At 44.5% G+C, this 70331-nt stretch overlaps 3 protein-coding genes across 8 annotated transcripts; 1 reads left to right on the plus strand and 2 right to left on the minus strand.

Annotated features, from left to right (window-relative positions):
- Positions 1–6567: 6567 nt before the first annotated feature.
- ZNF394 (zinc finger protein 394) lies at positions 6568–16436 on the plus strand. Its single transcript, XM_047714535.1, has 3 exons — positions 6568–7239; positions 9734–9869; positions 15371–16436. Exons 1-3 carry the CDS (start codon positions 6784–6786, stop codon positions 16429–16431), a joined length of 1653 nt encoding a protein of 550 aa, XP_047570491.1. The 5' UTR covers positions 6568–6783; the 3' UTR covers positions 16432–16436.
- Positions 16437–23067: 6631 nt separating this feature from the next.
- Positions 23068–38016, minus strand: ZNF789 (zinc finger protein 789). Of its 5 annotated transcripts, none has more exons than XM_047714337.1 (7): positions 37709–37891; positions 34865–34942; positions 29732–29858; positions 27472–27585; positions 25171–26204; positions 23399–23405; positions 23068–23304 (listed from the first exon to the last, which is right to left on the minus strand). In XM_047714337.1, the coding sequence occupies exons 2-7, from the start codon at positions 34931–34933 to the stop codon at positions 23273–23275; spliced, it is 1383 nt and encodes a 460-aa protein (XP_047570293.1). In that variant the 5' UTR covers positions 34934–34942; positions 37709–37891; the 3' UTR covers positions 23068–23272. The 5 variants fall into 5 exon arrangements, with proteins under 5 accessions (XP_047570293.1, XP_047570294.1, XP_047570292.1 ...); XM_047714338.1 differs by having other exon boundaries at positions 37742–37881; XM_047714336.1 differs by lacking the exon at positions 37709–37891 and adding an exon at positions 37944–38016 and having other exon boundaries at positions 23069–23304.
- Positions 38017–50157: 12141 nt separating this feature from the next.
- On the minus strand, positions 50158–67092 carry LOC125090997 (zinc finger protein OZF-like). Of its 2 annotated transcripts, XM_047714335.1 has the most exons (5): positions 66873–67092; positions 66479–66576; positions 63734–63860; positions 57964–59112; positions 50158–51302 (listed from the first exon to the last, which is right to left on the minus strand). In XM_047714335.1, coding segments are annotated over exons 1-5 (1410 nt in total). In that variant the 5' UTR covers positions 66907–67092; the 3' UTR covers positions 50158–51300. The 2 variants fall into 2 exon arrangements, with proteins under 2 accessions (XP_047570291.1, XP_047570290.1); XM_047714334.1 differs by lacking the exon at positions 50158–51302 and having other exon boundaries at positions 57320–59112.
- Between the last annotated feature and the right edge of the window lie 3239 nt (positions 67093–70331).

Consider the following 70331-nt stretch of genomic DNA (forward strand, 5'->3'; position numbering starts at 1 on the left):
CAGACTAGCCACATAGTTGCTAAAGCAGAAAGTAGGGGTTGATGTTAGGGTCCGTGATCAAAGGAACGAGACTGATACAAAGCGAAGGTCAAGCTAAGCTTTATTTCACACCAAGCATCAAGAATCAAACTGACCGGTCAGGGTTGTCTCTTACGAAAAGGTGCCGACGATGATCCCAGCAAGTCCGCTCCCAACGTGGCTGCTCTGGACGAGGCCTTTCCGCAGATGAGGCCACTCCCAGGACGAGGCCACTGCTGATGTGGTCACTCCTCAGACAGGGCTGGTCCCCGGACAGGGCTGCTCCCGCAGGGCTACTCTGGAGGAAGCCTCTTCCCTGATGATGCTGCTCCCGCAGGGCCACTCACCGAGGAAGCCTCTTCCCAGACGAAGCCGCTCCCCGGAATGACGCAGCTCTGGCAAGGCTGCGGCTCAGGGTGTCAAGGCCGCTCCTGGCAGCAAGGCCGTTTGTGGCGAGGTTGCTGCGGTCTAGGCTGTTCCCCGTGGTGCTGCTGCCCAGGGTCGAGGTGTGTGGGCGGGGCCGCTGGTGTCTCGGGGCCGCCAGAGTCTCAGGACCGCTGGTGGCTTGGGACCGCTGGCGTCGGGGCTGCTGGCAGCTCGGGACCGCTGGGACCACTGGCGGCTCGGGGCCACTAGGACCGCTGGCATCGGGGCCGCTGGTGTCTTGGTGGTGGCGAGGCTGCTGGCGTCTTGGGGCCGCCGGAGTCTCAGGACCGCTGGCGGCTCGGGACCGCTGGCGTAGGGACCGCTGGCGTCTTGGTGGTGGCGAGGCTGCTGGCGGCGAGGCTGCTCCCCGCAATGCCGACGGCCGCGGTGTGTGGGCGTCTCGGCCACTGGGACCGCTGGCGGCTCTTATAGCTCTGACAAGAGCTGTTACAACTCTCACAGCTCTTACAAGAGCTGTTATAGCTCCTACAGCTCTTAGGAGACGCCAGCGGCCCCGAGACGTCAGCAGCCTCGCCACCACCGAGACACCAGCGGCCCCGACGCCAGTGGCCCTGCCCACACACCGCGACCCTCGGCAGCAGCGCTACGGGGAACGGCCTAGACGGCAGCAACTTCGCCGGGAACCCTCGCCGGAGCTGCGTCATTCCGGGGAGCGGCTTTGTCTGGGAGAGGCCTCCTCGGTGAGCGGCCCTGCGGGAGCAGCATCATCATCAGGGAAGAGGCTTCCTCCAGAGTGGCCTCGCCAGAGCAGCCCTGTCCGGGGGGCAGCCTTGTCAGAGTGGCATCATGGGGAGCACAGTCTGTGTCATCGGTGTTGTCCTCCTGTCATCATCGCTGTCGTCATCGCCTCTTCGTTGTTGGGAGTGGCCTCGTCCTGGGAGCAGCTCCGACCGGGGAGCGGCCTCCTCTGTGGAGCAGCCTTATCCGGAGTGGCCTTCTTGGGAGTGACCTTGTCGCGATCGTCGTCGTCGTCTTTTTGTAAGAGACAGCCCTGACCGGTCAGTTTGATTCTCTGATGCTTGGTGTGAAATAAAGCTTAGCTTGACCTTCGCTTTGTATCAGTCTCGTTCCTTTGATCACGGACCCTAAAAGTTGACTCCCTGTGCTTTTGCACAACTTTTAAGATAAATCATTAGTTTGTAATTTAAACTTTAGTCCATAAAGATGTCGTATGGAATTCTGACCTTACCTGGGACTTTGCATTCATAAATCAGGATATTAATTGTACTCATTTAAGTAGATGAATTTTTAAAAAGACTTTATTTATTTATTTGACAGACAGGGATCACAAGTAGGCAGAGAGGCAGGCAGAGAGAGAGGAGGAAGCAGGCTCCCTGCTGAGCAGAGAGAGCCCGATGCAGAACTCGATCCCAGGACCATGGGATCAACACCTGAGTTGAAGGTAGAGGCTTGAACCCACTGAGACCCAGGTGCCCCAAATAGATGAATTTTTAAAATGAATTTACCTACAATATATAACTTGGATAATTCTTCACTTGTTAAATAATGCAGATGATTTAATGTAAATATTAAACCAATGTACAGAATTTTTCATTTCAGTTGTATGATTTGTTTCTGAACGTTGTTGAAGTATAAGTGGATTTGAAACATGTAAAACATGATTATTGTATTTTTATTATAAATTCTGTTCCTTGAAGCAAGGAAACACCCTCCTAAAATCTTTTTCTATTAAATAGCTAGATTATTTTCTGCTTCTGACTTTTCTGACTATATAGGATCCAAAGGTTAAGCTATTTCCATGATATTTACATAAGCCTTTGGTATTTATGTTTTCAAACATACTATAATGAGGGTACAGTCACAGAGTCCAGCGGTCAAAATGATATCATCATAAAATATTTTTTTTAAGATTTTATTTATTTATTTGATAGAGAGAGCTATCACAAGTAGGCAGAGAGGCAGGCAGAGAGGAAGGGAAGCAGGATCCCTGCTAAGCAGAGAGCTTGATGTGGGGCTCAATCCCAGGACTCCAAGGTCATCACCTAAGCTGAAGGCAGAGGCTTAACCCACTGAGCCACCCAGGTGCCCCAATATCATCATAAAATATTTTTTTAAGATTTTATTTATTTATTTGAGAGAGAGGCAGTGAGAGAGAGCATGAGCAAGGAGAAGGTCAGAGGGAGAAGCAGACTCCCCGTGGAGCTGGGAGCCCGATGCGGGACTCGATTCCGGAACTCCGGGATCACGACCTGAGCCGAAGGCAGTCGTCCAACCAACTGAGCCACCCAGGCGTCCCATAAAATATTTTTAAATGAAGTTTTAAAATGATCAAAATTCCTGTTACAAACTCAAAGTTTAGTTTCAAATGCTTGGAGGCAAGATACCTATGGTGGAGCTCCATTCCTTCCACATTTTCCCCTGAAATACAACTCTGTTTCACACTGTCACACAAAATATTTACGTGTCCTAGTAATCTATTTACACAAAACATTTAAATTTTGTACTCGTCAGAAAAGTTCATCTGATCTCTTCTTTGCAATTCTTGTGTATACAAGTCACTTGGGGATCTTTTTAAAATACAGATTCTGGGGGCGCCTGGGTGGCTCAGTGGGTTAAGCCGCTGCCTTCAGCTCAGGTCATGATCTCAGGTTCCTGGGATCAAGCCACACATTGGGCTCTCTGCTCAGCAGGGAGCCTGCTTCCCTCTCTCTCTCTCTCTCTGCCTGCCTCTCTGCCTACTTGTGATCTCTGTCAAATAAATAAATAAAATCTTTAAAAAAAATACAGATTCTGGGGCACCTGGGTGGTTCAGTCAGTTAAACCTCTGCCTTAGGCTCAGGTCATGATCCCCAGCGTCCTGGGATTAAGCCCCACACTGGGCTCCCTGCTCAGTGGAGACCCTTCTTCACCCACTTTTCCCTGCTCTCTCTTTCAAATAAATAAAATCTTTTAAAAATAGAAAAAAAAATAAAATACAGAATCAGATTCAGTAGGTCTGGAGCAAAGCTTAAATTGTGCAATTCTAACGGGCTTCCAGGAGGTTCCAGTGCTGTCTGTGGCCCACAGTTTGAGAAAGAAAACCTCATACAGCCCTGTCACCTGTGGGTATCTGTACACCTTGGCTTGGTGCCACATCAGAAAATATTTAAAAAAAAAAAAAAACTTTCCTTGGGGTTGCCTGGGTGGCTCAGTGGGCTAAAGCCTCTGCCTTAGGCTCAGGTCCATGATCTCAGGGTCCTGGTGATGAGGGAGCAAGAGGCTGGCTGAGGACAAAGCAAAAGCTGGCACTATGCACCCCCTCTCCATCCGCTCCCCCTCGGTAATGTGTGTAGCATTCCTCAGGCACCCCTGACTGCCATAAACGATAAACAAATAGTTAACTTGCAGAGATCACAATCCTGCACGACAGGAGTCTCCCTTGGTTTACAAATCAATAGCCAGAGGCAAATAACTCAGTTCCTCAAGCCCTAATGTCTCCCTCCCCACCATAAACAAAACTGAAGGAGGCTGAGGTAGAAGGGAATGTAAATATAGTTAAATCTCTTCTAAACCTAAATCTCACTAACAAAGATGATTGATAGCAGGACTGGGACATCCCACCAAAAATCTCCCAACTATCTTGATGTTAATGGCTGCCCCAAAGACAACGTTGATCAAACCACAAGGGCAAGGCCTCCGGTAGGCCTCTGATATCCTGGCACCTTGTAGGCCCTCTTTAGCATATGAAAGTTCCATTGAAACCTCCCTTCCCCTCTCCTTCCCCCAACCGCAAGGTACGTAACCTGCCGTCTCTCACTACCCGGGGCAGCGGCTCTTTCTGCCCACGGGTCCTGTCCTCGTGCTTTAGTAAAGCACCATTTTGCACATAGATGTCTCAAGAATTCTTTCTTGGTCATTGGTTCCGGACCTCAGCCCACCGAACCTCACCTAGGTTCTAGAACTTCATCACTGGGATCAAGCCCCGCATCGGGCTCTCTGCTGAAGCAGGGAGCCTGCTTCCTCCTCTCTCTCTCTGCCTGCCTCTCTGCCTACTTGTGATCTCTGTGTCTGTCAAATAAATAAACATATTTTAAAAATAAAAATAAAAACTTTCCTTGGATGAAATGAAAATTAAGTCATCATGCTACCTAATTCCTGATATAAACGCTTCATGGAAATTTTTCATGATTAAGGAAGAAGGTGAAGTTTCATTAGAAATGAACAGTAAGGGGTCCCTGTGGCTGACAACAGACTCTCGATTTCTGCTGAGGTCAACACAGAGGCACCTGAGTGGCTCAGTCGATTAAGTGTCTGACTTTGGATCAGGTCATGATCCCAGGGTCCTGGGATCCAGCCCCATGGGTGGGGGAGGGCTCTCTGCTCATTGGGGAACCTACTTCTCCCTCTCCTACTTCCCCTGCTTGTGTTCCCTCTCTGTCATGTTATGCCCCAATAACGGGTCCGTGATTAAAGGAGCGAGACTGATACAAAGCGAAGGTCAAGCAAAGCTTTATTTCACGCCAAGCATCAAGAATCTAACCGAACGCTCGGGGCCGCACCTCTTACAAGAGAGGACGACCTTTCTGTTTCACAGTCTAGCTTTTAAGGGCAAAAACCATGCGGTCAGGCTTGGCCACGCACAGGTGACCAATGAGATTGTAACACACTCAGGAAACTTCATAGTGATGCTAGGTGGCCAATTGAGTTACAATTTACCCTAGTAGACATTTGAACCAGCCTATCACACCTTGGTTAGGATTGGCGCCAAAAGGCTCCCAAAGGGCGGGGGCCCATACTCCTTGGTAGCTAGGGAGACAGTATGCAACCCCCTACTGATCGGATATCTCCACCAGGCCTGGCCCACCCTTATGTCTAGGCTTTTGTTACCTGAAGCTGTTTTCCGGGACTTGTTTTTAAGTGAGACCCCTGGGGGTAGGGAAGCAGGGACAGTTTAACTTTAATGAAAGCCTCTTGCTAAATAGGTCCTTACAGTCAAATAAACAAAACCTTACAAAAATTTGTGTCTTCAGTCCATATGGACATTTTAAGCTTTAATCTCCTAGGTGAAGTCTTTCACGGTACCCTCCCTCCCCATCAGCCATGGCTGTCCATAAATGCCAAAATATTGCATTTACCACCCTGTCCTGTAACAATCTAAGTGTCTGACTCTCTTAGGAGACTGAGGATAGAGACTATGTTTACTCAGTCTTGTAATTTTAGGGTCAGGCAGGATGCCTCGGCGTGTAGCAGGTACTCTACAAACCTTTCCTGTATCAACAAGTACCACATGGACGGACGCTTGTTTACCAATCACTGTACAGGTGGATTTTTAATCTTCTAGGACAAAAGTTACGTAAGGGCCTATTCAGCCAGAGCAGCCCCACCCCGGTTGAACTGCCCTGTTGCTGTAAAGCTTAAATTGACCTTGCTCCCCACAGGGAAACTTATTTAAAAGCAAGTCTTGGAAAGCAGTCCCAGGTAACAAAGTCCGAGTACAAGGGTGAGTCAGGCCAGGTGGAGGTATTCAATCAGTGGGGGTGCATACTGTCTCCTAGCTACCAAGGAGTATGGGCCCCCGCCCTTTGGGAGCCTTTTGGCGCCAATCCTAACCAAGGTGTGATAGGCTGGTTCAAATGTCTACTAGGGTAAATTGTAATTCAATTGGTCGCCTAGCATCACTGTGGAGTTTCCTGTGTGGCCAGGCCCAACCACATGGCCTTTGCTCTATAAAAGTTAGTCTGGAAAGCAAGGAGGGGTCGTCCTCTCTGGAGGGGCGGCCCGGACCTGTCTGTTTGACGGTCAGTCTGATTCCTGATGCTTGGCGGGAAATAAAGCTTTGCTTGACCTTTGCTTTGTATCAGTCTCGCTCCTTTAATCACGGACCCAATTTGGGGGGACCCAACACTTGCAAAACTTTATTCACAGACAACGTGTTTAAAAATGACATTCAAGCTGTAAAATAAGAGTATCACTTAGTTCTATTGAGCTCAGCAACTGCAAACTCCTCCAGGAGGGTACACACACAAAGTACCTGTGGAAGGGGCGGAAGGGCACACCACAGAGATGGGCCTCACTCCTCCGGGGCGCCTAGAGAGGTCCAGGAAATGCCCGGGAGGGAGGGCACCGCCGGAAGTTGGTGACGCACTTCCGGGCTCGTTTTTTAGTACTTTTGTCACGGGGAGAGGCGGGTTGTGGGTGGAATACCTGCGGGTGGGAGGAGTATCAGAGGGGGCCGGGCAGAGTAGGGCCCTGCTGGGGACGGGATAGTTGGAAGCCGCTGTTCTGGGGAAAAGCCGATGAGTTCCGGGGCTCTTTGTAGGGTTTGCTGTCTTTGTCACCTGAAGGCAGAACTCCGGGAAAGTCAGCACGCGCCAGAGGATGATGAGCTCGAGCTTGACCGCGAGTCAAGTCACTGACGCTGAGACAGGAGCCTGGATGGCAGCTGCGAGGTCGAGGGTCGGCGCGCCGTCTCTGCGTGATGGACTTTTGATAGTGAAAGTGGAGGAAGATTCTCCCGAACGTCAGGAGCCCGACCCGTCCGGGGACGTTCAGGATCCGGAAAAGTCGCGACAGCGTTTTAGGCGGTTCCGTTACCAGGAGGTGGCTGGACCCGATGAGGCGCTAAACCGGCTTCGGGAACTTTGTCGCCGGTGGCTGAGACCCGAGATGCACTCAAAGGAGCAGATCCTGGAGCTGCTGGTGCTGGAGCAGTTCCTGAGCATCCTGCCCCAGGAGCTCCAGGCCTGGGTGCGGAGGCACTGCCCGCAGAGCGCGGAGAAGGCTGCGGCCGCGGTGCGCGCTTTTCAGAGAACGCTGGGTGGGGCTTCACCCCAGGTGAGGAGTCAAAGTGTTTTGGTGGCCGGGATGCTGAGTTTCAGACCTTCTTTCCTAACTATGCTTTGTCCTAACTTCAGGGTGTGCATGAAAATTCCTTTTCGTAAGGAAACAGTGACAAGTAAATCTATCCGGGAAATGATCCTTGAGTTATAGACGTCTGAGCACAAAATCAACGTGGGAGCATTGTTTACCCAATTGTAAGACACGCTCTCGTCTAACTAGATTATTTGGGGAAGAAAGATGGCAGATGAAACGGGCTTGATGTTGTTAACTACTTAGGCTAGAGCAGCAATTCTCCACCACTTTGTTTTTCTTTTTAGAAGTTTAGCGATCCCCCTGCTCTGACAGTTGATAATGGTACTCGGCAGAGGGGAGATGGGCTATAATGGAATTAACTGATTATACCTATGTGATGAAGCCTCCATAAAAAATCTGAACAGTGAGAGTTTGGGAGAGCTTCCTGTGGGTGAACACATCCATGTATCCAGAGGGTCACAAACCCCAACTCTTTGGGGGACAGCTCCTCCTCTCTGGACCCTCCCAGACCTCACTATGTATCTTCTCATTTGGTTGTTCATCTGTATCCTTTATTATATCTCTTTGTAATAAACTGGTAAACCAAAGTGTTTCCCTAAGTACTGTGAGCTCTTTAAGCAAAGAGTCAAATTGGTAGGGGGAGATCTTGGAAACCCCTGATTTATGGTCAAGTCAGAAATAATGGGTAACCTAAGTTGAGAGGAGAGGATAGTCTTGTAGGACCCCGCGCTTAACCTGTGGGATCTGAGTCTATATCCAGATAGATAATACCAGAATTGAGTTAAACTTTAGGATACGCAGCTGGTATTACAGAATTCCCTGATATATGAGAACCCCTAAATCTGGTGTCAGAAGTGAAGGAGTGTTGGGGTGAAAGTATTCAGAGTACTGAGAGTAGAAGAGACATACAGGAAGGAGTATGATTTTCATTTACAAGGAAGCAGAGGCAAGGGTCAGGAAAAAACAAGCTTTATTATACTCAGATCTTAGAAACAGGAGGCACAGCGACACTCAGAGCTTCCTGGGAAGGACAGCAGGGGTGGTGAGGAGGCAGAACACTGGAGCAAGGGGAAGGTTTAGGCCAGAGCCTATACTGAGGTTTCTCAAGGAAAGACAAGGCAGAGCAGGGGAACAGTTTAGAATTGGTTGGTTTGAATAATTTTAACAGGCTCTAACCTATAGGGCTGTCTGTAGTTGGCCTGCTACCTGCTCCTAGGATGAAGAAGGTAGAGGAATGTTACCTCCTGGAGTATACAGGCCAGGTAGAGGAGGTATGACTTGAGATTAAGTAGTATTGGCTAAGTCTTTTTTGTTGTTTTTTTTTTTTAAGATTTTATTTATTTATTTGACGGACTGAGATTGCAGGCTCCCTGCTGAGCAGAGAGCCCGATGTGGGGCTCGATCCCAGGACTCTGAGATCATGACCTGAGCCAAAGGCAGAGGCTTTAACCCACTGAGCCACCCAGGCCCTCCCCATCCCCTTTTTTTTTTTTAAGATTTTTTTTTGGACAGAGAGAGGGATCACAAGCAGGCTGAGAGGCAGGCAGAGAGAGGGGGAAGCAGGCTACCTGCTGAGCAGAGAGCCCCATGAGGGGCTGGATCCCAGGACTCTGGGATCATGACCTGAGCCAAAGGCAGAGGCTTAACGCACTGAGCCACCCAGGGCCCCCTGGCTGAGCCTTTTGCTCTAAGAATTGACTAGCCCTGGGAAGGGCAGTCTCCCTAGCCAGAAAAAAAAAAAAAAAAAATTAAAGCTATCAAAACAACACAAGGAAATTTAAAAATATATTACTTTTTCCTGTTGTTTAATGAGAGATTCTTGGAGTCAATTTGTGACCCATCACTGAAGCCTGGACTGACATCTCCCCACACCAGTGTTGGAACCTTCCCTTTCTAAGAACTGCGGTTTTACCCTCTGTGAACGGTCAACTTAGATTTAAATAAGCTATTGCAAAAGATCATCTTGCTGGTTATTTTATAGGGCAATGGTCATGGGAAGGGAAAGTAAATGTTATTGAACAGCTGCTGTCAGTGAGCTACCCTCATCTTCTTAAATTATTTGTATGCATTTCACACATGAAGTCTCAGAGCCAGCACTGAATTTGGGACTTCCTGGCTACTTGTATATTTTTAATCTATATCAGATTTCCACTTGGATTAATCACAGTGATATAACTCAAATGAAGATTTTTCTCTTTCCCCACATTAGTGTAAACAGTCCACAGAAAAGCTTTTCAGGATTGCAAGAGAATTTCAGCCTCTTCGTTACTTTGAAACTCCAGTCAGTCCAAGACTCACTGGAAAAGACTCAACAGTCATGGTTGTTACTTGATTCCCAGGGCTTCCTGCTCAGTGTTTGCAGACTCCTCTGGAGTCTGGCCTCATCCAGAGATGAGTGGTCACTTACGCTGTCCTGGAACAGCAGGCGCTGAGTGGAGGTCTCGTGTTGTTTCAGGAGTTGGTGATGGTTGACAATGTGGCTGTGTCTCTAACTTGGGAGGAGTGGGACCACCTGGACCTAGCTCAGAGGAACTTCTGCTGGGAGAACGCCCTGAAGGACTGTAGAAACACGGTCTCACTGGTCACTCCGAGTAAGTGTTGACTTCATTTCAAGCTGTGGGTGATTTGTGGAGGGCCAGTCACACAGACAGGTTGAGAGCTGTTATTGTCTCTTTTGTGACCCAATAGGACCTTGCTGTTCTATATTGTTAGGTGATAGATTCAGCTTTTTTTTTTTTTTTAAGATTTTATTTATTTATTTGACAGAGGGGTCACAAGCAGGCAAAGAGGGAGGCAGAGAAAGAGGGGGAAGCAGTCTCCCCGCTGTGCAGAGAGCCCGATGAGGGGCTCGATCCCAGGACCCTGAGATCATGACCTGAGCCGACAGCAGAGGCTTTTAACCCACTGAGCCACCCAGGCGCCCCTAGATTCAGCTTTTTATTTTCGTTCATTTTAGATAAAATACATACAGAAAAATACAAAAAATATAATGGGCATCTGTGTATCTACCACCCAGGTTTAGCAAATTTAATATTTCAGTATGTTAATATATCCCTGTATGATTCTTTTGCACCTTGCCTTTTTTTCTTTTTTTCTTGCCAGCATTACATTTTTGGGATTTATCCATGTCGACATATGTAACTCTCATTCATTCATTTTAACACTGGCATATTTCATTGTATGAGTAGTCCAAATTCATTTATCCACTGTCCTATCAATGGACATCAAAGCTTCTAGTTTTTCACCATTAGAAATAGCATTACATCAAACATTCTTGAATCATTCCGTGTTCATTTATTGGAACTCCTAAAGAGAATAGACTTAGGCATGTTTGCCCATTTTGCTGTTCAGAAGGACTGTAACCAGTTTGGGCTCCTACCAGCAATATGTGAGAATTCTTTCTCTGCATCCTGGCAACTTTGGGGTTCAGCTGATGGCATGATGTCGTAACACAGTAGCTCACATGTTCCTTTTGAAATATTATATCACACATCTGCTCCGAACCTGCAATGACTCTCTATTTCACACAGAGTAAAAGCCTAATGCGACAAGGCCCTGTTACCCAGCCCACCCCTCTCCTATTGTGCCCCTCACTCACTGTACTTCAACCCCACTGACCTTCTGCTCCTGGAACATGGTGGGTGTACTGCATCCTTTTCCTTCTCTATTTAATACCTCTCCTTGGAAGAATCTTCCTCCAATTCTCCACTAAGCAGACTCCTTGACTTGTTTCAATTCTTTGCTCAGATCTCAGTCTTCAGTGAGGCCTGACCTGACCATCATGTTTTGATAACACAGTTTGCCTTCCATTGTCTCCTTCTCCCATGTTGCTGACCGATCCCTTACCTTCCTCAATTTGGTCCACAGCATTTATCACCCTCTGACTTCTTATAGAATATATTTTATGCTCATTTTGTTGTCTGACCACCCCTTCTAGGCTGTAAACTCCACAAGGTGGGGGGGATTTTGTCTGCTTGGTTCTAACATATCCCAAGCACTTGGAATAGTGGTTGGCATACAGTAGGTGCTCAGTAAATACTAGGTGGATTAGAGAACAAATGGTATCTTATTATTTTTTTTTTTAAAGATTTATTTATTTATTTATTTGACAGACAGAGATCACAAGTAGGCAGAGAGGCAGGCAAAGAGAGAGGAAGGGAAGCAGGCTCACTGCTGAGCAGAGAGCCCGACGCGGGGCTCGATCCCAGGACCCTGGGATCATGACCTGAGCCGAAGGCAGCGGCTTTAACCCACTGAGCCACCCAGGCGCCCCGGTATCTTATTATTTTAACTTGCATTTTCCTGATTCCTACTGGCTTAAATATCTTTCCAGATTTTGTTTCGGACTTTCTATGAATTGCCTATTTATATCCTATCTCCCTTCCTTTCCTGTGTTACTATTTTTTATTGTTTTGTGGCAGTTCTTTGTATTTTTTATATTAACTCTTTGTTGTTTTACTGGTTATATAAGTGGCTTTTCTCGATGACATCTCTAGTTATGTAGAATTTAAAAATTTTAATATATGGTTGACTTGTACATGCAGGGTTTAGGGGCACCAGCCCCTTCCCCCCACAGCCAGAAATCCACATATAACTTTTAACTCCCCAAAAACTTAATCATACCCTACCATTGACTGGAAGCCTTATAGGTAACAAACTGTCAATTAACACATATTTTATATGTTATGTATAATACATACTATATTGTTACTTTAAAGTGGGCTAGAAAAAAGGAAGTGTTCTTAAGAAAATCATAAGGAAAAGACCCTTACAGGGGCACCTGGGTGGCTCAGTGGGTTAAGGCCTCTGCCTTCGGCTCAGGTCATGATCCCGGGGTCCTAGGATCGAGCCCCACATCAGGCTCTCTGCTAGGCGGGGAGCCTGCTTCCCTTCCATTCTCTCTGCCTACTTGTGATCTCTCTCTCTCTCTCTGTCAAATAAATAAACAAAATCTTAAAAAAAAAAAAATTAAAAAAAAAAAGGAAAAGACTCTTACAGTACTGTATTGTCTTTTTTTTCCGACAGCACTGTATTGTCTTTTTTTTTTTTTTTTTTTTTGCCTTCGGTATTATACCATCTTTACAAAAAAATCCACACGTGAGTGGGCCTACACAGTTCAAACCCTTGTTTGAGCATCAACTATGGTTGGATTTTTAATCTTTTATTATGTGGTTTGTGTTTTTCCAATCTTAGGAAAATACCAGGGGTGCCTGGGTGGCTCAGTTGTTAAGCGTCTGCCTTCGGCTCAGGTCATGATCCCCAGGTCCTGGGATCGAGTTCCACATCGATCTCCCTGCTAAGTGGAGAGACTGCTTTCCCTCTCCCTCTGCCTACTGCTCTGCCTACTTGTGCTCTATCTCTCTGTCAAATAATTAAATAAAATCTTTTTTTAAGGAGCGCCTGGGTGGCTCAGTGGGTTAAAGCCTCTGCCTTTGGCTCAGGTCATGAACTCAGGGTCATGGGATCGAACCCCACATCGGGCTCTCTGCTCAGCAGGGAGCCTGCTTCCTCCTCTCTCTCTCTCTGCCTACTTGTGATCTATGTCTATCAAATAAATAAATATATCTTCTAAAAAAAGATTTTTTTAAAAGATTTTATTTACTTATTTGACGGAGAGAAACACAATGAGAGAGGGAACAGAAGCAGGGGGAGTAGGAGAGGGAGAAGCAGGCTTCCTGCCGAGCAGGGAGCCTGATGTGGGCCTCAATCCCAGGACCCTGGGATCATGACCTGAGCTGAAGGCAGACGCTTAACAACTGACCCACCCAGGCTCCCCCAAACATAAGAATTCTGACTGAAAACTGTTTTGGGGTAGGATTATGACCTGGTGGTCTTCAGTATAGGGTCAGTCATCTGGTGCTGTGCGTTTTTTTTTTTTATTTTTGAGTACAGTTGGCACACAAATATTACACTAGTTTCAGGTGTAGAGCATAGTGATTTGACAAGTTGATACATTATGCTCTGTTCACAAACGTAGCTACCATCTGTCCCATTATATTACATCCTATTACAATATCGTCGACTGTCTTTCTCACGCTGTGCCTTTTATTCTGGTGACTTACTCCATAACTGGAAGCCTGTATCTCCCACTCCCCTTCACCCATTTTGCTAAGTCCTCCCACCCTCTCCCTCCTGGCGACCATCAGTTTGTTCTCTTGTGTTTACAGGTCTGATTCTGCTTTTTGTTTGTTTACTTTTCTTCTTTAGATTTTACTTATGAGTGGAAATCCTATGGTATTTGTTTTTCTCAGTCTTACTTATTTCATTTATTTATTTATTTATTTATTTATTTATTTTAATTTGTCAGAGAGAGAGGGAGAGAGAGCAAGCACAGGCGGACAGAATGGCAGGCAGAGGCAGAGGGAGAAGCAGGCTCCCCGCCAAGCAAGGAGCCCGATGTGGGACTCGATCCCAGGACGCTGGGATCATGACCTGAGCCGAAGGCAGCTGCTTAACCAACTGAGCCACCCAGGCGTCCCGTCATTTATTTATTTGTTTGTTTTTAATTTATTAAGTTGTTTGGGTTTTCTTAAAAGTAAACTCTTCGCCCAGCCTGGGTCTTGAACTCAAAACCCTGAGATCAAAACCCTGAGTCAAAAATCAACAGTCGGATGCTTAACTGACTGAGCCACCCAGGTGTCCCCAAAGTTTTTTTCTTTTCTTTTCTTTTCTTTTTTTTAAATGACTTTATTTTTAAGTAATTTGTACACCCAGCCTGGGGCTCAAACCCACAACCCTGATATCAAGAGTCACATGTTCCACCAAATAAGCCAGCTAAGTACCCTCTGCAAAATCTTTTTTTTTTTTTTTTTTAATTTTTATATAATCCCAATAGCTTATTTTTGCTCTTGTTTCCCTTGCCTCAGGAGCCTTGTGTAGAAAACAGCCAATTCAGAGAAATTACTGCCTATACTCTCTTCTAGGATCTTTATGGTGTCAGGTCTCACATTTAGGTCTTTAATTTTGTATTGATTTTGTATTTATTTTTGTTTACGGTGTTAGAAAGTGGTCCAGCTTTACTCATTTACGTGTAGCTGTCTGGTTTTCCCAGTATGGTTTATTAAAGAGACTGCCTTTTCCCCATTGTATATTCATGCTTCGTTTGTCATCAAGTAATTGATCACACAAGTGTGGGTTTATTTCTGGGCGCTCTGTTCTGGTTTTGTGCCAGTACCATGCTATTTTGATTACTACAGATGTGTAGTGTATCTTAAATTCTGATGTTGTGATTTGTTCTTTCTCAGCATGGCTTTGGCTGTCGGGTGCTGTTTTATTTGGGAATTCCCATATTTCAGGCCTGGGCTGGAAGTTTTACTACAGAGGGATTTATTCAACAAATATTTTGAGTGTGCAGTAAGCCAGGTGCTGTTCTAGGTATTGGGGACATAATAGGGAATAAAACCAGTGAAATCCCTTCCCTTTCTGCCTGGAGGATGTCCGCTTTGGAGCTCAAGGATTGGGGCAGGAGCAGCCAACAGTGCACTGAGGTTCTACCAATTGTGTGTCCTTTTTCACTTGATTCTCCTGATAGGCAAGTGGTCCCCGCCCTCTGTTCTCAGTTGTGCCTGACGTCCCCAACTCAGAATTTATCTGATTCAGTCTCCCTGGAGTGTAAACTTCAGATATTTTGGATTGGGTGGCTAGACTGCTCCCCTGTAATCTTTGAGTCAGTTCAAGATCTGTCTCCCACATTGGAGGCACGTGGTGTGTCTGTTACGATAACTCATCACATGAGTAGAATTTCTCTTGTTAAACCATCCATTCATGGGGTACGGCCTGTCCTGTCCTTCTTGACAACCTTTCCAGATGTGCCTCTGTCATGACATTGTGACTCCTATAATAGTGAAATGGGCAAGGGGGAAAGAGATGGGTTTGTGGGTGTAGGCGCAGGTATAAAAGGAAAGGAATGGGGTTTATACTGGTAAATATGAGCACATCTGGCAGATGGATTAAAATAATTTAACTTGGGGAGTGGTTCATGGAGAATATTAAAAGGGTTTTGAGGGGGGTATTTTATTGCAGCTGCTTATACGTGTCACTCCTGTGCAGGGATGACATGTCAGCCATTTTTCCTTTCTTTTTCATGTTTCAGGTTTGGAAACCAGAACTGAGAACAAAAAATTTATTCCAAAACAAGAAGTTTTAGAAGAAGTAGAGCCACAGGGGCAGCTACAAGAAGGGTTCCACAGGAAGGGTCCCCCGTTTTCTAGGTGTGGTGATACCCACGAGAACAGGGTAGAAAATCTGAAACTTGAAAATTCTCCTGAAGAGGAAGGACTCACCAGCACCACAGATCTCAAGAATGGTTCCACAGAAGAGGGAGACACCAAAAATAATGAATTTGGCAACAGTGCCCTGACTTCAAACTTTGTTCCTTGTCCACACATCCAGACAGAGGAGAGGCCCATTAATGGGAACGAACAGGGGAACAGCTGGAAAGAATGTCGAGACCTGGTAAAACGTCAGAGGGTGAAACCTCAGGGCTCTGTCGCCAGTGAGGGACATTCCCGCAGGGCATGTCTTTCTGAGACCCAGCAGCAGTTCCGTGAAGAAAAGCCTTACAGATGTGACCACTGTGAGAAGGGTTTCAAACAGCGTTCTGACCTTTTTAAACACCAGCGAATCCACACGGGGGAGAAACCCTACGAATGCCAAGAATGCGGGAAGAGCTTCAGCCAGAGTGCCGCCCTGATTAAACACCAGAGGACACACACCGGCGAGAAGCCCTACACCTGCCCCAAATGTGGGGATAGCTTCAGACAGAGCTCCCACCTCAAACGGCACCAGAGAGTCCACGTAGGGGAGAAACACTTCAAGTGTAACGAATGTGGGGAAACCTGCCGCACTTCCAACCGTTTCAGACACCAGAGGATACATAAAGGGGAGAGACCCTATACATGTGAAGAGTGTGAGAAGAGCTTCAAACGGTGCTCAGACCTCTCTAAACATCAGAGAGTCCACACTGGCGAGAAGCCGTACGGGTGTTCTGTGTGTGGGAAACGCTTCAGTCAGAGCGCAACCCTCATTACACACCAGAGGACCCACACTGGAGAAAAGCCTTATAAATGTCTTGAATGTGGGGAAAGCTTTAGACAGAGTTCACACCTGATCCGACACCAAAGGACCCACAGAAATAAAGTCCCACTGTTCTGACATGGCTCCTGCCTGGCTGTTTCGGTTGGTTGGTTGGTTGGTTCCTTCCATTGTCCAGAAACTACATTCTTGGGCATTTGGAGTATTTCAGTCAATTGTGGGTCATGTTTCCACAGGCATCACAGTTAAGACAGATCAGTGAGTCTGACTTGAGTCTCTACCTACTCAGAACTTCGCAGTGAAGCAGGAATGTGTAAGTGGGGAGCCCTTCCAAACCTTGCCCGCTCCACTTACTTCCCTGAGAAGTATTTTAGTCGCTTAGAACTGTCTTTCCACCTCGATGGTGGACGGGGATTTCAAATAGGATAATCCAAAACTCATGTAAAGTTCGGTGCGTACAAGAGGCATTCTATATTTTTTGCGCTTTTTTTTTTTAAAGATTTTATTTATGTATTTGACAGAGATCACAAGTAGGCAGAGAGGCAGGCAGATAGAGAGGAGGAAGCAAGCACCCCACTGAGCAAAGAGCCCAATGCGGGGCTCGATCCCAGGACCCTGGGATCATGACCTGAGCCGAAGCAGAGGCTTTAACCCACTGAGCCATCCAGGTGCCTCTATTTTTTGCTTTTTTAAACACTGACTTTGCAGAGTCTCTTTCTTCCCCGTTCTAGGAGTTGTTTTATAACTCTTGTTGATTCCTTTTTAGTAGAAGCAAAGGAAAGCCCCACCGAAACACACCCACTAATTCCCATCACTGCATCGTTTTCAAAGCTGTTCGAAAACTTGTTTTTTTTTTTTTTAAAGATTTTTATTTATTTATTTGACGGAGAGAGATCACAAGCAGGCAGAGAGAGAGGAGGAAGCAGGTTCTCCACTGAGCAGAGAGCCCAATGCGGGGCTCGATCCCAGGACCCTGAGCTCATGACCTGAGCCGAAGGCAGCGGCTTAACCCGCTGAGCCACGCAGGCGCCCCGAAAACTTGGTTTTTGATGAAAGTCCTCCCTAAACATTTTAAGTAAGCTTTGTGGGGGGGGGGGGAGGGGAGCTTTTGTGATATCACATAGCCTGAAGCACATTTTTTCCTATCAAAGGCCTCCTAACATATGAGACGGAAGGAAGTACTCTGGAGTGTCTCCTTGGAGGTGTCCGCAAAAGAACACCAAAGGCAGAAGCTCCTTCAGCACTTGCTTGTTCTGCTACCAACATTAACACTGGCATCATAAAATATTCCGTTCATCAAGTGCATCCCCAGACATTTTTCCATTTGACTTCCTAACAGCCCCATGAGTAAGTAGGGAGTTCCAGCATTCCCAAGTGGAGAGGAAGAAATGAACGCTCACAGCGGATGCTTTGGAACTTAGGTGAGCCGGAGCACCTGGGTGGTTGAGTCCATTAAGGGCCCCCATCTCGATCTCAGCCCGTCTCTTGACCTAAGGGTCATGAGTTCGAGCCCTGCACTGGGCTCCACGCTACGTGTGGGGCCTACTTAAAAGGTCAGGTGATGTGACTGCTTGTCCAGTAATCTGACCAGGACCCTGAGATCGTGGCCTGAGCTGAAGGCAGACACTTAACCAACTGACCCACCTAGGTGCCCCTATTATGGAGAATTTTTGACACATGCACAAGCATATTCTGAAGATCATAATCCAACTGAAGGCAAATACTTAACCATCTGAGCCATCCAGGTGCCGCCTGTTTTTGTTTTTAATCAAGGAAATAGAAGGACATTATTGGATATTTGGGAAAATAACAAGAAAAGAAATTACCCATAATCTACCACCCTGATCACCCGTTACTGGCATTTTGTCATTTTCCTTCTCATTTTTTTCTCTGCTTACCTCTCATGTAATGAAAATCATAGTGTTTATATTTTACATCTTTTAAATATTCTGTCTTAAGTATTTTATGTGGGTCTCATAACCTTTACACTTAACGGCTGCATGCATCATTTTACATCAAGTGGACTTAATGATGGAGCCATTTTCCTTTTATTGGAGATTTCAGGCGTTCTCCTCATTGTTGCAAGCAGTGCTGTAGTGAAGGCCTATGTAATTTTAACGTGATTTGCCTTGTTCTTTAGAATAGAAGGCTAGGGGGCGCCTGGGTGGCTCAGTGGGTTGGGCCGCTGCCTTCGGCTCAGGTCATGATCTCAGGGTCCTGGGATCGAGCCCCGCATCGGGCTCTCTGCCCAGCGGAGAGCCTGCTTCCTCCTCTCTCTCTGCCTGCCTCTCTGCCTGCTTGTGATCTCTCTCTGTCAAAAAAAAAAAAAGAATAGAAGGCTAGATTCCCAGAAGCAGAATTCCTTGGTCAGTGTGTGAGCTGGTACACTTTCCCAGTTTCTTTCCCCCAAAGCAAGTACCAAATTACATTCTATTCTGAGTGTCCTACTTTAGCCTTGTCAACTTTGCATCTTAATTTTCTTTCCCCCCAAATGTACAAAAACCAAAACTCAATTATTTGCCTTCCAGAACTCACTTCCTTGATCCTGGATGGGGTGGAACAGTAGTGCATGCCTTCTCCTTGGACCCTCCTTGGGACCAGCAGGAGGGACGGTGAGAGGGCTGGCCTGGGTGCCTTCAGGCTTTGGGGAGTCATGTGGAGAATGTTGCAAATTTCAGTGAGATTTCATATCTGGTACTGGGCTGAGACTGAGGAGATGTGTACATGGTGTCAGTTTAAATGGGCCACGAGCTGTACCTCCCTGGCGTTCTCCCCATGCTTACCAAGGTTATTTGCCCAGGGTCACAGAGGTGGTAAACGATAGAGTAGTAATGATAACATGGTACAGGTTTTGATCCCAGCGTTCTTTTCACTGGAGGAGTGCCACAAACTTAGAGCGGGCTGGCCTCTCTGTACTTCTAACTTTCCCTTCATTCTTCCCTTTCTCTTCCACCCTCCCTACACATGACTGTTGCCCACACTGCAATTTTCCACACAGATAGATGCCTTTGGTCAAGATGCTTCCTCTGCTAGTAATCCCAGCTCCCTTTCCCTGGACCCTAACGCACCAAATTAACAATGAGGAAGTCCACTCTTTTTTTTTTTTTAAAAGATTTTATTTATTGGGGCGCCTGGGTGGCTCAGTGGATTAAAGCCTCTGCCTTCGGCTCAGGTCATGATCCCAGGGTCCTGGGATTGAGCCCCACATAGGGCTCTGCACAGCAGGGAGCCTGCTTCTTCCTCTCTCTGTCTCTCTGCCTACGTGTGATCTCTGTATGTCAAATAAATAAAATCTTTTTTAAAAAAGATTTTTTTTTTTAAGATTTTATTTATTTACTTGACAGAGACAGAGATCACAAGGTGGCAGAGAGGCAGGCAGAGAGAGAGGAGGGAGCAGGCTCCCTGGCTGAGCAGAGAGCCCGATGTGGGGCTTGATCCCAGGACCCTGAGTTCATGACCTGAGCCGAAGGCAGAGGCTTAACCCACTGAGCCACCCAAGAGCCCCAGAAGTCCACTCTTATAAAACAATTTTAAAAGGTCAGTTCCTGGGCGCCTGGGTGGCTCAGTGGGTTAAGCCGCTGCCTTCGGCTCAGGTCATGATCTCGGGGTCCTGGGATCGAGTCCCACATCGGGCTCTCTGCTCAGCAGGGAGCCTGCTTCCCTCTCTCTCTCTGCCTGCCTCTCTGTCAAATAAATAAATAAAAATCTTTAAAAGGTCAGTTCCTAGTTATCCTACCCCAAAATATTTCCCTTACTGAGCTAACATTATCTACAGGCTTTGTCACTTATCATGCAAACTATTATATACAATAAGTTAATGTGTATAGGCCATGTCCTATCCCTGGACAGGAAAGGGTGAGTGTATTAGTCGGCTCTGAGGCAAAACAAAGGACCACAGAGCAGGTGGCTTACATAACACACATTTATTTTCTTGAAGTTCTGGAGGCTAGACATCTAAGATCAATGAGTTGTCAGGGTTGGTTTCTGTGGATGGAGAGCTCTAGAATTTCTTCCTCTTCAAAGGACACCAGTCTTTATTACCGAAGACTCTGCACTTAGGACCTCATTTAACCTCAGCTACCTCCTTAAAGGCCCTATTTCCAATTACAGTCACACCAGAGGTTAGGACTTCGGCGGATAATTCAGTCCATAACAGGCAGGAACAATGTTTCCAATCTTCACTTTCTCCCACCCATCTCACACAGCATTCTGTCCAACAAAATGGTAAGGCTAGATTTTTGTTAAAGTGTTAGAAGACCTGACGACCTAGGGGAGAGAGTGATATGGTCATTTGAATCTATTGTCCTAGTATGTCTTCATTTTAAACATTTCCAAGTTCTTTTTTTTTTTTTTTAAGATTTTATTTATTTATTTGACAGAGATCACAAGTGGGCAGAGAGCCAGGCAGAGAGAGAGAGGGAAGCAGGCTCCCCGCTGAGCAGAGAGCCCGATGTAGGGCTCGATCCCAAGGACCCTGAGATCATGACCTGAGCTGAAGGCAGAGGCTTTCATCCACTGAGCCACCCAGGCGCCCCAAACATTTCCAAGTTCTATTCTGGAAGGTCCTGTGCCCTGCTCAGGACTCAGAGGTCTCTAGGGCAGTGGCATAGAGTTAAAAGGGAAGCTCCTGGGACTCGGGGGTGGGAACCACAGCAGCACATGTGTGGGCACTCTCACTAACCCCACCAGAGAGTAAGGGACCAGAAGTTCATGAAGCATCTGAGGTTCCTTTAAGGGACGTGGGGCAGGGCTATCTACTAGGCACATACAGTGGGGTGGCCAGGCTGAGCTGGTGAGCCCATTTCCCACTGTGCTAACCTGGCAGGATTCTGAACAGTCTTTGGCAATCCCAGTGCCCCAGCAAGTGGTCACAATGGAGTGTGGGCTCGTATGACACAATGTGGCTTGAGAGCCCCTGTGGCCACTCATCGTGGATGCCCACATACTCCTATTGCCACTTCAAGTGGTTCGCCTAGAGCATCTGTTCTCTTCGGAACCCACCCTGATAATTCTAGTGGGCAAAAGGCTTATCATAATTGGGGCGCCTGGGTGTCTCAGCGGGTTAAAGCTTCTGCCTTCAGCTCAGGTCATGATCCCAGTGTCCTGGGTCGAGTCCCACATCGGGCTCTCTGCTACGCAGGGAGCCTGCTTCCTCCTCTCTCTCTCTGCCTGCCTCTCTGCCTACTTGTGATCTCTGTCTGTCAAATAAATAAATAAAATCTTTAAAAAAAAAAAAGGCTTGGGCGCCTGGGTGGCTCAGTGGGTTGAAGCCTCTGTCTTCGGCTCAGGTCATGATCCCAGGGTCCTGGGATCGAGCCCCGCATCGGGCTCTCTGCTCAGCAGGGAGCCTGCTTCCTCCTCTCTCTCTGCCTGCCTCTCTGCCTACCTGTGATCTCTATCTGTCAAATAAATAAATAAAATCTTAAAAAAAAAAGGCTTATCGTAATTGAGCTCCCCACTTTATTTTTAAAGTTTTTTTTTTTTTTTTTTTTTGACAGATAGATCACAAGCAGGCAGAGAGGCAGGCAGAGAGAGAGGAGGAAGCAGGCTCCCTGCTGAGCAGAGAGCCTGATGCGGGGCTCGATCCCAGGACTCTGAGATCATGACCTGAGCCGAAGGTAGTGGCTTAACCCACTGAGCCACCCAGGCGCCCCCCCACTTTATTTTTAATTGTCCAAGGCCCACTTGCCAGACTGTATGGCTTAGTTTAGCTATTGGCCACAGCCCAAGGGTAGCCTTTAGAGCATGCTTCTAGTTCTCCTATAGCTGAATGTATGCCTGTAGCTCAGTCTCCCCAGGCCAGACTGCTGATTTCCGAATCAGTTCTCAGCCACACAATGGAGAGCTGTCATCAGGAAACCAAGCTGCCATTTTTTAAATGTATGTATTTCTGGGGCGCCTGGGTGGCTCAGTGGGTTAAGCCACTGCCTTCGGCTCAGGTCATGATCTCGGGGTCCTGGGATCGAGCCCCGCATCGGGCTCTCTGCTCAGCAGGGAGCCTGCTTCCTCCTCTCTCTCTGCCTGCCTCTCTGCCTGCTTGTGATCTCTCTCTGTCAAATAAATAAATAAAATCTTAAAAAAAAAATAAATGTATGTATTTCTTTTTAAAGATTTTAAGGAATCTCTACACCCAACGTGGGGCTCAAACTTGCAACCCCAAGATCAAGAGTCACATGCTCCACGATTGAGCATGCCAGGCACCCCTATTTATTTATTTATTGCTTTATTAGGGAGCTTTATGGCTTCCATTTAGCAGTGGAGGGAAGCACTTTTGATAGGTTCCCGTCTCCCTAGGTTGTTTTAAGCGGGGCTTCTCTCTCAATGGCTTATTTCCCCCTTAGTCAGAAGTCAACTTTGTTTAGGTTCTTCTAGCCTGTTCATGCTGACCAGTACAAAATTATTGCTTTTTTTTTTTTAAGATTTTATTTATTTATTTATTTGACAGACAGAGATCACAAATAGGCAGAGAGGCAGGCAGAGAGAGAGGAAGGGAAGCAGGCCTCCTGCCAAGCAGAGAGCCCAATGTGGGGCTCCATCCCAGGACCCTGGGATCATGACCTGAGCCAAATGCAGAGGCTTTAACCCACTGAGCCACCCAGACGCCCCAAAATTATTGCTTTTTTTTTAAAAAAAAATTTTTTTTAAGATTTTATTTATTTGACAGAGAGAGAGAGATCACAAGCAGGCAGAGAGGCAGGCAGAGAGAGGGGAGGAAGCAGGCTCCCTGCGGAGCAGAGAGCCCGACGTGGGGCTCGATCCCAGGACCCTGGGATCATGACCTGAGCTGAAGGCAGAGACTTTAACCCACTGAGCCACCCAGACGCCCCAAAATTATTGCTTTTTGAAACCAATATACAATCTGTTGTTATTTTCCTCCTGCGAGGCTCAAGATTCCTTAATTTTCTGAGGTGCCACTTCCTTTTCCTCAATAGAACTTTGTTTTTATGTGTTGGGTAAGAAGTCATAGAATTGGTAGGAGTAAGAAAGTAAAATCAAGAAGAAACTAGAGGGGATTTATAGGAGAGTATCCAAATAGCAGCAGTTTATAATGCAGACCTAGGATGATGTTTAGGATATTAGAATTTCAGGGGCACCTGGGTGGCTCAGTGGGTTAAAGCCTCTGCCTTCGGCTCGGGTCATGATCTCAGGGTCCTGGGATCGAGCCCCACATCGGGCTCTTTGCTCAGTGGGGAGCCTGCTTCTCCCTCTCTCTCTGCCTGCCTCTCTGCCTATTTGTGATCTCACTCTCTGTCAAATAAATAAATAAAATCTTTAAAAAAAAAAAAGGATATTAGAATTTCAAATGGGTTTCTTGTATTGGTAGCTGCAGGGAAGAGTCATATGGTCAGCTCAACCCATGTAACCTGAACGTAAGAATGTGCTTGAAATAACTGGAAGCAAAAGGGCTAGGGCTCCTCGAGGACTACAGTCGACACTTTCTGAGCACAAGCAACTCACTTGTGAAGAGAAGAGGTGTTGAAACACTGGCAGGAGAGTATGGAAGAGACAGCAGAGAAGCCCACTGATAAAGCAGCTGCCACGGTGAATGAATGCAGAAGCCCATGGCAAAACTGAAAACAAGTGTAAAATGTAGGCCTCAGAGATATTCCACCCAAGGGGAGAAAGGATCATGTTTGTGAAATTCCCACCAAGCATTAGCTGGGGCCTGCTCCCACAATGTGATTACCCTACAGAGCAGTGGCCTTTTGTGGTTTTGGAAAAATCCTGCAGACGGAGAGACACACGGTGCAAGTCAGATGAAACCCAACAGAGGGAGTAAGCAGAGGGCGGGCAGGCCAACAGCATCTGCTATCAACAATTGACTTAGAATTCTCAGTAGAATCTAGTAGCACACTAATTTTAGTTTATGGATAAATTTTAGTGAGTTTTTTAAAGCAGGCTCCCCACACAAAGTGGGGTTTGAATTCACGATGTCTCAGCCAGGCACCCAAATTTTAGTAATTGGTAATCTCACTAGTTACTTGTGAGTGGCCTTTATTTTACTTTTAAAAAGTTAATGTAGGAAAAAAAAAAAAAAAAAAAAAAAGTTAATGTAGGGCGCCTGTGTGGCTCAGTGGGTTAAAGCCTCTGCCCTCGGCTCAGGTCATAACCTCAGGGTCCTGGGATCGAGCCCTGTATCAGGCTCTCTGCTTGGCAGGGAGCCTGCTTCCTCCTCTCTCTCTCTGCCTGCGTCTCTGCCTACTTGTGACCTCTCTCTCTCTGTATCAAATAAACAAAATCGTAAAAAAAAAAAAAGTTAATGTAGTATCAGGTAATTTTTCTACATAAAACCAAGAAAAGTATCTTTTTACACCTTTCTTTTACTTAAAAACATTTTTCCCGGGGCGCCTGGGTGGCTCAGTGGGTTGGGCCGCTGCCTTCGGCTCAGGTCATGATCCCGGGTCCTGGGTTCGAGCCCCACGTCGGGCTTTCTGCTCGGTGGGGAGCCTGCTTCCTCCTCTCTCTCTGCCTGCCTCTCTGCTTACTTGTGATTTCTCTCTGTCAAATAAATAAATAAAATCTTTAAAAAAAAAAAAAAAAAAAAACATTTTTCCCCCAGGGGTATGAGAAATAAGAAAAGTACTCCTACATCATTCATGATCCGTCAAATGGTCTCGAGGCTAAGGAACCACAAAGTTTTTATGCCTCCCTTCCGCCTGGACTTGAGATGATGAAGGTATAAGGAGCTTAAGGGAGTCCAAACACAATAGCCTATTTCATGTTCTATTAATTCTTGATTCCAGCAAGAAGGTTAGCTACAAAAAGAGGGCTCCTACAGCAAAACCATTTCAAATCCTGTTTATTAATTTTCATAAAACAATGAGTTACATATAATTACAAGAGTGCTAAGTTCTGGTCTTCCAATGGTCTTTTTCCAGTTAATGTCACATTGATATCTCTGTGAGTACCCTGATGCTTAATAAAGCTTGTGCGCCAGATGAAAGATTTTCCGCATTTGTCACATCTGTAGGGCCTCTCTCCGGTATGAATGACCTCGTGGCGATGAAGATTTGCCTTAAAACTAAAAGTTTTTCCACATTCTCTACATTCAAAGAATTCCTCCTTGGTATGGGTTCTTTGATGCTGAATGAGATCTACACTCCGGCTAAAGGACTCTCCACATTCGCCGCATTTGTGAGTGTTCTGTTTGGTATGAATCTGTTGATGGCTCAGAAGGGTCGAATGCCGACCAAAGGCCTTTCCACATTGGAGACATTTGTGGGGTTTTTCTCCGCTGTGGGTTAACTGATGTCGAATAAGGGTTGAATTCTGACTAAACGTTCTTTCGCACTCACTACACTTATAGGGTTTTTCTTTGGTATGAATCCTCCTATGTTCAATAAGATATGCCATCTGACGGAAAAATTTTCCACAGTCATGACACTTATATGGCTTTTTCTGAGGGTGACACTGTTTATGGACAGCAAGAGTAGACTTCTGCTTGAAGGCTTGCCCGCATATGTCGCATTCAAAGGGATCCTCTGACGTGTGAATTCTTTGATGTCGAACGAAATTTGCCTGACGCCTGAAGACTCTTCCACATTCAGTGCATTCATAAGATTTTACGTTTGTAAGAATTTGCTTGTGCCGCAAAAGCAATGATCTCTGATGGAAAGGTTTTCCATACTCCTCGCATTTGCCCTGCTTCTTCCGTGTTTGAGCATTCTGATCTTGACTAAGGTGAAGGTTTTGAAGGAAGTCCTTGTGGCATTCATCACCAAGAGTAGGGAATGCACGTCTGTAAAGGTCCCCCAATTCACTACATTTATGTAACTTTTCTGCAGGTCTCTTGGCCATTGTTTGCTTTACCACTGATGTCTTACAGGACTCTGAATCTTCAGAAATTTTCTGTTTTGGAGTTGGCTTTTTCATCCTGCATCTGACTTCAGAACCTAACCAATAAAAAGAAAACATAGAAATGACCTGTGTACTGCAGAAGGAAAAAAAGAGAAGCCAACAGTGTGTGCTATCAGACACTCAAATGAAGCTAAAAAGTGCTCACTTAGTTATTACATCATCTGGCTAAAGGGGTCAAAATTCTGATTTTCACAGGACTCCTGGCTTCAATAGCAGAAAGAGTTCTGGACATCAACTACCCAACAGAAAATGCACAAGTGTGTGCCAGAGAAGTGAGAACGGAACAAACCCATCAACTCCATTGGAAAATAACTTACTCTGGGTACTCAGTAGTGTCACATAAGTGTAGAAAAGGCGTCTTATACTTTCTCAATAAGCAGGTTTTCAATAGTTCTGGGAGAACAACTCCTTAAAAATGGGCAGTGTAAGACAGAATAGGAAAGGAACCAGAGGGAAGTAGATACAAAAGCCAAGAGAATATGGCAGTGGTTCTCAACCAGCGGTGATGTTGCCTCCTGGGGGAGAGTTGGCAATGTCAGAGGACCTCTCTGGTGGTCACATCTGGGGTGGTGCTACTCAAATCTAGTGGGAAGAGGCCAACGATACGGCTAAACATCCTACAGGACACAGGACAGCCCCCCACAATGAAGAATTATCCAGCCCAGAATGTCAACAGAGCAGAGGCTGAGAAACTCTGGAGGAGAAGGATATGGAAAAAGGCAGAAGCAGCAATCAGGACACAGTAAGTAGGAAAAAAGCAGATATGTCAAGAAACACCATGGGAATGTGAAAAATAAAATGGAAAGCAAAGGAACAAGAGAAAACAGAGAGGAAGGAAAAGTAACGAGGGTAGAATAAGGCATATCTAGTTTGGCATTAAGAGCCCCCGGAGGGGCTGCTTCAGAGAAGAAATCTACTGTAATGAATGAGCTTGGCAGACTGGAAATCGAATCCCAACTCTCAATCTACTGTGTGACAGAGATCTGAATCTTTTCAAAGTTTATTTATTTACTTTTAAGTCATCTCTGTGCCCAACGTGGGGCTCAAACTCATGACCCCAAGATCAAGATCTGCACATTCCACCGACTAAGCCAGACGGGGGCCCCTGAATCTTCAGTTTTTTTGTCTGGAAAATGGGACTAATGGTCACATGTACTACTTTCAGAGGGCAGCAGGGATGAAAAAGTGGGAGGAGATACACCAAACCCCAGGCTCAATCTCTGGGGCACACAAGGGGTTTCATTAATGTGGCTTTCCTGCCTCTTCAGGATTTCTACTCAACTGGGCCTTCTCCTCACCCACCTGGGCAAGCACTACTGGAAGCCTTCCTAGTCCCGGCTCTTGGCAGATCCAGGATCCACGGTTCTTCCCACTGCTCCAGCAGGCAGATCACCTCAGGTTTGGGAAACTGAAATCCTACTCATGGAGAAGTAAATGGAATGTGGTTAGTGAGTCAGGGAGAGATGTCCTGGTGCTCAGCTTAACGCCCTTGGGTCTACAGTGGCAAACAGATAAGGATAATAATCAAAAGGGCTGGTGGGAATAGAATTCTGTCCAGTCTTTCTTTCTGACAATCTGACAATCTTTAAGGAAAGCCTCAACAACCATCACACTCTTAGATGTGGTCATTTCACTCTTAGGGATACAGCCTACAGAACAATTAGGACCAAGATGAATGGACCAGAGCTGTTCAGCAGAGTTGTACCAGCGCAAAGCTGGAAATAAAGTAAACATCAACAGGGCATGTAAATGCAATGAAGGCAAAAGTATTAGGCAGATACTAAAAATCCATGTGTTCAAGAATATTAAAATAGGAAAATGTTCCCTATAGGTTTTAAAGCAGAATGCAAAACTCATGTGAAGTACAATCCAATTTTTTTAAAAACTATGCATGTGTATGTCTATGTACATAAGTATACATCTATATGAAAATACAAGGAAAAAGTCCAACCAAAATGTTAATGGGGATAATTTCTGGGCAGTGGGCCTGCAAAGGATTTTTATTTCCTAATCTGTTATTGAAAAATCATTGGGTAATACAGAGAGACTTGAAAGTGCCCATACCCTTTAACACCAAAATTCTGTATCCTGGGGAATAGTCAGAAATTTATATGAGGATTTATGGTCGGAAACATCCATTCGAAAATTATAATACAGAAAATGATGACTTTATAAGCAAGCCAACAACAATAAAAAAAAAAAAACCCCAAACTAAATACCCCCACATGGGAAAATGATTAAATATTACAGATCATACAATAGAATTACATTACGGTCATTTACTGTATTTATGGGGGCTTTTAATAGCATCATGAAATGCTGATGCTATAATGTTAAGATTTAATGGAATTACAGCATTATATGAAGAATATGTTCGGCTACATTTTTTAAGAGCATAGGGGGAGAAAAACTGGAAGGAAATATTCCAAAATATGAACAGCGTTATCTCTGAATGTTCTCCCATCATAATTTCCTGTACCTTCTGTGTATTCAAGTCTGCTCTTATAATGCCTTTAGAAGGAAAACAGACATCAAAAACTCCAGAGGTGGGTGGACAATCCCACAAGAGGTGGTCAAGACTGTGGCAAGACTGTTAGTGTGGAGGTCAAATCTGTGGCTCCAGAAAGAAAGCTATTTGTTGAAGAAATGCTGCCCCCCCCCCCGCCCCCAGAGGAGACTGCACTGGAATAAGACAAAGGCAGGCTCCCCAAGGGAAAAAGCAGTGAAGTTTCAGATATGAAGTCAGTTAAGAGTCATTTCTTGGACCCCTGATATTTCTGCAATAAGGAAGGAACCCATTTCCAGAGAGAAGACTGAAAAAGACGTTTCAAGAGAAAAGAAGCTAACTTTTAGAATCCAATCAGCCATAATCTTTTCAGCTCCTACAGGTCTTTTTTTTTTTTAATATCCCATTTATTTATTTGACAGAGAGAGATCACAAGTAGGCAGAGAGGCAGGCAGAGAGAGATAGGGAGAAGCAGGCTCCCCGCCGAGCAGAGAGCCCGATGTGGGGCTCGATCCCAGGACCCCAAGATCATGACCTGAGACGAAGGCAGAGGCTCAACCCACTGAGCCACCCAGGTGCCCCATTGTACAGGTCTTATAGATGTGGAGGAGGCAGAGCATTAAGTGGATTAAGCATCTCTGACATCTAAACCAAAGGAAACTATTCATTGCCCACAATCCCTTATTTGAAAGCTCTGAGGCCAGGCATGTTTCAGGATTCAAAATTTTTTCCACATTTTAGAAAGATGATGAGTGTGTCTATTTTTTATCATGTACCGCCCCCAACAGGGGTTGGAGCTGTACCCTTAATCAAACACAGTGATATTTCTGATGCTTAACAGATACAAAGACCAAGTGGGAAAAATAAGGATGAGACATAGCTTCCTGGAGGAAGAGATCAGGTTTGACCACTTGATGACTTTACAGGTTGGGTCTTGCAGCCAAATGAGTTACGTTAAAAACTAGTTTTTGGAGTTTCTCTGATTTTGGAATGGCAAGTAAGGGACTGAGGACTTGTGTAGACACTCAGAGTCAAATCTTCAAGCCGAGTCATTACCCAACAAGATCATGTTTCTGTAATTCTCCAGCATCACATCTCTGTAGAGGTCCTTCTGAGCCCAGTCAAGTTTGTTCCACTCTTCTCTGGTGAAATACATTGCCACATCCTCAAAGGACACCAGCTCCTGAAAACAGAGACTAACTATAGGCTCAAATCATACAATAACTTTGTGAGCTATCACTATGATTCTATAGGTGAGGTTTGAGGCCGTCAAGTGACTCGGCCAAGCTCATTCTTTCTTCTCTATTAGAGTAGACAAACTTTTTCTGTAGAGGACCAGAGGGTAAATATTTTAGGCTTCCTAGGCAATTTGGTCTCTGCTAGGATTATTCTGCACAAAAGCAGCAGGAACAACAGGTAAGTGGATGGGCATGGCTGTGCTCCAGTAAAACCTCACCACCAGGTCCAGGTCAGTTTGCTGACCCTGCTCTCATACAAGACCACCTTTAACACGGAATATGTTTCTGCCCTGGGTCCCCTGGAAAAGAGATGACACATTCAAATAAGGTCACTGAAGATCAGTTAGCATGCAGGCTGTTCAAAAGGAAGGTGCTTCGTGGAAACCAACAAGGCCGGCTCTCATGGGGAACAATCACCCACCCCGTCTGAAGGGGAAGAAGGTAGGGGAGGGTTACTGGAATCTAGAAGGTTGTTGGAGAGGAAGCAAGACTGGGGCTATGCGGCCTCTGTCATCCCACAGCCCGGCAGGCAGGGAGCTGTTCCCACAGACCACCACCTTCCTCCAGGTTTCTGGCCCCCTGACCCCCTCCACCCCATTGTCAAAATCCAACCGGAAGCCAGAGGGCAAGAGAACCCACTGATGGCTTATAAAGTTCAGCCTCCGAGGGCACAGACCCAAGTAGGGGAGGCTGAAACATACAGCAAAAGTGGGCAAAGAGAGACTATTTAGTACAATATATACGGTAGAAGTTTCCATTTACACGCGTGTTGGTAGAAGTTTCCATTTACACACGTGTTCAACTCAAGTGGGTGGAGAACAGAAGGCGCCTCACACTACTGCAGCCTTTGGGGCAGAGGCCAGGTGTCTGCCCACCACACTCTCTTCCCTTAGGAGAAACGGTGTAGCCTGAGGGGCTATCTGAGCAGGGAAAGGACATTCAGTAATAGGAAATACCACCACCACCCGTCAGGAAACCGACACCAGAATTCCCAAAGTACAGGGCCCTTCTTTCCTCCCTACCAAGCCTGACTTTCAGAGTTACCATTTCAAGCTCCCTCCCACCACCATCCCAAAAGTCTCTCCTTCTACCAGAGCTGTCCTGCTGGTCTCCTCAGCTGACATTCTCTGCTGCTGCATGAGTGTGAGCAAGCACTGAGGAATAAAATGGCTTCATCTCCCCCAGTGTAATCTCTATACATTCAGTTATATGGCCTTTAATGTTGCCCCAAACTCTCACCCTCCTATTCCTCCCCAGGGTCTTCTGTACCTTTACTACCCTCAATCTTTCAAGAAACACTGGGCACCAGTAAGTTGTTAGCCTTTAAGCCATAGGCCAGCAATAAAGGTTCCAGCTCCTGCTGAGGCCACAGGATACAGCTATTCAGGCTGTGCACTGCTCAAACCTACAGCGCACCATTTATATCACAGTTGTGTGAATGGGATCTCTTGGAGTTGCAACCTGCACAATCTGTATGATTCTATAGTAGCCCAGGTACCTGCTTAGGGAATGGACCATCCAGGGGGAAAGATGGAGTCAACACGGTAACAGTCCAGTGGGAGGTACTCAGAGGGGCCTAGGAGGACATGTGCTCACCACACCACTCCCTTCCAGAAGTCATTGCCAGTTAGGTCCCAGGAAAGACCCCAGAGGGCACATGCTCCCTAATTCACTCCCCCGCCATCCCTGCCAGGCATTACCTACATTCTCACTCAACCCTTTCTCTTTTCCCTCAGCGAAAGAAGCTGTCCTCCTAGCAATCCTTCCCCTTCTGCCTCAGTTTCCATTCCCTCATGTCTCCCCCAGGGTCTTAATCCAATGATGAGGACTCTTCCTTTTCTATATCTTTACTCTCTTTCCCCTGTGGTGCTGTGATTTTTAACAAGAAATATGTATTTAGCGGCACTGGTTGGCTCAGTCGGTTGAGCATCTGCCTTGGGCTCAGGTCATGATCTCGGGGTCCTGGGATTGAGTCAGGCTCCCTGCTGAGTGGGGAGTCTGCTTCTCACCCTCTTCCTCTCCCTCTGCCCCTTCTCTCCTCTCGTGCACGTGCTCTAATAAATAAAATCTTAAAAAAGAAATATAGTTTTAATTTTCATCCTCATTTCTGGCACAGAACTCCTAAAACCCTTGGAATTCCTAAGGGATAAGAGCAGGAGCCTCTCTTTATGTTTGGTCTTTTGTCCTTGGGTTTAGAAATAGCTCCAGAGGTGAAAGGAGAGTCTCCACATTCATCACAAATTCCTTCCACCACACCTGAGTTTATGTTAATGAGGTGATCTTTAGAAAGGCCCCAAGGATGGCAGGCTGGTTGCCAAAGGATTAAAGTGTTTGAACCACCCCCCATTTCAGAGCAGGGAGAGGGTCTGGAGATCCAATCAGTCAAAAGGGCAATGATTTACTCAATCAAGCCCATGTAATGAGCTTCTATAAAAACACAAAAGAGGGATGGCTGGTTGGCTCAGTTGGTCTAGTGGCTGCCTTCAGCTCAGGTCATGATCCCAGGGTCCTGGGATGGAGTCCTACATCGGGCTCCTTTCTCAGTGGGGAGCCTGCTTCTGCCTCTGCTTGCTTGTGCTCTCTCTTTCTGACAAATAAATAAATAAATCTTAAACACACACGCGCGCGCGCGCACACACACACACACACACACACACACACATGAATGGGGTTTAGGCACCTTCGGGGTTGGCCAGTGCGTGGAGAGCTGGGAACATGGCATACTCAGAACATGGAAGCTCTTGCCCCTCTTCTGTCTGGCTGTTCCCAAGTCACAGCCTTTTATAATAAACCTAGTAAAAGCTAGTAAAAGTAAACAATGTTCTTGAGTTCTTTGAGCCACTTTGGCAAATTAATCAAACCGCAAAAGGGGTCATGGGAAGCTCCAAATATATAGCCAGTCAAGGCACAGGTGTGTCAACCTGGACTTAAAACCGGCGGTGGCAGAAGTGGGGGGAGGGGCAGCCTCATGGGACTGAGCCCTTACCCCATGGGGTCTGATGTAAACTCCAAGTAGAAAGTGTCAAAACTGAGTTAAATTGCAGGTGTCCCTACCCCACTAGTGTCACAGAATTGTTTGATGTGTGGGACAAACCCCAGCATGTCTGGTGTCCTAATGTGGCATGAAAGGAGAAAGCAGAGAAACACAGGAGTGTTTTTCCTAAACACTCACTCCCCACACTCCTTCCCCTTCATCAGCAAAAATGCCAAAACTTCTTTTTTTTTTTTTTAAGACTTTATTTATTTAGGGGTGCCTGGGCAGCTCAGTGGGTTAAAGCCTCTGCCTTTGGCTCAGGTCATGATCCCAGGGTCCTGGGATCGAGTCCCGCATCGGAGGGGGGTCTCTGCTCAGCAGAGAGCCTGCTTCCTCCTCTCTCTCTGCCTGCTTCTCTGCCTACTTGTGATCTCTCTGTCAAATAAATAAATAAAATCTTTAAAAAGACATTCCTGTGTCTGCATTCCTGTCTGATTTCTGCTCTCTCTCCTTCCCTTACCGAACCAGCTCCTAGGATAAAACTACTCTCACATCCAGTCGCTCCATAAGTCAACCTCTGGTTTAGGCCTCACCACACATCTGCAACAGCTATTCCCCTGCCTACTTGGGATCACAGGGACAAGTCATGCTATTAATGTAGGAAGTCGGAGAGTTTCACAAAGAGGAGTTTTTAGTTCAGTCTCGAAATACAACTATGTGAGTTTGCCTGTGTATGGAGAGAGCAGGCTATGCGCAGGAATGGAGGAACAGAAGAGCACCTCGGGTTCTCTGGTGGGCAGGGCAAGCTGGGGACGAAGCCGGGGAAGCAGGTAGAGCCTAGGACTCCTCAGAAAGTTCAGACACGCTGGAGCAGTGTGGTCGAACTGTAACAACTCGAATTCCCTCCCTCTTGTCCAACCTTCTTCCAAAATCGTTGCCATGGCTTCCTAACTTGTCTCCCTTTTTTTTTTTTTAAATATTTTATTTATTTATTTGACAGAGAGAGATCACAAGTAGGCAGAGAGGCAGGCAGAGAGAGAGGAGGAAGCAGGCTCCCTGCTGAGCAGAGAGCTCATGACCTGAGCCAAAGGCAGAGTCTTAACCCATTGAGCCACTCAGGCGACCCCTGTCTCCTTACTTTTAAATGCAGCTTTTTAGAATCACCCTCCATAATGTTACAAATTCAGTAAGTAAGCTTCCTTGTACCCTTTAGTATGCCCAGATCAGAATTTATCCCTGTAATGCAAGAGTCTGTTTACATATTTACCTTTCCAAAAATAACAAAAACAAAACAAAACCAAAAATAAAAAACAAAAAACCTGTAAACTCCTTCAGAAAGTTTATCTCTTAGCACAAAGGATAATATCTGATACACAGTAACACTCACTGACAGAAACAATGAACAACTATGATAACATATCTAAAATTCGCAGAGTGGGGGCTCCTGGGGTGGCTCAGTCGTTAATCGTCTGCCTTCGGCTCCAGTCATGATCCCAGGGTCCTGGGATCAGGCCCCGCATCGAGCTCCTTGCTCTGCAGGAAGCCTGCTTCTCCCTCTCCCACTCCCCCTGCTTGTGTTCCCTCTCTCGCTGTGTCTGTCTCTGTCAAATTAATAAATAAAATCTTTAAAAAAAAAATAAAATTCAAAGAGTGTTTAAAATAGAACTAGATACTATGTAAAGTATTATTGACCTATTTGACTAAGTGCCTCACTTAATTCTCACAACTCTTGGTCATAGGCAGTATCATCCCATTTACAGATAAGTAAACTGAGGCCCAGGGAGCTTATGTAACTTGCTGACAACAAAGCCTGGATTTGAACCTGCCTGACCCCAGAGTTCAGGCTCTTCACACCCCACCTTCCAGGAAGGAAAAATCCCCAAATTAATAAAGATGGCTCAACCTGAACAAAGGAGTCAAAGCCATTGCCTGGCTACCGGGACTATCCTGAGGAAGGGGAGGAGAAGCCCAGCTCACCTTCCACCCAGCTGTCAGGAATACAGCCTCCAAGTCCGGGTCTCCAAGATGGGGCAGGACTGCTGCCATCAGGCTGGACTGAAGGAGAAAAAAAGATAATGAGTAAGGCCAGTTGTAATTTAAGTCTCTCTCCCCAGGCAGCCCTGGGACAGGGAATTCCAACTGGCCAAACACACCTGAGCCAGTATACAGTCACCATGTTTGGTGCTGAAATAGATAAAAATGAAAGGAGCTGTTAGAATGGTCTCTTTAAGGAACTTCTGAAGTTAGCTCAATTTCCAAAGCTTTCTCCCAGGGCTCTGCCCTCCCCTTCTCCCTAGAATATGTTCTGTAGCACCTCACTGAAAGACTGCATACACAAAGGGACAAGACCATAGGCAAGAACAGAACTCTGACCCACACCTTTCAACAACCAGCCCAGAACCCAAGTTACACCCAACACAGCAACCAGTCCAAACCAAGATCAGGTCAGTAACTGCCAGCTTATCCTTAATTCTGACTTCCTTCCTACAACTGAGGACCAACAGAGAAAGCCAATTACACTCCCCTACCCAAACACATAGGATGTTCTGCTTCTATTTATTGAACCTACCTCCAGCTTTCTCAAGCCAACACCCTCCACACTGGGCACATCTGAGTTATCCATTTCTGTCCGCCATAAACCTTACCCCTGCCTGCCTTTGGGTCTCTGCCAAGCAAGGGTTGGTAGCTCACTCCCTTGCTACCAGGATCTGATCATTCCAGATCATTCGCAGGATCTGAATGAAGAGCCTTTGCTTGTTCTTGTTTTAGGGGATGGGGGAAGGTGTTCATGTATTTCTATATCCTACAGGATTAACTCAGAGAGTTATAAAAACAACTTTAAGGCGGTTAGAGATTTCAGGCTACATATTACAAACACAGAAGCAATCATTGTCAAAAGAATATTCAGAGAGCTTTACTTGACATGAATATTTATTAAGAAATATACAGCAAACAAGGATACTTCAAAACTGAAAGCATGGGGACGCCTGGGTGGCTCAGTTGGTTAAGCCGCTGCCTTCGGCTCAGGTCATGATCCCAGCGTCTTGGGATCGAGTCCCACATCGGGCTCCTTGTTCTGTGGGGAGCCTGCTTCTCCCTCTGCCTCCGCCTGCCACTCTGTCTGCCTCTGCTCGCTCTCTCTCTCTCTGACAAATAAATAAATAAATAAATAATCTTTAAAAAAAAAAACAAAAAAACCCTGAAAGCATGAAGAGGCTGAGCTCTCAGCAGCCACCGCTTAGTTCATAAAGCATAAGGTGTAGCAGAATATGCCACCCCATAATTATCTTGAGCTACAGGCACTTGAAAAGCAGCAAACAGAGAAAGCCTTTCTCTGAACTCCCCTTATCTGCCTAAAGACCGATCCTTGAAAAGGAACTCAATTGTCATAAATTCCCCTCCCAGGAAGATAGACTTCTGTCACAGGAGATGAGACTAGATGTTGACACCATCCCCAAACTGTCAGAAGCCATCAGGCCTCCTGTCTGCTCTTCTGAGGACCCCTTCGTCTTTTCTAAAACTCATTTATTCTCCTCTAAGAGGCCTACATCCTCTCTCCCCTTTCCCGATTAAGAGGGTATTTAGGACTGAATTTTTTTTTTTTTAGATTTTTAAAATTTATTTGACAGACAGAGATCAGAGAAAGAGAGAAGGAAGCAGGCTCCCTGCTGAGCAGAGAGCCTAATGTGGGGCTGGATCCTAGGACCCTAGGATCATGACCTGAGCTGAAGGCAGAGGCTTTAACCCACTGAGCCACCCAGGCGCCCCTTTAAAGATTTTTTTAACTTATTTATTTTTAGGCCTGAATTCTAACCCACTGCAGGAGTTACTCATTTCTCTGTATTTCCTACCCATACATATTAATAAACTTGTTTTTCTCTTAGTCTTTTATTGCTGGGATCTCAGCTAAGAATGGAGTAAGAAAATTATTTCTCTACCTCTACACACGAAATGAGGAAGTACCTTGCTTTTTATTGTGACTGTTTACTATAAACTTACAATCCTTCTAGACTAAAAAGCACTGCAGAAGCTTACTTGTTTTTAGCTAATTGGCTAGGAAGCTACAAGGTCACCATGACATGAAGATAGCTTAATTTTCCTAAAAGAAGAGTCAGCATTTTGGGGAAATTAGGATAGCTCAAGTTTTGATTCCACAGCTTGGGGTGGTTGGCCTGGGGGTATATCCAAACTGTGGCCTCTACTTTGGTTTTTCTTTGACATTAGAAACTCAACATCATTACTCTCTGGGAATACACAAGTGATGGGACAGAGGTGATTTTCATTTTGTTTTTTTTTCCTTATGCTTTTCTGGCCACCGGTGAACCTTGCTTTCTGTGAGTGCATTTTTAAGAAAGTCTCTCACACCATTCACGTTCCCTAAAAATATTATTTGGAAGATGCTCTGTCTTTTAAGCAAGGAGGCACTCCAAAAAATGTCACTGACCAACGACTTCAAGATTGGGGAAGGGACCTCAAACCTTTCATTATCTAAACTATCTGTCTACCGTGAACATGGTGCATTTGGAAGCCAGAATCTTAAATGCCACTTCTCAATAATGTGAACTCCTGAGACGTCCAATCACATCTGCTTTTCGCCTACAACCAAACCAAACCAAACCACAGCATTCACCAGCCTCTCATTCATCCGACTTGCTCTTCCTTACACCACGGAAAATATTCACAAGTTGACATCTTCAGGAAGACGCTCCGTAAGTGCCCGGCGCCCTCCCCTGAGGGTCTCTCGAGCCCTAACACCTGCCGTGGAGGGGCCATTGAGGCTTCGCCCGCGCTATCCGCCCCCTAGCTCCTCTCCCCCCACACCTGCTGCGCTCCTCTGACCCTCCGCCGCTTCACCTCCTCCAGGAAGTCCTCAGGGTCTACCTGCAGCAGCCATAGGGGCCGGGCTCCCCTCTCGAGGTTCCCGACCGGACCCGCGATGCGGTCGGCGCCCCTCCAATGACCGCCCCCCAACCCGAGAGCGCGAACGCGGAAGAAACCCGTCCCACTCGCCGACCCTCATTCGAGCGCGGAGAGCCCCGCGTCTCGCCCCGCGTACCTTCTAGGAAGCGCGGAGGCTTCGGAACTCATTGGTCAGGTTCAGAGAGCTGCAGCCTCCAGTCTCACGCACCCGCCGCTGCGGTAGGGGCCAATCAACGGCCTCAGAGGGCGCCGGGTGAGCCACGTGACTCCCAGACCCCGCCCCGCCCGGTTCCCGCCCAACGGAGCAGTCCTGAATCTCCAGTAAGAATCACCTGAGGGCTCTAAAATTCCACCACCGAGACACCAATTGAATCAGAATTTCTAGGAATGGGTCCTCGTGCAGCTGGGTATTTTAAAAGCTCCTCTTTTGAGTGTAGTGTACAGTGACCAACTTTTTAGAGCGCTAACCCTGGACGCAGTCCTACCAGACGAATAACATAGTATGTTGAATACAATGATTATACGTATCTGTGTTATTCAACATAAAATATGAAAAATAGGTACTTACCGGAAATTGTGTATTAGGAAATTACCTGAATGCTATTTAAACAAAGCAACATAGGATTTATTTACAGTGGTGATTAGTTGTAGTGGATAGTAGGACTGACCTTTGATCGGATTCCATGTTTAGCAAAGAAAAAAAAAAGTAACAGATTAAGAAAAAACACTTGTGTGAAATCTCCCTTTAAGACTTGATTTCCGGGGCGCCTGGGTGGCTCAGTGGGTTAGGCCGCTGCCTTCGGCTCAGGTCATGATTTCGGAGTCCTGGGATCGAGTCCCGCATCGGGCTCTCTGCTCAGCGGGGAGCCTGCTTCCTCCTCTCTCTCTGCCTGCCTCTCTGCCTGCTTGTGATCTCTGTCAGGTGAATAAATAAAATCTTTAAAAAAAAAAAAAAAAAAGACTTGATTTCCGTGGGCCAAAACACTAGAAACAGAGAGAAGGAGAGGGAGAGAAAGGGATAGGGTGTTTTACCAGTATCCTACTAGTTGTTTGACCTGGGACAAACTAGTTCACTCTTCTGTGTTTGTTTCCATATATGTACAATGAGACTAGGACTAAACTTCATAGGGTTGTTCTGAGTCGTAGTAACCCCTTATCCCCTGTTTTGCTTCCCACAGTTTCAGTTACCGAGGTCAGTCATGGTCCAGAAGCAGCTGCTCCTCCTTCTGACGTATCCTGAGGTCAGTGGTAGCCGAATGCTACCTACAAGGCCTACATTGTTCACCTCACTTCATCTCATCACACAGGCATTTTATCATCTCACATCATCACAAGAAGGGTGAGTACAGTATCGATAAGATACTTTGAAAGAGAGACCACATTCCCATAACTTTTATTAGAGTATATTGTCATAGTCGTTCTATTTTATTATTGTTGTTAATCTCTTACCATACCTAATTTATAAGTGAAACTTTATCATAAGTGTGTAAGTATAGGAAAAAACGTAGTATATATAAGGTTTGGCACTATCCACAGTTTCAGGCATCAATGGAGGGTCTTGGAATGTATCCCTCCACAGGTAAAGGGGGGATACAAAGTAGAGGAGCACTTTCTGCTTGTTCTCTATTAAGAGAGTTTATAGGGGTGCCTGGGTGGCTCAGTGGGTTAAAGCGTCTGCCTTCAGCTCAGGTCATGATCCCGGGGTCCTGGGATCAAGCCCCACGTTGGGCTCTCTGCTCAGCGGGGAGCCTGCTTCCCCCTCTCTCTCTGCCTACCTCTCTGCCTACTTGTGATCTCTGTCTGTCAAATTAAAAAAATTTTTTTGAAATATTACACATTTAAATGTTACTCAGAGTATTTAAGGCATGGTCCAGGCAAAGGGCCGCTGATCTCATAGAGGAAAAAACAGTTGAACTTTTGAAAAATTATGCTGTGCTAACATAATAACATTGGAGATTGGGGGCCTCAAATTCAGAGGTGATTTCGTTCTCAGCATATTTACCAATAGCTGAAGCTACATGGACCAGGAGGCGAAAGAACTATACTAAAACATTGGGAAAGGAAAAGAAGTGTTTTCAGTCTCCCAGGGCTTGAGGTAAGGACCACTACAGGGAGGAGATCACTAACTGTAAATCTTAAAATAGTTTCCACTGCTACTTTTTAAGCTGACTGGTCTTTTTTTTTTTTAATCTCTATAAGTTCTATTTATTTGTTTCTATTACCTTATATTTTTTTCATTATATTTGTTTCTTTCGTTTCTATTTGTTTCTGTTTTTGTTTGTTTGTTTTAGAGAAAGCATGAGCAAGAAGGGGCAGAGGGAGAGGGAGACAGAGAATCTTAAGCAGGCTCCACACCCATCTTGGGGCTCAATCTCAGGGTTGTAGCTGAAATCAAGAGTCAGACACTTAACTGAATGAGCCACCCAGGCACCCCGTTATGTTTGTTTCTTTTAAGTCCTTGAGCATAATTATTTTATTTTATTCTTTTTTCAAGATTTTATTTATTTGAGAGAGAGAGAACAAGCAGAGGAGAGGGGCAGAGAGGGAGAGAGAGAAGCAGGCTCCCAGCTGAGCAGGGACCCCCACATGGGGCTTGATCCCAGGAACTTGGGATCATGAGCTGAGCCAAAGGCAGATGTTTAAACAACTGAGCCACCCAGGTGCCCCAAGCATAATTTTAAAGGCCATGTTTCCTGGGGCATCTGGGTGGCTCAGTCAATTAAGCTTCTGATTCCTGACTTTTGATCTCAGCTTAGGTCATGATCTCAGGGTCATGAGATCCCTGCACTCCATTCTACTTAAAGCTTGTCTTGTGACTCCATAATGTCTGTCATTTTTTGGTTTTGTTTCTATTAACTGATTATTTTCTTGGTTTTGGATTACATTTTCCTGCTACTTTACATACCTATTAATTTTTGATTGAGTGCTAGACATCATGAATTTTACATTGAGTGTCAGAGTTTGTTGTTTTTCTTCAAAAGCATTAGAACCATATGATCCAGAAATCCCTCCTCTGGGTTAATACCCCAAAGAAATGAAAGCATTGTGGCTCAAACAGATATTTGTACACCCATGTTTGTAATAGCCTTATTCACAACAGTCAAAAGGCAGAAGCAAGCCAAGTGTCCTGGACAGATGAATAGATAAACAAATTGTGCTATATCCATACAATGGAATACTTTTCAGCCTTAAATAGGAAAGAAATTGTGACAAATGCTACATACAAATATTGTATGATTCCACTTATGTGAGGTACCTAAAGTAGTCAAATTCAGGGGCACCTGGGTGGCTCAGTGGGTTAAGCCTCTGCCTTCGGCTCGGGTCATGATCTCGGGGTCCTGGGATCAAGCCCCGCATCGGGCTCTCTGCTCAGTGGGGAGCCTGCTTCCCGCTCTCTCTCTGCCTGGCTCTCTGCCTACTTGTGATTTTTCTCTCTGTCAAATAAATAAATAAAATCTTTAAAAAAAATAAAGTAGTCAAATTCATAGAGACAGAGAGTACAAGGGCTTTTGCCAAGGGCTGAGGGGAGGGGGAAATGGAGAGTTGATGTTTAATGGGGACAGAGTTTCAGCTTGGGAAGATGAAAATAGTTCTGGAGATGGGCTGTGGTGATCATTGCATACAGTGTGAATGTCCTTAATGTCAATGCCACTGAACTGTCCACTCACAAATAAAAAATAAATAATAAAATAAAATTTAAATTAAAAAAAAAACAATTAAAAATTTAAAAAATTTTTTAAAATTAAAAAGTTAAACTTCATGTTATATATATTTTACCAGAATAAAATAATTTTTTTTTCTTTAAGACAGTTCAAATTACTTTCAGATCAGCTTGACTCTTTCAAGGCTTGTTTTATAGCTTTGTAAAGATGAGTCACCCCAAGAAGAGTGTGACCTTGGCTTGAAGCTTGAGCAATTCTTGACCTTCCTCTAAGGCTAGTTTAACACTTTTACTAATTATGGCAATCAGGACATGAGCATCTCCCAGCTCTGTATGAACTCTGAGAATTATTCAGCTTACAGTTTCTTGTTCATTCTTTGCCGGACATTGATTCCACTAGGAACAGACTCAAGACGACCCATTATAGAAATTTCTAGATATTTTCTCTGTGTAGCTTCTGGCTCCCTAGGATTCTGCTACCCAAATCCCAGTTACCTCAACCTCCTTGAATTCAAATCTCTGTCTTCTCATCTTAGAGAGTCTGCTGTGGTCTGTTTGGACCCTTCCTCCCCTATACTATGGAATAGAAGATGCTTTTTTTCAGGGATCACAGGTCTGAACTGCATGTTGTCCCCAGTCAGAAACATTTTTTCATACATTCTGTCTAGTTTTATAGTTTTTTACAGTGAGTTCATTAAGCCCAGCCTTAGTAACTGCATCACATCCAGAAGAGGCAACTCAGTATAGTTTTAACATGCATTTCCTTTATTATGAATGCACTTAAAATTTTCATATACCTGAATTCTATTAAAATGAACCAACAGGGGCACCTGGGTGGCTCAGTGGGTTAAAGCCTCTGCCTTCGGCTCAGGTCATGATCTCAGGGTCCTGGGATGGAGCCCCGCATCGGGCTCTCTGCTCAGTGGAGAGCCTGCTTCCTCCTCTCTCTCTCTCTCTGCCTGCCTCTCTGCCTACATGTGATCTCTGTCTGTCGAATAAATAAATAAAATCTTAAAAAAAATAAAATAAAATGAACCAACAGAGGCACCTGAGTGGCTCAGTTGGTTGAGTGACTGACTCTTGATTTTGGCTCAGTTCACGATCTCAGGGTCATGAGATGTAGCCCTGCATCGGGCTCTGTGTTTAGTGCACAGTCTGCTTGAGATTCTCTCCCTTTCCTTCTGCCCCTCCCCCTGCTTGCTCTCTCTCTCTCTCTCTCTCTCTCTAAAATACATAAAACCTAAAAGAAAAAAGAAGAAGAAGAAGAAGAGGCAACAGGCCCCAAATGGAATCACTTGGGTTAAACCTGATGCCAGCAGGCCAAGTCTGGAAACCCAGAGGGATTCCCACAGGACCAGCCGTGGAAGTTCCTGGCTGCGCATAGGATAGAAATGGAACAATGCTAGCAGGAAATGAAAGCAGAGTTTATTGAAGGCGTAGAGAAAGTGCAGATACAGAGTGTCCGGGAGAGTCAGAAAGGAAAGGAAGGAGATTCATTTTTGTTCAGGGTGTGGGAGTTTTTACTAAGGACAGTGGTCTGGTGAATGTGTCCCTTCAGGCATCTAGGAACTGGTCAGAACAAAGACGAAGGCCCAGGTGTTATTCCTTGGAGCCAGGGGGCCTTGGGATCCAGATGTCTGGTGTCATGGTCTGGAATGTGCAAATAATGGCTGTGGTGTCTAAATGAGATGTCTGTCTGAGTGGATGGGAGCCCCCAAATGTGGGGCAGAGATCAGGTGGAAGCCGGTGGCGGGGGGGTGGGGCATGAAGGAACTCACCTGAGGCAAAACAAAGGTAACAGGAGTTTATGAATACACCCCCAAGAGAGCGGAGGGCAGGACAGCAAAGCAGAGACTGTCTACAAGGAGGAAAGGGGTGGGGGCTGTTAGGTGAGGAGGTAAAGGCAACATAGGGCATTTTCCCTTTTTTGGTAATTGTGCCCAGTTGTAAGTAGTAAGTTAGGGTAAGTTAGGGCCTGTGGATATTACGAGGAGGGTCACCTGATGGGCCTGTCTGTATTCAGCTATGGGGTCGCTGTGGGCCCTTTCTACAGTCCATCACTCAAGCCTGTTTGCCTATAAGCAAATGCTACAATGGCTTCCTCTGGTCATTCTCTCCTGGGCCTTCTTTATTTTTTTATTTTTTTTTTTTAAAGATTTTATTTATTTATTTGACAGAGAGAAATCACAAGTAAGCAGAGAGGCAGGCAGAGAGAGAGGAGGAAGCAGGTTCCCTGCTGAGCAGAAAGCCCGATGTGGGGCTCGAACCCAGGACCTGGGATCATGACCTGAGCCGAAGGCAGCGGCTTAACCCACTGAGCCACCCAGGCGCCCCTTCCTGGGCCTTCTTTAGATGTTACCTATTCTAAAGAAATTATTAGCTCCTTGTCCCTTATAAGGAGGACTTTCTGAGTCCTGTGTTGAGTGGAGTGAGGGTGTAGGGGTGCAAGTCCTAGGAAGAATAAAAACAGGAAAAGGAGCAAAAAAAAAAAAAAAGAAAAAGGCAGGAGTCCTTCTGTTTCCCTACCTCAAACCCATGACACCATACCAGGATTTAATACCTGAACTAATTACTTTTGACCTTTCCTAGGAATGTAATCCTAACCTGTCAGTCTGGAATTTTCTGGTCAGCACCAATGAAGCAATGCTCCTAAGAGGTTCTGTTGTCCCCCAAAGGAAGGTTACCTTGCCAGAAGATTTTTTTTTTCATTTATGACTTCCTTGTTCCACACCCTCTTTGCTTTTTTTTTTTTTTTAATGTTATTTATTTGACAGACAGAGATCACAAGTAGGCAGAGAGGCAGGCAGAGAAAGGAGAGGGGAAGGAGGCTCCCCACCAAGCAAAGAGTCCGATGCTGGGCTCAATCCCAGGACCCTGAGATCATGACCTGAGCCGAAGGCAGAGGCTTAACCCACTGAACCACCCAGGTGCCCCCCTCTTTGCTTTTCAAAACCTTTCCTTCTTTAGCCCTCTAAGGCTCCATTCTATTGCTGGATGGGATGCTATCAATTTGTGAATCATGCAGTAAAGCCAATTCAATCGTTAAATTTACTCCACTGCATTTTTTTTACAATTTCATTTGCATTTTGTGAGTGAACCGTCCATAATTATACTTAAATGTCTTCCTCTTGGGGTATAGACTTGGGATTTTGGATTTTGAGACATCATAAGAAATATTTCTCTATTCCCAGATTAGAAATGAATTCACCAGTTTTTTGGTTTCTTCTTCCTTTCCCCACCGTCCTCTTTCTTCCCTTCCTCACTGTTCTCCCCTCTACTGTTACTTCCACTTCCTTAATATGTAAATCTCTGATCTATTTGGAATTTAACTTGTTAGGTGGTAGAAGTTACGGATTTAAATTCCAAAACAGTTGTTTTAGAATTTTATTTTAAACATTTGTTTAAAACAAATGTCTTTCCCCATTGATATAAAATGCTGCTTTGATCACACACTAAATCTTTACTTATTCTTGGATCCATATCTGGACTTTCTATTCTGTTCCATTTGTCTATCTGTTCACTTGCCAGTATCACACTGTTTTACTTAGAAAGGCTTTATAATATGTTTCTATAAATGATAGAAAAATGTATTTGTTCTTTTTTCAAAAATGTTTTATTGTTATTATGTTTGCTCATTTTTTTACAGGAGTTCTAGGATTCATAAATACAGCTGCAGGAAAAAAAAAACAAAACTACCTATACCAGTATCATGCTAACATTATAAATTAACTTAGGGATGTTTATACCCTATTTCCCCTCCTTCATTAGGTCCTTGGATGAGCCTTGGAACTTCAGTTTTCTGGCCCCTCACCTCTGCATCCTCCAAAGGAAAAGGCCAAGCTATTTTATGTATCCTTAGCTTGTTGAGCTAAGGAGATTGAAAGCTGAGTTAGGTGGGGCGTCTGGGTGGCTCAGTGGGTTAAAGCCTCTGCCTTCGGCTCAGGTCATGATCCCAGCATCCTGGGATCGAGCTCCGCATGGAGCTCCGCATCGGGCTCTCTGCTTGGCGGGGAGCCTGCTTCCTCCTCTCTCTCTGCCTGCCTCTCTGCCTACTTGTGATCTCTGTCTGTCAAATAAATAAATAAAATCTTTAGAATAAAAAAAAAAGAAGCTGAATTATGTATATTTGCATCCAATAAGGGGACCTCTTGGTCCTAGATGATGGGATTATTCTCCTGGGTTCACCCCTATTCACCTCTGGCAACATCAAGCAAGTGCCTGGCAAGGAAGACTATTTACTCTTAAGCCTCACATAGACCAAACCAGGGGATAAGATTATTTAATACTAGGAGAAGGTACCTATTCTCCTTCCAGCATACCTATTGGCTGCTGCTCTTATCCCCTGTTCAAAAGGGTGTTATTATAGAATTATAATAGTAAAATTAACCTGAATCCTCACAAGATGGTAGCAAGTAAGCCAGTTCTCTCTTCTGGTCTGTCAAGATCAACAGTACGCCACTCCTGCATGATAGGAATCTGTAAATAGTCTTCCCCACCAGGGAACTCAATGCTGTTAAGAAACCTCATAATGACCTTGAAGTCAATGCCCTTCACAGTTCCTTGTATTCTATGTTCTTCCAAGACTTGGAGGTGGGAATGATAATTAGGAATTCTATACAGGCTCCCATTTTCTTCAGCTCAGTGACCAACAGGAGAGCTCCCCTGGGTTCCCAAATCAACATCTTGAGTCATAATACCCACTCAGGTCCACTTCAAGTAGCTCAGGATTAGGGCCACCTCCTAGGCCTAGGACTGTTCACTGGATATTGTCCTATGAAAAACAGGAACTCAGTCTTATCACTGAGGCTGACTTTCGTGGGTGCATAACTGACCTGGAAAGCGAATACATCTTTTTCAGAAAATCAGAAATGAATTCTGACAGAAGTATATAGAAGGAATAGTGAAGCCTGTCCTTATAGTCAAAGAGTTTCTGACATCTATGATGATTTTTCTATATCAAATCATAATGGACATGTAAATTATTTTCTCCAGTTTACTTACTTTCTAAATAAAGGTGGGCCAATTTTCAGCCCTTGGAAATAATTTCTCCCTAAACTTCTCCAAGGAGAGGGCAGTGTAATCTAGGTTCAACTAGAATACACCTCTTAGAGTTTAATTCCCAAGCTTAAAGGCAAACGTCTATCTTATATTGAGGGACAGTCCGTTTAGAAGTTAAGGCCTAAGAACTCTAAGGACGGTTGGAAATAGAGCTTCAGAATCCTAGCTTCTCTGTGCAAATGGTCTTGAGACATGAGATGATTTTTCATTGGGAAACCATTTCTTTTCTTTTGTGTTCACACGTTTGTAGACTTTTCAGCAGTGTTTGACAAGTTGTGGTCAGTCACAAGCATCTGAATTATCGGAGACACATGCATGTTACGATACAGATCAACCTACCCAAGCTAAATCTGCTGGATCAAAATCTCTGGAGGAGGGGCGCCCGGGTGGCTCAGTGGGTTAAGCCTCTGCCTTTGGCTTAGGTCATGATCTCAGGGTCCTGGGATCGAGCCCTACATCGGGCTCTCTGCTCAGCGGGGAGCCTGCTTCCCCCTCTCTCTCTGCCTGATGCTCTGCTTACTTGCGATCTCTCTCTCTGTCAAATAAATAAATAAAATATTTTATTTTATTTTATTAAAGATTTTTTTTATTTATTTATTTGACAGAGAGAGATCACAAGTAGATGGAGAGGCAGGCAGAGAGAGAGAGAGGGAAGCAGGCTCCCCGCTGAGCAGAGAGCCCGATGTGGCCTCGATCCCAGGACCCTGAGATCATGACCTGAGCCGAAGGCAGCGGCTTAACCCACTGAGCCACCCAGGCACCCTAAATAAAATATTTAAAAAAAAAAGAATCTCTGGAGGAGAGGCCCCAGAGAGGGAAATTTTTCAAACACTCTGGGTGATCCATATGCCTGCAAAAACTCTGCTCTATGTGGTACAGCCAGAAAGCTCTTAGGAGGCAAATGGATTTAGGTAATACAAATAAAATAGGTTTGTGAGTTAGAACTGGAGGTTGAATCTTTCTTGGAGTCTAAAGACAACCACCAAGTAGGAGAGTTTGACTTGTAGTAGTGGTATCTTGAGTTTAACCATCTAGTTTCCTGCTTAATTGTAGGGTCACAGATTCCCTTCTCTTTATTCCATAATGCTTATCAAGACTTTTCCATTTATTTGTCTATCCCTTCAAAGTTGACGTCCTAACCTAACTTCCCTGTTGGCCTCAGTGGTACCTTGTGCACCTAAGATTAGAGCATCAAAGTTAGGGGCGCCTGGGTGGCTCAGTGGGTTAAGCCTCTGCCTTTGGCTCAGGTCATGATCCCAAGGTCCTGGGATCGAGCCCTGCATCAGGCTCTCTGATCAGCAGAGAGCCTGCTCCCCACCCCCCCAAAACCTGCCTGCCTCTCTACCAGCTTGGGATCTCTGTCAAATAAATAAATAAAATCTTAAAAAAAAAAAAAGAACATCAAAGTTATATTGAATCTTCTATCTCTAAGCTTCCTTGAGTTCTGCCCATAATTCCTGTGTAATTTATTTCATAGTTGTTCCTTCTTTCTGTTTCCTCAACTATGCTACTGTGGTAACTTTGGCTTTAGTTGCCCCCTTTATTTATCTGCTTGCTTCTTCTTTTTCACTCCCACGTTTTACCCTAAATCCTGGTGCCACATTAATCTTTTAACTACGGCTAAGTCTTGGTTAAAGAGGGTAATAGATCTGGAGATGGCACAAAGTCAGGGATAGCCTCCAACTATTGTTAATTTAAACCAGTCACAACATGATTCAAATTAGATGTCATGCAAATATTTGAGTGCTTAATTAAAGCTTCATTATTTAGGAACACATTTATTAATTGACAACATAATAATGTAAAACTGGTACAAGTCTAAGGGCCTAGGCACACACAACTCCACATAAATTGACAAAAGTAGTCAAAAAGCTGATAACTTGTTAAATCATTATTGTTTGTTTCCTAAATGTTTTTCCGGTAGAAAATTAGAACGTGGTGTGAAGCAGCCGAACCCCAACAACACACTCACTTCCTCTGCCCTCCATGCACCAGCCCTTGCGGTTTTAGATCTTGTGAGAAACCGAAGCAGTCCTGGAAATACCCTCCCTCTCCACTGGCGATTATGACCACCACTTTCCTCTTGGGCAGGAAGAGATGGCACCTGAGGGATGTGGAACTGCATTAGCTACACATCCAGTTGTCAATGGGGGCAGAGGCATTGCAATAGCACAGGAGAAACAACATGGAATCTATTGTTTCCAAACAACAGATGACTTTTAGCGCAGAGCTGTGTTAGCTGTTTGGAGCACTTTCATTCATTTCATAAATGCTCTGTTTTTTTTTTTTTTTTTTTTTCTTAAGCAGCAATTTCTCTGTAAATTGGTCAGTCCATCCCTGGACTATCAAGAATACGAAAGATTTAGAGGCATCTGATGGTTCAGTCAGCTAAGCATCCGGCTCTTGATCTCAACTCTGGTCTTCATCTCAGGATTAGGAGTTCAAGCCCAGTGTTGGGCTCCATGCTGGACATGGATCCTACTTAAAAGGAAAAAAAAAATACAGAAGATTTATTTACTTTAAATGTGGGAATTTACATACAGAAAATAGCCAAATACAAGTATATTTCTTAAAAAAAAAAGATTTTATTTATTTATTTGACAGAGAGATCACAAGTAGGCCGAGAGGCAGGCAGAGAGAGAGTGGGGAAAGCAGGCTCCCTGCTGAGCAGAGAACCCGATGTGGGGCTCGATCCCAGGACCCTGAGATCATGACCTGAGCTGAAGGCAGAGGCTTAACCCACTGAGCCACCCAGGCACCCCTACAAATATATTTCTAAAAGAACTTTTTTTAGGGCATCTGGCTGGCTCAGTCAGAGGAGCCTGTGACTCTTCATCATTCAAGCCCCATGTTGGGTGTAGAGATGACTTAAATAAGTGAATAAAGAAACTTAATTTTAAAAAGTAAAAGGATTTTTTCAGTAATCACCCATTAAAGAATGTCATGTGATCAAAATAATTTAAGCAAGATTTCCTATGACGTATGGAGCCAGGAGATAATAAATCTGAAAGCTGAATGTGACCAACAGATGATGTCGTAATGGCTCTGTCCACACGATATGGACGAGATGGTGTATCTCACAATGAACAGTTGCAATGACCTCATAGCTGTCCTGCTCAGTAATGCATACGCATTTGGGCCATTTTATTTTTTGGCAAATTGCAACCATTTCAAGATGGTGAATTGCAATATTGCATCGTTAATTCACATATTGGGGGAAACAAAGCCAAAAAATGCACCCAGAAGATGCTGAAGCTGAAACAATTATGCTTTCATAAATTTGGAATAGCTATGTCCCCAGGAATTCTGCAACTGGTGTTCTGCTGTATGATATGTCACCATTGTCACCCCTCTGCTTAGAAAAAAAAAATCATTAGATAAGAAGGCCCCAAAATAAAGTCCCTGATTTTTTTAAAGTGTTCATCGAAGGCAGCTCATCAAAGCATTTTATTTGTTTGTGTGAGGGAGAGTGAGAGAGAGTGAGAGAGAGAGCGAGAGAGCACACAAGCAAGGGGCGGGGCAGAGGCAGAAGGAGAAGCAGATTCCCCACTGAGCAGGGAGCCCAGTGTGGGGCTTGATCCCAGGACCCTGGGACCATGACCTGAGCAGAAGACAGACACTTACCTGACTGAGCCACCCAGGCGTGCCCCCCCACCCATATTTCTTATCCTAATGTTCAGGATCCTCTCAATATGAGTCATGCCTTTTCTGTCATAATCCAGCCAAACCCATCATCTTATCATTCCCCAAATATTCTATTTATTGTGAAAATACATCAGTGGAGGGTAGGTTCTGAAATTAGATGGTAAGCTAAATCAAATGACTTTGAAATTATTCCTGTAAAATCCTTTACCTTACCCCAAAAGTACAGTATGCATCATTTTGTATGAACACCTGTACTCAGCAAGTATGTATACATGGGAAGTCTAAGCAGTCATGTACAGTCATGTTCTCCAGGGGGACTAGACTCAGATTAAATCATTTAAGTGACTCCTTACTCAGCTCCTTTCAGCAAATACATGAAGATTCTAGGCTTTTGCTGGCTTGAACATCTGTTCATCAATATCTCGTTCTCTTGTATAGTTTGATTATTTCCTTGAACTTCTTTTTGCTGTTTTCCCATGCCTCTCAGTTCATTCCCATGACTCTCAAAAATTTTTCGTTTCTTCCTTAAAACTGTAAACAAAGTTATCACCAACCACTTGTCTGGTTACCTGAATGCTGCATTTTACTTCTTCGCCAATGATGGTACTCCCTTAAAATCACTTACATGTTTTTACTGAAAGTTTATTTAGTGACCGAAACTAATAGATAATATCTTGGAACTTATTGAGGATTCCTGTGTGCCAGGGGACTTTTCCATGTGCTTTACATGAATTAATTTACAGCGTCTACATGACAACTCTATGAAGTAGGAAAGTGAATCACAGGAAAATGTTTGCCAGGTTCAGGAGGAATGCGTGTGTACTCATTTACATTTTGAGTGGGACTGCACTGCGACTTTGGGTTGAACCTGCAAGGAGGTTGGTCACGTTGGTGGGTAAAGAGTGATAAAATGAAAATGAGCTTCAGATCACTCACCTGGGGAAATGTATATAGTCCCACCAATCTCGCCACGGGCATGGACAGCGCCAGCTGAGATCCCCAATCAGAGGAGGCAGAGGAGGGTGAGTTTGGCAGCTGTAGTTGGATATGGGGTTTTAGGTCCTGTCTGGAGGCATATGGTTCCCTGGAGGACCCCTGAGATGAAGCTTCCAGACCCCCACGTGCAAAATCCTAGAGTGAGATTGGTAACAAATGAATGTCTCTGTTGATTTCCTCTGTCGCAAAGATGAAGACCCAAACTGACCAGTAACTCCAGGCTGTGATTCTGAGTTTAAGAACTGCAAATGAAGTTTTAGAATTCCCTAAAATCTACCAGTATCTTTATAGTTTTTTTAATGAGTTTTTAGATAAATATGTCCACAAAGAGTCTTTGCTTTCCTTGGGCATGTTGAAAATCGCCAAATCGCCTCCTTTCCAGCTTTCCCACCTCCAGATGCTCCCATAGGATGCGTTCAGGGCAGGGATTAGGGTGACACAAGTGACGCATGCACCTTGGGTGCAAAACTTAAGAGGGCACCAAAAAATTCAGTGATCGTGAGAAATGTTTTAATGCAATATTTTCTAAATCAGAATTAATGCAGGGGCTCCTGACTGGCTCAGTCAGTAGACCATGTGACTCTTCATCTCAGGGTTGTGAATTCAGGCTCCTCGTTGGGTGTAGAGATTACTTTAAAAATCTTCAAAAAGGGGGTCACCTGGGTGGCACAGTCTGTTGAGCGGTGGACTCTTGTTGTCAGCTCAAGTTGTGAACTTGGCATCATGGGATTGAGCCCGCCCACCCCCGTCAGGCTCCACACTGAGCTCAGAGTCAGCTTGGGATTCTCTCTACCCCTCCTCTCTCTCAAATATATAAATAAGTCTTTTTAAAAATCTCTAGGGGCGCCTGGGTAGCTCAGTGGGTTAAAGCCTCTGCCTTTGGCTCAGGTCATGATCCCAGGGTCCTGGGATCGATCCCCGCATCGGGCTCTCTGCTTGGCAGGGAGCCTGCTTCCTCCTCTCTCTCTGCCTGCCTCTCTGCCTCCTTGTGATCTTTGTCAAATAAATAAATAAAATCTTTTAATTTTATTTTTATTTTTTTAAATTTTATTTATTTATTTGACAGAGAGAGAGATCACAAGTAGGCACGGGGGGGGGGGGGCGGGGGAAGCAGGCTCTCCGCTGAGCAGAGAGCCCAATGCGGGGCTCGATCCCAGGACCCTGAGATCACGACCCGAGCCGAAGGCAGAGGCCTAACCCACTGAGCCACCCAGGTGCCCCAATAAATAAAATCTTTAAAAAAAAATCTCTAGGCGTGCTTGGGTGGCTCAGTGGGTTAAAGCCTCTGCCTTCAGCTCAGGTCATGATCCCAGGGTCCTGGGATCGAGCCCCGCATAGTGCTCTCTGCTCAGCAGGGAGCCTGAAAAAATTAAAAGAAAAAATCTCTAAATACAAAAAATCGATGAAAAACAAAATATCAGAATTTTAAGTAAGACAAGCTGTTGTTTGCTTGTCTTATAATGCTTGTTTTATATTGTGCACTGAGAAGTTATTTCCAATCAGCTCCTGGTTCCTGGGCCACGAAGCCATCACATCCTACTTTGTACAGGTTGACAATGGTGTGCGAACAGACTGGGCAATGTGGACTTTGTATGTAGTCATTTTTTGATTTTTATTTTTTTTTTATTTTTTTTTAAAGATTTTATTTATTTATTTGACAGAGAGAAATCACAAGTAGGCAGAGAGGCAGGCAGAGAGAGAGGAGGAAGCAGGCTCCCTGCCGAGCAGAAAGCCCGATGTGGGGCTCGAACCCAGGACCCGGGATCATGACCTGAGCCGAAGGCAGCGGCTTAACCCACTGAGCCACCCAGGCGCCCCTGATTTTTATTTTTTTAAGTAAACCTTATGCCCAACAAGGGGCTTGAACTTATAAAACCAGAAATCAAGAGTCACATGCTCTACTGACTGAGCCAGCCAGGGGCCTGCCCCATAGTTATTCATTTAAATTATGGGGCTTGTAGTAACTTTTCCAATTTGTATATAGGAGTACATATGTTTCTTGCTTCCATATCCAATATGGCTTGGAATAGCACTGGATAGGTATTAAAATGTTTTGAGGGGTGCCTGGGTGGCTCAGTTGGTTGGGCGTCTCACTCTTGGTTTCAGCTCCGGTCATGATCTCATAGAATCCTGGGATCAAACCCCGAGTGGCTCTGCACTCCATGTGGAATCTATTCAAGATTCTTTCCCCCTCCCTCTCCCTTTGGTTCTCCCCCCTGCTCATGCTCTATCTCTCTCTCTCTAAAATAAATAAAGAAATAAAATCTTTAAAAAATTTTTGATTGGCTCAAGTCAAAGCAAAATACAGTGAAGGGTGGCACTCTGCCCTGCTCCATTCAGGTCATTCCTTCTAACCCCCACATGTAATTTTCTTGCATTGTTCTTTCAGTTTTGTTTTGTTTTGCTTTGTTTTGTAAAAGCAGGCATACAGGAAGTACCAACCTTTGCCTTCATTGATGTTCTATATTGTATATCTGCTTTGTATTTTAAAACTTCTGTTCTGTATTTTTTTAAGTTGTTTTTTTTTTTCTATTAGAGAGAGAGAGAGCTTGAGCGGTGAGGCAGGGGCAGAGGGAGAGGCAGACTCCCTTTGTTTGTTTGTTTTTTAAGATTTTTTTTTTTTTAAGATTTTATTTATTTATTTGTCAGAGAGAGAGAGGGAGAGAGAGCAAGCACAGGCAGACAGAATGGCAGGCAGAGGCAGAGGGAGAAGCAGGTTCCCTGACGAGCAAGGATCCCGATGTGGGACTCGATCCCAGGACGCTGGGATCATGACCTGAGCTGAAGGCAGCTGCTTAACCAACTGAGCCACCCAGGCGTCCCTGTTTTTTAAGATTTTATTTATTTATTTGACAGACAGAGATCACAAGTAGGCAGAGAGGCAGGTGGAGGGGGGGCGGGGGGAGGGGGAAGCAGGCTCCCTGCTGAGCAGAGAGCCCGATGCACGGCTCGATCCCAGGACCCTGGGATCATGACCTGAGCCAAAGGCAGAGGCTTTAACCCACTGAGCCACCCAGGCGCCCCTCCCTATACGTTGTTTTAGTTGTATCCACAAGCTTGAATATATTGCATCTTCATTTTTATTCAGTCAAAAAAATCGTTTTTCAATTTCTATTTTTCTTTTCTCTTTGGTTACTTAATGGTGTTTTTCTTAATTTCTAGGAACTTGAGGCTTCTTCCCCCATTACCTGTTGGTGGTATCTAGATTAATCCCACTACAGTCAAAGAGGATAATATATATTATTTCAACCCATTTTCCTTTAAAAATTTTTGACTTGGAGTCGTCTGGGTGGCTCAGTTAAGCATCTGACTTCGCCTCAGGTCATGGTCTCTGTCTGAGTCCTGGTATCAAGCCCTGAGTCAGGCTTCCTGCTCTGTGGGGAGCCTGCTTCCCTCTCTCCCTCTCTCCTGCTGCCCCTCCCAACCGCTCATTCATTCATTCTCTCTTTCTCTCACATAAATAAATAAATAAAATCTTTTTTAAAAATTTTTTTACTGGGACGCCTGGGTGGCTCAGTTGGTTGAGCAGCTCCCTTCGGCAAAGGTCATGATCCCAGCATCCTGGGATCGAGTCCCGCATCGGGCTCCTTGCTCAGCAGGGAGCCTGCTTCTCCCTCTGCCTCTGCCTGCCATTCTGTCTGCCTGTGCTTGCTCTCTCTCCCTCTCTCTCTCTGACAAATAAATAAATAAAATCTTTAAAAAAAATTTTTTTTTACTTGGGTTAATTACAGGTATGGCATTTAATTTCCAAATATTTGGGCATTTCCTATCTTGTTGTATTGATCTCTACTTTCATTAAATGTAGTAGAAAATATTCTCAGTCCTTTGCATTTACTGACCTTGCTTTAAAGCCCATAACCTACCTTGGTGAACGTTCCATGTGCATTTAAAGGGAATGTGCACTCTGAAGTTGTGTGTAAAGTATTCTATATATGTCAGTAAATTCAACATGGTAGACAGTGTTGTTCAGCTTTTCCAGATCCTTAATATTTTTTGTGTAGATGTTCTATCAACTGCTGAGAATGAGCTATTAAATTTTTTTAAAGACTCATACATTTATTTTAGAGAGAGAGCACATGAGAGCACAAGCATGTGGTGGGGGTGGGGTAGAGGGAGAGAATCCTCAAACAGATTCCCCTTTGAACACGGAGCCTGACACACGGTTCATGTGTGTCATGAACACGGTTCATGACACACGGATCATGACCTGAGCCAAAGTCAGGAGTCAGATGTTCAGCCAACTGAGCCAGCCAGGCACCCCGGGAGTGTTAAAATTTCCAAATAATAAAATTGTGGATTGTTCTTTGTAAAAATTTAGTTCAGTTGGTTTTTACCTTGTGATTTTGGAAGCCCTGATGTGAGGCACATTATATATTAATAACTTAAAATTATAAACCTTATTTATAATATTAACATATATCCTATATGTAATGCAGTTACACATAAGAATTCCTAACCTTGATGAATTGACCATTTTATCATTACAAAATGTCCTTCTGTATCTGTGATGATACCCTTCTTGAATTCTATTTTATCTGATATTAATATGTCCACTCCAACTTTCTTTTGATTAGTGTTTTCACTGTGTATCTTCATCTTTCAAACTTTCAACCTGTGTTTCTGTATTTAACATGTGCCTCTTTTACATATACTGGGGTCAGGCATCTTTATGCAGTGTCATAATCTTTGAGTTTTATTTGGAGTGTTTCTTTTACACTTAATGTAATTACTGATTGCATTTAGCTCTACCATTTTGCTGTTTAGGATTTTTCCCATCTGTGCCTCTCTTTCTCCTTTGCCACCTTCCTTGGATTAAATATTTTTTTTTAACATGTAATTTAGTTCCTCTACTTACATTATCATTTAATGGATATTCTATAGGGATTACAGTATCATCTGTAATTTCTTTTTTTTTTTTAAGTCATCTGTAATTTCTCATAATCTCCTTAGCATTGGGGCACCTAGGTGGCTCAGTGGGTTAAAGCCTCTGCCTTTGGCTCAGGTCATGATCTCAGGGTCCTGGGATCGAGTTCTGCATCGGGCTCTCTGCTTGGCGGGGAGACTGCTTCCCCCGACTCTCTCTCTGCCGGCCTCACTGCCTACTTGTGATCCCTGCCTGTCAAATGAATAAATAAAATCTTTTTAAAAAAAATCTCCTTAGCATTATTATTCTTTGTCATATTAAATGTAGAAACTTTTTAAATTGACCTTTCCTCCCAACTACATGCCTTGAAGTTCAGTATTAATTTGTGCAAACAACTAAATTTTATTATAACTTCAGGAAATTTTTAAGATACCAACAATATAGTTGGAGTCAAAAGTTTAAGTCTTTGGGACACCTGGTGGCTCAATCAATTGAGTGTTTGCCTTTGACTCAGGTCATGATCCTGATGGGATCAAGCCCTGCATGGGGCTCCCTGCTCAGTTAGGAGTCTGCTTCTCCCTCTCCCTCTGCTCCTCCCCCAACTAGTGCTTGTTCATTCTCTCTCTCACTTTTTCTGTCTCAAATAAATAAATGACATCTTAAAAAAAACATTTCAACTCTTTGTGGTTCCCTCCTAGTCACTCTATCTCCACTCCTGATTTTTGGTGTGGAGGTCCTCCTCTTGTTTCTTAAGGTTAATATTTGCCACCAGTGGACCACAGGTGGCAAGCACGATATATGATCCTCATAGGCAGAAGTGGTTGAGAAAGCTTTATCCAGGCTTAAAGGGTGAGGGCCAGAGCAGAAGTTAGTATCAGGAAGCTCAATTCACACAAAGTCAGAGGAAACAAAAAAGCTCCAAACAAGGGGCACCTGGGTGGCTCAGTGGGCTGAATGAAGCCTCTGCCTTCAGCTCCGGTCATGATCCCAGGGTCCTTGGATCGAGCACCACATCGGGCTCTCTGCTCAGCAGGGAGTCTGCTTCCTCCTCTCTCTCTGCCTGCCTTTCTGCCTACTTGTGATCTCTGTCTGTCAAATAAATAAATAAAATCTTTATTAAAAAAAGTTTATAAAAAAATTTTTTTAAAAAGGTCCAAACAAAAGGATCCAAAGTCAGGAAAGAAAGAAAGAAAGAGAGAGAGAGAGAGAAAGGAAGGAAAGAGGAAGGAAGGAAGAAGGGAAAAAGGAAGGAAAGAAGGAAAGAAAGAAAGAAAAGGAAGGAAGGGGGAAGGAAGGAAGGAAGGGGACATTTTATAATTAGCAACAGAAAGAAAAGGCAGAAATAAGGACACAAAGAGCTCTTGAGAGCTGATACAGATTGTTATTATCCTTTCAAGCTGCTTGTACTCCTCCTACCTTACTGAAATGATCCTTTAGCCTCAAGTACTGGTCAGGCTGCTCCTCTGATTCGTTTTTCTATAATATCAGATGCTTAGCTTCTGAGTCTGTTTCTCTGACTGAACCAGACTTCCTCCTTCTGTGCTTCTCTAGGATTTCTCTGTACTGCTTCAGCTTTTTGGGATTTGTTACTGTACTTCTTGTCCTCTTCCCCTACCTAATAACCTTTCGAGGAAGAGAGCTATTTTTTGCATGACACAGCCTCATGTTTTTGTAGTATACCCTGTAATACTTAGAACAGGTCTACACAATTAGGAGAAAATACATAATCCTCCCCCCCTTTTTTTAAAGTAAAACCTCGCCCAACATGGGACTTGAACTCACAACCCACAGATCAAGAGTTGCATGCTCTACCCACTGAGCCACCTGGGTGCCCTGAGACTACATAGTTACTTCATAAATTTACTGCATTCTATTCATCATGAATTTCTTTGTGTTGATGAAAGGCTGAACGCATGTTAAAGGTTTTCTCACATTTCTTACACTTGTAGTGTTTTTCTCCCGTATGGGTTTTCTGGTGTTGAATAAGAGATGAACTCTGGCTGAAGGCTTTGTCACAATCATTGCATTTATACGGTTTCTCTCCAGTATGAGTTCTCACGTGCTTTGTAAGAGATGAGCTCTGGCTGAAGGCTTTCTTGCATTCTTTGCATTTGTAAGGTTTCTCTCCAGTATGAATTCTCTGATGTCTTACAAGAGCTGAGCGGTCACTGAAGGCTTTCCCACATTCATTACATTTGTAAGGTTTCTCCCCAGTATGGGTTCCTTGGTGTTGAATAAGAGCTGAACAGTAACTGAAGGCTTTCCCACATTCACTGCATTCATATGGCTTTTCCCCTGTATGAGTTCTCTGATGTTGAGTGAGGCCCGACCTGTCACTGAAGGCTTTCCCACACTCTGTACATCCATAGGGTTTTTCTCCAGTATGAACCCTTTGATGTTTAATAAGGGATGAGGTATCATTGAAAGCTTTCCCACATTCCTTGCATTTATAGGGTTTCTCTCCAGTATGGATTCTGTGATGTTGAATAAGGTATGTGCTTTGGTTGAAGGCCTTCCCACATTCATTGCACTCGTAGGGCTTTTCTCCAGTATGAATGATATGATGTTGGATAAGAGCTGACCGATGACTGAAAGCCTTCCCACACTCGTTACACTCATACGGTTTCTCTCCAGTGTGAATCCTCTGATGCTGAATAAGTGATGAGCTCCGACTGAAGGCCTTTCCACACTCATTACACACATAAGGCTTCTCTCCAGTATGAATTCTCTGATGGAGGATGAAGGCTGAGTAGTAACTGAAGCCCTTCCCACATTCATTGCACTTCCAAGGCTTTTTCACTGAGTAAATGTGATGTTGAATTGGGCTTGAACTTTCACCAGTTTCATTACAATCCTCCACAGGGGTTTTCTTGCGTTTAATTATGATTTGCCTTAAATCTTTCTTCGGATTTCCTTGCCGCCTTTCTAATGTGTCTTCGCATTGCCAGGTTTCTATCAGTCTGGAGTCCCAAGTCTCATCCTTCTTAAGTCTCTCCATTATCAGATCTCTTTCAGATGACATTTCATCATAAAGTCCCTGCTTTGGAAAGTATTCTTTAGTTTCAGGTATAGATTCAGAATCTGAAATAAACAGAAAGTACAAATATTTGTGTTCTCTGTGTTGAAAGAAAAAAAATGACTGAGTTGGCAAGAGGAAAAGAAAATAAAAATGACACTTATTAAACATATTTTTAGCATGTTTTCAGAAAGCACCTCCTGGGGGCATTTGAAAGGTGGCTCAGTTGTTAAGTGTCTGCCTTCGGCTCAGGTCATGATCCTGGGGTCCTGGAATCGAGCCCATTGCGCTCCCTGCTTACGGGAAGCCTGCTTCTCCCTTTCCCACTCCCCCTGCTTGTGTTCCCCCTCTTACCATGTCTCTCTCTCTGTCAAATAAATAAATAAATAAATAAAATCTTTTTAAAAAAGAAAGAAAGAAAGAAAGCACCTCCTGGCAATGGCAGAGGGAGTCTCAGGGACTAACAGAGATGGGAGAATGGCTATTACAAGACACAAGAAGAGGACGATGAGGAGCATCTACCTAAGAGAATGGAAAACTGAGCAGACAAGTCAGGAAGGAGGAGAGCCTGGTGGGATGAGAATAAACATTGATATAAAATATCTGAGGAAGGGTGGGAAGAGGAAAAGTTGAGATTGGGAAGTTTTGAAAAAGTACAAGGAAAAAAATCACTTCTAATAATCACCTGGAAATAACCACTTTTTGAATTTTTAAATAGTTCCCTCTGGTCCCCCTTTTTTTTCTTTTTTTTTTCTTTCTTTCTTGAGAGAGAGAGAGAGCAGGGGGCAGGGGGTGGAGGGGCAGAGGGAGAGGGAGAGGGAGAATCTAAAGCAGGCTCCATGCCCAGCATGGAGCCCAGTGAGAGGGCTCAATCTTACAACACTGAGATCATGATCTGAGCTAAAATCAAGAGTCATACGCTTCACCGACGAGCCACCCAGGTGCCCCACTCCAGTCCCTTTTTATTTTATTTATTTTATTTTTTAAAAAATATTTTATTTATTTATTTGACAGAGAGAAATCACAAGTAGGCAGAGAGGCAGGCAGAGAGAGAGGAGGAAGCAGGCTCCCTGCTGAGCAGAAAGCCCGATGTGGGGCTTGAATCCAGGACCTGGGATCACGACCTGAGCCGAAGGCAGCGGCTTAACCCACTGAGCCACCCAGGCGCCCCTACCATACACTTTAAATACGATTTTGTGTTTCCACTAACCACTGCCCCCTCCTTTCCTTCCTTCTCTCCTTCTTCCCTTCCTTTCTTTCTTCCTTATTTTTTTGTAATACCCAAATTTCTCAAAAAGGTTTCGTACATTTTCTTATCACATCCTTGCTCCTGTTCTCACTTCTCTCCCTACTGCTCAGTTGCAACTGCTCTCACTGAAGTTACTAACCATTTATAGGTCACCCAAATCCAGTGGATTGTTTTCATTCCTTGTTTAGCTTGGCCTCTCAACAGCACTTGACAGTGGTGACCATGCCTCCTTGCACTTGACAGTGGTGACCATGCCTCCTTCCTAACAACATCCCCCCCCTTCCTTCCCCAACTTCATTTGGATATAATTGACATGTGTTCTCTCTTGACTTCTGTGATTCTAAGCTGTCAAGGGTTTACTCCTAATCTCTATTTATTTGGGACTTCCTCTGTTTCTTCTTCTTCTTTTTTTTTTTTTTTTAAGATTTTATTTATTTATTTATTTGTCAGAGAGGGGGAGAGAGAGAGAGAGAGAGAGAGCACACAAGCAGGCAGAGAGGCAGGCAGAGGCGGAGAGAGGAGCAGCCTCCCTGCTGAGCAAGGAGCCCAATGCGGGACTCGATCCCAGGACTCTGGGACCATGACCTGAGCCGAAGGCAGCAGCTTAACCCACTGAGCCACCCAGGTGCCCCTCTGTTTCTTCTTCTTAAATGTTGATGTTCCTGGTATTCAATCTAACCTCTCCTTTGTTGCCCCTCCCCATCCCCCACAACATTGTCTCCATTAAAGACCTCATCCAGTCCATGGTATTCATTGCTTTTTTAGACATATTGAAATATACTTGACATGTAAATTTAAGGTACACAACATGGTAATTTGATGTATTCATATAATATGATTGCTGATGTAGTGACAGCACCTCAATTACATCACATATTTTCACACAATTATCCTCTTTCTCCTGACAGTTTATCTTTGTTCTGTAAAAGAACTGGTGACGAGGCACCTGGGTGGCTCAGTTCGTAGAGCATCTGCCTTCGGCTTGGGTCATGATCCCAGGGTCCTGGGATCAAGCCCCGTGTTGAGCTCCCTGTTCAGCAGGGAGTCTGCTTTTCCCTCCTCCTCTGTCCCTCCCCCTGCTCATTCTCTTTCTCTCTCAAATAAGTTAATTAATTTTAAAAAATGGATCCAATGTGTATGCTGGCCACAAGAAACTTACATTAAATAGGTTTTTAAAAATAGAAAAAATAGGGGCACCTGGGTGGCTCAGTGGGTTAAAGCCTCTGCCTTCGGCTCAGGTCATGATCCCAGGGTCCTGGGATCGAGCCCCGCATCGGGCTCTCTGCTCAGCGGGGAGCCTGGTTCCTCCTCTCTCTCTCTCTCTGCCTCTCTGCCTACTTGTGATCTCTGTCTGTCAAATAAATAAATAAAAATCTTAAAAAAAAAATAAAAAAATTTTAAAAATAGAAAAATATACTATGCAAACAGGAACCCAGAGTGGCTATATTATTATCATACAAAATAAAACTCCACATAAATACTACCAAGGTTAAAGAGGGACATTAAAAAATTCACCAAGAAGATAATTTGTTATGTGTATACATCTAACAAAAGAGTTTCAGGTACATTAAGCAAAATACTTTAAGCAAAAACTGATAAAACTAAAAGGAGAAATAGACAATCCCACAATTATAATCAGAAAATTCAACACTTCTCTGTCAGTAATCAGTAGAAGCCAGTAGACAGGAAATCAATAAGGATACAGAAGATCTGAATACTCTCAACCAACTTGACCTAATTAAATTTATTTTCAAGTTCACATGGAACATTCATCAAGACTACATTATGGGTAATACAACAAATCTCAGAAATTTAAAAGAACTGAAATCAAACAAAGTATCTCTGACCACACAGAACCAAACCACAGAATTGAAAACAAATTTTATTGAAAATCATCTAAAATTTGGAAATCTGTAAATAACCCATGAGTCAAGGAGGAAGTGACAAGTGAAAATAGAAGTTATTTTGAACCACCATGGGGCGCCTGGGTGAAAACACCATGGGGTGCCTGGGTGGCTCAGTAGGTTAAAGCCTCTGCCTTCGGCTCAGGTCAAGATCTCAGGGTCCTGGAATCGAGCCCCACATCAGGTTCTCTGCTCAGCAGGGAACCTGCTTCCTCCTCTCTCTCTCTCTGCCTGCCTCTTTGCCTACTTGTGACCTCTATCTGTCAAATAAATAAATAAAATCTTTTTTAAAAAAATGAAAACACCACCTATCAAAATTGTGGAATGCAGCCAAAGCAGTCCTTAGAAGGAAATTTATAGCATTAAATGTTCATATTAAAAGAGAAAAAAATTGTATACCAGTGATTAGGCTTCTACCTTAAGAAACTAAAGGAAGGAGAGAAAATTAGACCTAAAGTTAGCAAAGGGGAAAAATAGTAAAGATAAGAGTATCAATGAATAAAAGTGAAAACAGAAAACAATAGAAGGAATCAATGAAATCAAAAGTCAGTTCTTTGAAAAGATCAATAAAACTGTTAAACTCTTAAGAAAACAAATAAAATTAAAACAGAGAAAATATAGATTACCAATATCAGGAATGAAAGATGGTAAATCATTACCAGAGCTCACTCAAGAAGAAACAGATCATCTGAATGGTCCTACCTCTAGCAAGGGACCAGGATTCAAGGTTAAAAACCTTCCAAGAAAGCCAACCTAAGACCCAGATGGCTTTATTGGATTGAGCTTTTTAAGATTTTATTTATTTGACAGACAGAGATCACAAGTAGGCAGAGAGGCAGGCAGAGAGAGAGGAAGGGAAGCAGACTTCCCACTGAGCAGAGAGCCCGATGCGGGGCTCGATCCCAGGACCCTGGGATCATGACCTGAGCCGAAGGCAGAGGCTTTAACCCACTGAGCCACCCAGGTGCCCCATGGATTGAGCTTTTGATATCATATCTAATAAAATTTTGCCTTACAAAGGTCGCAAAGACTGTCTTTAACAGTTCCTCTAGGTTTTATACTTAGGTCTGTGATCCATTGAAAGTAACGTGTATGGTGGGAGGTACGGATTTTTCTTTTGGCATATAGATGTCCAATTGTTCCAGTACTATTTACTGGAAAGAATCTCCTTTTAGCATTGAATTGATTTTTCCATCTTTATCAGAAATTAATTGACCATATATGTGTAGGTCTATTTCTGGACCATCTGTTCTGTTCCATTGAACCACAGTGAACCACAGGGTTTTGATTACTGTAACTTTATAAATCTTAAAACCAATGTAATGAAACTGTCCTTTTTCAATGCTGGAGACAGTGAACTTGTACTTGCCAAAAGAGAAAAGAAGCCATTGCTGAGCCCAGAGTGATCAGGGATCTCCTAGGGCATTAATGCTTTCTGGATCTGAAGCAAAACTGTGGCATTTTCGATGCCATTAGTTACAGAAGAAGCTTATGTCCCAGTAAGGAGTTTGCATTACAGAATAACTTCCTTACCCCAAAATACCAGGCTCCCACAATTCTCCACTTTCATATCCATGCCCATGTACCTTTGGGCAGAATTCAGCTGTTCTTCTTCTACATGAGTGAAGTCCATTTCCTCATCCTTGACTGTCACCAATTCCTGGAAGAGCAAGCACATTCTTATAGGACTTAGGGAAGAGAACAATCTAGAAGAGGAAGTATTTTTTAATCTGAAGGTTAAATCTTTATTTTAATGGAATAGTCTAAAATTTCTAAGTATTAGTCTGTGTTAAGGAAAATAATATCAGCTAACATTTATATTTGCTATGTGCTAAGTCCTTTGAACTACCTCTTATAATGATAACTCTATGAAGTAAGTACTCTTATTAACATTATTTACAGAAGTGAGGACCAGATCTGAGAGGTGGACCCAGGCAGTCTGACTCCAAAGCTACCTCTTTTTTAATCAAAGGATAGTTGACATAAAATTTATTAGTTTCAGGTGTACAATAGTGATCTGACATCAAAGCTATACTCTTAACTATATTTTTCTGTCTCTTACATAGCTTACTAAATAAATCCAATATAAATTAACCACTGAATGACAAACAAAATGTTAATTACTAATTGTACTTAGTTGTTGTAGATGGGATAAGTCTCCAATATATAATTTATGCTGATTCCTGGAATATTCACCGATTTTAAGGACATTCCGCTTGATATCCTGAGTGTATACAGACAGCCATCTTTTTCTAACAGAGGCTTCTTCTTTCTCTCTACTTAGCGCTATTACTTTCAGATTTATTTAGTCATCCTTTAATAACTACAGTTGTGAATGAGCGGATTTACTGGTTGTAAACTGAAAATAATCAACTGTTCTTCATATTCTGTGTTTTATCGATAGTCATGGGAGTATATGTTGTTGACCATAATTAACTGGAGAATACTTTGTGAGGAAGTCAGTCAGTAGAACACAGTGGTTAAAAGGGTATCTGGGTGGCACAGCTGGTTAAGCATCTGACTCTTGGTTTCAGCTCAGGTCATGATCTCAGGGTCTTGAGATCAAGCCCCACGTTGGGCTCCGCACTTGGCATGAAGTGTGCTTGAGATTCTGTCTCTCCCTCTCCCACTGCCCTTCCCCTGCTCACGCTCTCTTTATCTCTCTCTAAAATAAAGAAATAAATCTTTAAAAAAAAAAAAAAGGAAAGAAAACTACAGTGGTTAGGAGGCATAGGATTTAGGATCAGACATTCCTGGGTTCTGATTAGGATTCAACTATCTTATGATTTTGAGCAAGTTACTGCAAGCCTCAGTTTTTGTTTTTGTTTTTTTCCTAATGATTTTATTTATTTTTTATTTTTTATTTTTTTTTTAAAGATTTTATTTATTTATTTGACAGACAGAAATCACAAGTGGGCAGAGAGGCAGGCAGAGGGAGAGAGGGAGAAGCAGGCTTCCCGCTGAGGAGAGAGCCCAATGCAGGGCTCGATCCCAGGACCCTGGGATCATGACCTGAGCCGAAGGCAGAGGCTTTAACCACTGAGCCACCCAGGTGCCCCATCTAATGATTTTATTTTTAAGTAATCTCTGTACCCAATGTGGAACTTGAACTTATAACTCCGAGAACAAGTGTCACATGCTCCACTGCCTGAGCCAGCCACATGCGCCTGTGAGCCTCAGTTTTACTGTGAAAGAGGCATCATCCCTAACTCACATGATTTTTTGTTTAAAATAAATGAAGTAATGTTTGAAAAGTGGCTCTAAGTGTTAGAGTTCCCCAGAACTCAGTCATTGCTTCTCTACCCAGTCTTACATACCTATAAGCAATCTGTTATTTTGCCTATATTTAAAAAAGAAAATCCTCCAAAACACACACACATACCCCCAAAACAAACAAACAAACCCTCTTTGGTCTTCCTTTCCACTATCACCGTATTTGTGTCCTCTTCTTTAGAGTAAAACTCTCAAAATAGTTGTCCATAGTCCCTGGCTCCAATTTCTCTCCTACTTTCTCCTGAATCCTTTCAATCAGGCTTTCATTCCTACTGTTCCATGCAATTGTTCTTGGCGGTCATATTTTTGAAATCCAATGGTCAATTCTTAGGCCTCATCGTATTTGACTTAGCAGTAGCATTTAACATAGCTGATCACTTCTCACTCCTTTTTTTTTTTTTTTTTGAGATTTTATTTATTTATTTGACAGAGAGAGATAGTGAGAGCAGGAACACAAGCAGAGGGAATGGGAGAGGGAGAAGCAGGCTTCTCATAGAGCAGGGAGCCTGATGTGGGGCTCAATCCCAGGACCCTGGGATCAGGACCTGAGCTGAAGGCAGACGCTTACGACTAAGCCACCCAGGTGCCCCTCACTCCCTACTCCCTGAAACACTTTCTCCAATTAGTTACCAGGATGCCACACTTTTGACTTGCCCCTACCTCACTGGCCACACACGTTCTCAGTCTCCTTTGCTGGTTCCTCTTCATCTCCCTGACCATTAAGAGTTGAAGAGCTAAAGGACTCAGTAATAAAATTTCATCTCTTTTCTATTCCCTTAGTGATCACAGTATCATGGCTTAAAATGCCATTCACACAGATTACTTCCGAATTCAAGGCTTGAGCCTGAGCTCTCCCCAGAACTTCAGGTCTTCAAGGAAAAATTACTTTGGTTCAGTTCTGTAGTAGAGATTGTTGTGGACCTCTGAAGCAAGATGAAAAAGGAAACGACACATCACGAACATCAAGCTAAGATTTCAGAGGGGGGAAGTTAAACTCAAACTTGCCTGGAACTCAACAGGAAGTAGCTCAACAGTAGGTTCCATTTCTTCTGTGTTCTGTTTTTGGGGCAGAGAGGCATCCTCAGCGATAATGGCTGGAAGGACTAGGGAGGAAAAAGCCATGAAGAAGGTAAACTCTATTAACTAAGACAAAAGCTATCACAAGCCAGCTAAATTATATAGGCAAGGCCTACTCGACTTAACTCAAAAAGGTGGGATGAGGATAGAGTAAGACGATAAAGTAAAAGCGTATTGCCCGAAAAGCTAAAGTTGTAGACCCACAATTCATCAATTTTTTGGAAGAGTTTAACAGGGAGTGGAATAGCGTGAGCTGCCTTTTATCATAAAAGCAAGAAAGGTGTAATATTCTCTCTTCCACAGCTATTTCTATAATTCTTACCTTCTTCCTCAGCTTCAATGGTCAGATAATCCATGATCAGCTTCTCTTTTCTTGTCCTGTTATTGCTATGACTTCCTTCTTATTCACAGTTTCAGATGAGATAGATATGGACTTTTCAGCAATACATAATCTGCTTCTTTGTGCAAATCATTCAACTCTACTCTGAAACTTTGGAGAGAGATTTTTGAGGTTAGGCTCACCATCCTTTGGAATTGGTTCCTGCTCCCTGGCCATCTCCCTCTCTCTATCTCTACTCCTAGGAGGCTTATTCCTATGCAGTAAGTCCTAGGGCCTCAAAAGTAATTCTTCTTTGCTTGAAACCTTTATTATTATCTTTAAAGATTTTATTTATTTATTTGAGAGATTGACTGAGAGAGATCATGAGAGGGGAGAAGGTCAGAGGAAGAAGCAGACTCCCTGCCGAGCTGGGAGCCCAATGCAGGACTCAATCCAGGACTCTAGGATCATGACTTGAGCCGAAGGAAGTCACTTAACCAACTGAGCGACCCAGGCGCCTGAAACCTTTATTATTTAGGCTAAATTAATCTCCACAGCTAGAAGACCATTCTCTAGAATGCTGAGATCAGTCACTACATGCCACACCAGGACAAAACCAGGAGAGAATCAGGGCAGGGAACTACGATCCTCACACCCGGTTCCAGACTGTGCAAAACTCCCATGAGACCCTAAAGCACACAACTGGCCATAAGGTGGCCTATGATTATGGTAGCAGTAACTATAAGCAAGATTCCCAGCATTGCTTCATCCTTATTCATAAAGACAGGCAGTTGACAGATGGGGCCCTTATGCAGTTGATTCCCCACCTGCTCTTTTTTAAAGACCCTGAAAATGGGGGTGCCTGGGTGGCTCAATCCATTAAGCATCTGCCTTCGGCTCAGGTCATGATCCCAGGGTCCTGGGATTAAGTCCCCCATCGGGCTCCCTGCTCAGTGGGGAGCCTGCTTCTCCCTCTGCCTGCCTCTCCCCCTGCTTGTGCTCTCTGTCTCTCTGCCTCTCTCTCTGACAAATAAATATATACTTTTTAAATCTTAAAAAAATAATAATAAAGGCCCTGAAAATGTATAGACAGGGATTCCCTTGCATGGCCAGGAGAACAAAAGACTTTGGTAATTAGACAGTATAACAGATGGGTTCCCTCCTGTCAAGGGAGAAAAACTAAACTTTTAATCAGGCTGAATAACCATGAGGAACAAAACCAGTCAGCACAGACTAAGGTGACAGGATGGCACAAAATTCAACAAAATTTGCAAAAGAAGAAAGAAAGAAAAAAGGACGCCTGCAGCACATCTTGTTGAATGGCTGCCACATCCTGAAACTGCCACCAGAAATAACTTATTAACTATCCTGCTTGTCTCTCGGCATCTGAAACTTGTGGTTTGTGCGTCTTTAACCCCGAGCCTAATCCTTCCCCTTCGAAGTGTATTCTCGGTTTGTAGACGAAGGCTCCATTTCCCAGTTTGCAAACTGCATGACAACAGAGGTTTTCCTTGCTTCTGACCAAATCCTTGCATTCCAGGGTGTGTGCGTGCGTGCGTGTGTGTGTGTAGAGTCAACTCCTTGCATTGGCCCCAAAGTAACAGAAAGACCCCAAAACTCTGATAGAGCAAAGCACAGAAGGGCAATGAGTAACACACGGAGTGTGTGTGTGTATGTGTGTGTGTGTATGTGTGTGTGTGTGTGTGTGTGTGTGTGTGTGTGTGTGTGTGTGTCTGTGTGTGTGTGTGTCTGTGTGTGTCCGTCCGTCCCAGAAGTTCAGGTAAGGCTCTTGGTAGAGTAGTATGATTTAAGCCCAAAACCGATGGGAGGCGCTCAAGCTCCCGCGTCTCCGCACTCCCGCTCCCAGAATCCCCCTGTTGGCCACGCCTCCCCTGACCTCCTGGACTCCACTTCCCAGAGGGATTAGCGGCAACTGCGCTTCCGGGACGCCTTGTCGCTTACTGCGAAATCTACGAACTCGGCTCGCCTCCCAGCCAGGGAAGCGAAAGGAGTACGCAGATCGCCGGGGAGTGAGCCCGGGATGCGCGGGCAGGGTCGGCCCTTTACCTGCGGGGGCCGGAATCTGAGAGCCTGGCCGGGGCTGCTGCGAGAGGCACGGGAGCCGCGCGCATGGACCGGCGGGTCGCACGGCGCCTCGGGCCCAGCTTTCTCTTACCCCTGGACGCGCTGCGTACTCGGCTCCGGCCACAGGGCGGGTCCCCGCTGGGCTGCGCTCTGGGAAAGACAGGAGGGGCGGACGGAGTCGCTTAATGGACTCGCGGAGCTGCTGGGAAACAAAAGGCTCGAGCCCGAGGCTCCGTCTGGAGTCGCATCTGCGCACTTGGAGGCGACTGCGCCAGGTCGGGGGTCCCGGCGGAAGGACTCCACTTCCCAGAGGGCTCGGGGACATCGGTGCCTGTCCTTTGGTGGGGGGCGTCTGCAGAGCGAGGGGAGAGAACTGCAGGCCTTCAGTACCATCGTTAAGATGGAGATAATGCCTCATCAGATAGGTCTCCTTTCTGAATAAAATGAGAACGTGTCGTTTAAAAGCGGCGTGGCTCGGTTAGATAAGGATCTGCCTTCGGCTCAGGTCCTGATCCCAGGGTCCTGGGATCGAGCCCCGCCAGGCTCCCTGCTCAGCAGGGGAGTCTGCTTCTCCCTTTCCTTTGGTCCCTTCCCAACCCCCTCGTGCTTGCTCGCTCAATCTCATTCTCTCAAATGAGTAAGTAAAATCTTAAAAAAAAAAAATAAAAATAAAAATAAAAGGGTCCAAATATTTTCAGTGTCTGATTATTAATTGGTGGTGGTGTGGGGATCTGTTACACAAAGTCTTTTCCTTAGTATTTTTCCTTCTTACAATAAAGCCCCAAATCTGTAAACAGTGCTGTAATTTTGTTGAAAGCATTCTGGTTGATAAAAGCCGCAGGCAGGGTTGAGAAGCCATTGTCCTGAACTATGACATATAAAAGAAAAAACATGATATAGGAATGAATTCACAAGGAAAAGTTAGATGTGAAAAAGAAGCAAGTACGGAGATTGGCTTTGAAGTGGAAAATTATGCGGACCTGGGGTTTATGAACATTGGTACTAGAAGGGGCCATCCCCTTGAGCAACAGAGCAACCGGATGAAAGATAGTCCTTTCCTCTGTGCAGAAACTCCAGTTCTTTTACTTCAGAAACCAAAAGAAATCAATTGTGCCAGTCCAGATTACCATAGTCACCTGAATAGTCGATCCACGTCTAATCTTGCCTTTCTCAATGCATGCTGTTCAAGACAGCCAAGATGAACGTTTAGAAATTGTGTTTGTGTGTGTGTGTGTGTGTTTAAGATTTTACCTATTTATTTGATACAGAGAGAGATCGCAAGTAGGCAGAGAGGCAGGCTGAGAGAGAGGGGAAAACAGGCTTCGCACTGAGCATGGAGCCCAATGGGGGGCTCGATCCCAGGACCCTGAGATCATG

Source organism: Lutra lutra, chromosome 18, assembly GCF_902655055.1.
Source record: "Lutra lutra chromosome 18, mLutLut1.2, whole genome shotgun sequence".
NCBI lineage: Eukaryota > Metazoa > Chordata > Mammalia > Carnivora > Mustelidae > Lutra > Lutra lutra.

Coding starts and splice junctions, on each gene's coding strand:
- ZNF789 (XM_047714337.1), bottom strand. CDS start 34,933: ATGGCAGCAGTCCTGCCCCATCTTGGAGACCCGGACTTGGAGGCTGTA. Junction 27,586..29,731: donor CAGAAACATGATCTTGTTGG/GTAATGACTCGG, acceptor CTCCATGAGTAG/GATTTCAGTTTCCCAAACCT. Junction 26,205..27,471: donor TTCCAGTAGTGCTTGCCCAG/GTGGGTGAGGAG, acceptor TTTATTGGTTAG/GTTCTGAAGTCAGATGCAGG.
- LOC125090997 (XM_047714334.1), bottom strand. CDS start 66,906: ATGGATTATCTGACCATTGAAGCTGAGGAAGAAG. Junction 66,577..66,872: donor CATTGAAGCTGAGGAAGAAG/GTAAGAATTATA, acceptor TTTCCTCCCTAG/TCCTTCCAGCCATTATCGCT. Junction 63,861..66,478: donor TACTTCCTGTTGAGTTCCAG/GCAAGTTTGAGT, acceptor TTGCTCTTCCAG/GAATTGGTGACAGTCAAGGA.
- ZNF394 (XM_047714535.1), top strand. CDS start 6,784: ATGATGAGCTCGAGCTTGACCGCGAGTCAAGTCACTGACGCTGAGACA. Junction 7,240..9,733: donor TGGGTGGGGCTTCACCCCAG/GTGAGGAGTCAA, acceptor GTGTTGTTTCAG/GAGTTGGTGATGGTTGACAA. Junction 9,870..15,370: donor GGTCTCACTGGTCACTCCGA/GTAAGTGTTGAC, acceptor TTCATGTTTCAG/GTTTGGAAACCAGAACTGAG.